Source organism: Eleutherodactylus coqui, chromosome 12 (assembly GCF_035609145.1).
Source record: "Eleutherodactylus coqui strain aEleCoq1 chromosome 12, aEleCoq1.hap1, whole genome shotgun sequence".
In the NCBI taxonomy this organism is placed as follows: domain Eukaryota; kingdom Metazoa; phylum Chordata; class Amphibia; order Anura; family Eleutherodactylidae; genus Eleutherodactylus; species Eleutherodactylus coqui.
Genome location: NC_089848.1, coordinates 3,345,267 through 3,417,355, shown reverse-complemented (window position 1 = coordinate 3,417,355; position 72,089 = coordinate 3,345,267). Strand labels below are relative to the sequence as shown.

The following is a 72,089-nucleotide window of genomic DNA, read 5'->3' as shown; positions in this document are numbered from 1 at the left end:
GTTTTGTCATTTTGCTCCCATTGTTGTTTTTTCTCTTCACAGGCAAAAAAGTCTATTTATTCTCATCTAAGCACACTTGCAGATTTTTCTATTGAGATGTTTGATGTCCTCGATGAGATCAACTATCAGTCTTATAATGATTTTGTTCTGAGAGTGGGTAAGATTATAATAGCAGCCCTTTGTATTTGTTAAACTGTTATACTGGATCTCATATAGTCTGCGTCCAGCTATGTCGCCCGTTTACAGGTCGCCCCAGAGTCGTGGATAGGTGATAAAACTTTGATTCGGGGAGTCTCACTGCCCCCCCCCTCCCCCCCTGCTCACTGGGGTGGGGGTGCTGAATGGAGGGAAGGGGTCATAGTGGTGAGACGCCCCATCAGAGTCATATCACCTATCATTTTGGGACAACACCTTTTATTTGGTTTTGGACTTTTACTTTTAAACTTATTGCAAGTTAGAGCTTGTGTTATAACCCAGAGCTGCATTCACAATTTTGCTGGTTACTATTGGAAACAGTCCGCAAGCTTGTGAAAACTCCTTGGGCAGTTCTAAACTGCAATAATATACATGTTATTTTTTTTCTACAGATACTAATTAGCTGTAATATGGTATTTAACATGTTTGTGCGCACTGTATATGCTTTAGCATTACTGCAGCTAGATGAAAGTAAAACCTGCATGATTAAATCTTAGACTTTATTCACATGGGCAAGTGCGAGTTGCACCCAAGGATCACAGGCACAATACCGCCTGTATGCTGTCCCATCTGCAAGGACAGTGCATATTACATGTCCAATGCTTATCCATGAATACAGATGAGAACTGGACATTGGTCCATGTGAAAACTGTCTTGTGTGCCTTGTCTCATAGGCTATAATGGGTGTATGTCCTATCTGTGAGATACATCGACAGCACACAGACAGAAAATATGCCTGTGTGAATTATCCCATAACCCCCCCAGTAAGTCAGGAGGCGTTCTGTTCATTCTTCAGGAAAAGGACATACCAGTTTTGGACAAGCAGGGCCTGTTCTAATCCAAACAGCTGTGGCTCCAGTTCTATTGATGCTACTGACATCCGTGAAGTCAAAGTTCTTGATTTTAACCTGACATTGAAAGCTTGTCCATTGAATCCATAGGACCAGAGTTACAGGCGTTTGAAGTGAGGTCAGAAATACTGAATTTACGTGTCATTTCAGAGGGGAGGGGGGTGAGCAGGCAGCAGAGAACAGATCTAATAGATCTTGTGTCTGTTTTCCTATCCTAGGGCAGGGTAATGTTAGTGCAAACCAATGTTTGCTATACGATATGCTATTGGGGTCCAAATACAATGTTAGAGGTAGGCTGAGCTCAGAAGAATATCAAAACATCAACTGTTAGCGTGATCAAAGTAATATGTTTATTGATTGACAGACCGCAGCTTTTATAGAAGCACATGATCTAATTACAATAATTCAAATATAGTCTAACTCATTTATTACCATTGGTCAAAGGAACATAAACATGCAAGATAAAGAATTTAACATCTAAACTTGCTGAAGGGAAAGCAGAGCAGATGCAGTAGAATCCGACATGATTGACTTCTCAGAATATAGAGATACTTAATTATAAACGGTAATTGTTTAGAGAGAGACAGGAGAACCGGGCGCAATGACCCGAGACAGTCTATCTAGGGCCTTGGAATGTTCTAATCATCGAGGTCCCGTCTTACTCTTCAATATATTTTAGCAAATCCTGTTAAAGGAAAAGTACAAAATAATTGACATAGAAGATGGCTACTTGCCGACTGCGCATCGGGTAGAACACGGGGTCATATTCATTTCACTAACAGTAACAAGGACTGTTCTTCATGTTAACACTCCTTCCTTATCAGACAGCATATTAGCTCTCTGATTGTCACATTAGCTTCTCTAATCCCTCCTCTATGTTGTTTAATGTGAATTTTGTAAAGGGTTGTTTTCCCATTACACAAAGCTTTAAATATTGAAAAAGAACAAACAAAATAATCTACACGTAATCGGTGTTGCCGCATCCATAACAACCCAAACTGCAGGATTATATTCATCCATCATGATAAATCCCGTAAGAAAAAAACTAAAAGGAAAAATGCCAAAAAAGCCATTTTTGGTTTCTTTCACTTCCCCAAAACGAAAACCAAAAGTAATCAAAAAGTTTTATATAACTCAAAATTGTACCAATAAAAAGCATGTGATCCTCGATAACAAGTCCTCATCCAGCTCCGCCCACAGAAAAAGAACAATGCTTTGGTCTTGGGATGTGGGGACAAAATACTTTTATTAAAAAAAATAGTATTTACATTGTGCTAAAGTAGGCAGGAAAACATAATAAACCCTATAAACTGTAATGAGCTGTAGAATAGTTAATATAATGGTTAGAATGTCGTAAAGATAAACCGTGAAAAACAAGAGTGAAGTTGCTATTTTTCTGTCGTCCCCCAGCAAAAAATAATGTTATTTCATACATTATTTGTACCCGAAATTGGTTGCTATAAAAACTGGAATTTGTCCTGTAAAATACAAGATGCCACCCAGCTGTGGTGACGATAGAGTGGAAAAGGACCTACCGATTCTTAAGGGGAAATTAGTTACGTCACTAAGGAGTAAACACGGACTTAAAGCGACCGAGCTCTGCGCCAAATATGTTTACAGGAGATATAAATAATCGGCAATTAAAAGGTGATCTTTTCAGACAGTTTTTCTAATGTTAATGTAACCGTTAGGTTATTATTACTGGAAATCTAGCAGAAGACACACAAACTCTGAAGTAAACCTGCGACGGCGCTAGAAAGTAGACCAACTATTCTGTAGAGGTTTTCAAACTGACAGCCAAAAGTATTTGCTAAACTTAAACTCCATTAAGCCGACTTCCTTAATGTATTGACTGTTGAGTTTGATTCAAGCTGAATATACAAGATTACATGTAGTGAATGTTCTAACACGGCAGATGAGCGGCCACCATATGTAGTGGAGGACAGAAAGGTATTCCCGATGACTTGTCTATCATATCCGTCTAGATGTCTATGTAGGCGCACTATACTTTATAAGGGGCTGAAAGGCAAACATAAATAGTATAATAGCACACAGTAAGCACAAAGAAATATTTGCTATAGTTCCCTGAAAGCTCTGACAACACAGGCAGTAAGCTCTGACAACACAGGCGGTAAGCTCTGACATCACAGGAACCCTAGAGGTTTTCCAAAATCTTGCAATCAAAGCCTTTGCTTCTACTAGGACATGGAAGTTTATGGTCGTATCCGTATGGGCTAAACATGCAATGTCTACATGCAGCAATGCTAAGGAGCAGCTCCATATTGGAATACTTACGCCTCGTTCAGACGAGCCTTTTTTTGTGCACAAATAGCCGTGCATAAAGATCACATCTATAAGAACCAATGGTTTCCTATTGAAGCGTTCACATGGATGATTTTTAGACGCGCAAAATCCTCGCACCTTCAAAAGATGGGACATGTGTGGCTGCAATGCCGCATCTAAGGTGCGTGCTGCGTGAACAGATGGGACCGGACCTGTCTTTGGTGCGTGTTGCGCAGGCGTTCCCATTGACTCTTATGGGACCTGGATTAACACGCAGCACCACCAGGGATTGTGTGAACAAGCAAATTATACGCAAATGTAGATCACGCCTTTAGCTTCATTCACGCAATTTTTCCACATGTGAGCGACAATCTTTTTGCGCGGCCATTTGTGCACAAAAAAAACTGCTGGTCTGAATGAGGCCCTACAGTAGTTTCAGAAGGAATTTAGCTCGGTTCCAAAAGCAGCGAATACTTGCAGTTAATACCAAAAAATGTGTTTCCAGGTTCCTTTGCCACTAGAGCATCTCCAGCGTTTATCTGACCTTGTGGGATAAATAGCAGAGAGGCGTCTAGGAATGAGATCCCAACGATGGAGAAGCTTACTGGTTAACCCGACAGGAGATGGACATTGGGAAAGCCAGTTTGCTAATGTAAACCTCCAGTCTTCTGTGCCTATAGAGATAGCTGGGGGCCTCTCCCAGAGATCGGGCCAACATGACTATAGAAAGTCTGGAGACGCCTTTGGCAACTTTATTTACATTAGAGAATAATAATTCACTAATTCAACCATAGTTTTGGGAAGAGATCACAAATTAAGGGAGAGTAATAAAATGGCGCATCCTGAGGAATGTATAAAATCTTTGCTAGGAATGTGAAATTTAGCAGAAATGTCATTAAAAGACATTAGGTGATTACCTTCCCACATATCTGAGATTGAAATTACCCTGCAGTGGTCCAGTTACTAATTGGGATATGTGGAAAACTAAAGGGTGTCATCTGTAAGGCCTCGTTCAAACCGGCTACAAACTCCTCACTACAGAACGCATGGATGTGAGGCTCATGGTGGCCAAGGGGATCCTTCACATGAGATGCTCTGGAGCCTGAAGGAACCCCTTGGAAACCATCAGCTTCACATCCATGCGTTTTGTAGCAATGATTTTGTAGCCGGTGTGAAGGAGGCCTAAAGGTGATTTAGGGAATCTGAAGGAGATAAAGATTTGGAAATGATGATGCGTTTCCATGCGGTGATCCCGGCTCTAATAGTAATTAAGGAGATTTAGGTGCAGAAACTCCCGAGTTCTTAGCATAATAAAACATCGGCAGGTAAAGTGTTTAGAAACAATGTTTCCATATTCACCTCAATACTTTGTGACAGTATTGGCTTGGTCAGTTATGGTCTCATAGTGGTGATAAGACACTTGTGGGAAGCCTATTTCACCTTTATGTAGGAGATCACTTACTTCACAGAGGGGATCGAGTCCAAGTTAGTAGTTTGAGGATCGCTTCAGGATGATGGGGATAATATGTAGTTGTTTAATTCATATTAGTACAAATAGAATAGGTATAAGGTAAAATACAGAAAAGTATGTAGAAAAAGAAAACCTCAAGCATAGTATAAGCGAGGATAAGGACTTAGGTCCTCTCACACCGGCTACAAAATCTCGCTAAAAAATTATCGCTAAAAGCGCCTGTATGTGAAGCCCATATGATTCCCAATGGGTTCTTTCAGTCTACAAATTAGGGCGATGAATGTGTAGCCCGTGTGAACGAGGCCTTACTCTTACAGGAAGCTCATTGCCGTTCATATTAGAGCGGGTCGTGTCTTAGTGACGCATCTCGGGGCATTATCTCTTTAAGTACATGTACCACAATTTCAAACTCTCCAGCCTTGTATAACTCTCACTTTGAACCTTGATTTTGACATATTCACTTTATCCTATCTCCATTTGAAATCTTTCATCTCTATTCACAACATTTCTATGTATACATGAATTTCTTGTTGTATCTATGGCTGTTATCTCGACTGTGACCATCTAAGTAACGCTCACCATAGGACGTCACTCGGGGGCGTCCCGCATTGAGAACACTCATAATACTCCTAATGGTCGTTTGGACACACATGAAATACAACGTCGGTTCTGCGTGCTACTTGGCGTCACTCGGATGTGCCAGCACCGAGATACGTCACTAAGATACAAACTGCGCTAATGTGAACGGCGATGAACTTCCTTCAAGAGTAAGTCCTTATCCTCGCTATACTATGCTTGAGAAAGGGGTCTTTTGTACCCCAAAACGCATCGCCAGGCGACTCCCTGATAAATCTCTGTGACTTTTAATGTTATTATTTTTCTTTTTTATTTTATATATATTTTCTGCATTTTACCTTATACCTCCTCCATTTATACTAATGTGAATTAAACAACTGGAAATGATCCCTAGCCTCCCAAGGCGATCCTTAAACTACTGACCCGGACTGCGGGGACCTGGTTGGATCAGAGTCCCCTCTGTGAAGTAAGTTCCATTTTATACATTACATCTTAAAGCAGCATCTCTTCTCTTTGTGATCTCCTACATTCTTTGTGGCCAAGGTCGTATAGACCTGGGTATTTCCGTTGCCGCTCTCCCTGCTATTTGACACCTGGTGGGATCTTATACTCGTGACAACTATTGAAGGCAAACTTGGACCATAGGTGTGGAGACCGGTCATCCGACAGGCCCCACACCAGGTGAGTCCACCTCTATATTGTCTTCATCATATTATTGTTAAGTCCTCAATCGCTCCTTGGAGTGCCGACACTACTACGTATTTCTTTATTCCACCTTAATGGATGGGAAGATATAAAGTATGGGCTGCCACACGGGGGCATTGCCCTTTCCAGACATGTTTGCTAAGAATCTTTGTAGTTTATCTAGGTGAGATGCTAGAACAGGGAGATTCCTAAGCAGGTGAGTATAGAGGATTTATGGAGTTATTAGCATCGTGATGGTTGCTATTATGCCGACCCATTATGCTTCATATTTAGAGAATTGGTTAAATCACGCGCAATACCTTGGGGTAATGGAATATAATTAGCCATAAATAGTGTTTGGATGGGAAGGATAGTTTTATCCGATACCCCGGAAAATGAGAATCTGCTTCTTAAACTGTAAATAACAGTCAGGTATTTATATGATGTCTAGCTTGTAATAAGATGCTGCTAAATGCATTTCATGTTTCCAACACCGCAGAAAATCCAGATTCTGGGTTGGTAAGGGCTATAATTACGTCATCCACAAACAAACAGATTTTGTGTTCTCTTCCTCCTACAGTAATTCCAGATACATCTTTTACGTTCCTCATTCAATCTGCTAAGGGCCCCATAACCAGAGTAAAGATTAAGGGTGATAATGGACATCCTTGCCGAGTGCCATTGAAGATATTAAATGTTTTAGAGGTGTATCCAGAAGTTAATGCAGCCCCAGATGGGAGAGAGAGTAGTGCCATCATTGAGATATATGCTACTGCAGATATCCCCAATTTGAGCAGAATTTCATTTAGGTATCCCAATGGACTTCTCTGCATCGAGATAAAGAAGCTGAAAAGCCGTCCAAGTTTTTTTAATAATGTTAATAATGTTTACAAATCTATGGGTCCCGTCAACCGAGCACCTACCCTCAGCGAAACCTACCTGATCATGATAAACCAGAGTAGGTCAAATATCCACTAACCTAGTTTCTAAAATGTTTGTATATATTTTTAAGTCCGTGTTAATGATATAACACAAACCTCATCAACCAACACAAACATATGTTTGAGTATGCAATAACCCTTTAGTGATGATCAAGGGGTTGGTTTTGGCAGAAAAAGGAGGTAAGCAGCTTTAACAAGTCGATCTCCAATCAATAATACTTTATTACTTCTTCATACAGGACAGTGAAATATAAACTGTAAAAACATTCCAGTAAGCCACCTACGTGAGTCTACTAGGGGGTCCAGTCTAAAGAGGTCGTCTTGTCGCTGGTAGATGCGCTGTCACAATTCGATCAAAATGTATGCCAAGAACCTCAATTACATATATAGTAGCTTTACCAGAAAGGGTTGAAATGATCAAACTAACTTGAAGATGTCACTGCCAGACAAAGTCCTCAACTTTCACACTTGATCGCTGAGCATTTCCAATGTTGCCTTCATTCCATGTAATAGTTTGTTAATATTAAACTCTTTTCAGGTATCAATGTTGGCCCTGTAGTTGCAGGAGTCATCGGTGCCCGGAGGCCGCAATATGATATTTGGGGCAATACAGTAAATGTTGCCAGCAGAATGGACAGCACAGGGGTGCAAGGGAAAATCCAGGTACATCTTATTTGTATTATTTTTTGCTGTTCGTCTTTAGTTGTTTTTATTTTAACTCTAAATATTTTTGTTTATAAATAGAGCCTCGTGGGGTGCAGAGTGTTATGGCAGCAGAAATGCAGTCCTAAGCTCTCGCTCACGACCTGAAGGTTGCAGGTTCAATCCCCGCTTGGTTCAGGTAGCCGGCTCAAGGTAGACTCAGCAGCCTTTCATCCTTCCAAGGTCGTTAAAATGAGCACCTGGCTTGTTGGGGTGTAAAAAATAAATTACCGGAATTTTTTTTATTTAAATAGTTTGCATTATACCTCAAATAAAATGGCAGGTAGTGACAGCAATTCTAGGTACGCTAAATTACAGCCAATATACTTTTGCTCCTAGGTAACTGAAGATGTTCATCGGATTTTGAAGAGATGCAATTATGAATTTGTTTGCCGGGGAAAAGTCAGCGTTAAAGGCAAAGGGGAAATGTTAACTTACTTCCTTGAAGGAAAAGTTGATGGAATAAATGCACAAACTCGATCTTTAAACTTGGAACGGAAAATGTACCCCTACGGTAGAACAAACATTCAGACAAAGCTGGGCACTAGCTGTCCGTCAGTGTCGTCTTCAGCAAGTTTTGCAGTAAGCCCTACACTGGGCACACTTCAAGCTACAACATCTCATGCAAATCAGACTCTACGTTACCTTCCCTCTGTGCCTGCAGTCGAAGAGGCATAAAACAAAGAATACTTGTTTACGCCATCTACAGTGAGCTTAATGCAATTGCCTGTTCTTGTAATAAATAAGGGTTCAAGAGATGTCACAAAACCAAGGATCAATTACCCAACCAAAGAGAACTATGGGAACTGTAAGAATGGGAAAAATCAAGGGCTAAGAATTGTGTTAGGAGTTCAGGGAACAAGGGTCATGCTCCGGTTTCTAATGACGGGTGACTGATTGAATGGGGTATACTAAACCTGATTCAACCAATGATTGCATACTGATAATGAGAAGTGTCTGTATAGATTTCTAAAGCATAAACAAGGGATACATTCATGAAAGGTACTTACTTATTTCCAGGGAGGTGATGGAAAACACTGCAACAATAAAGACTAATGGAAAGGTTTGGTGTTACAGGAGATAACTAACTTCCCTTTATGAATGTACCCCCAGTGTGTTCAGGCACCAACACCTTTGTAGGTTCATTTCATGATAATTCCGTAGGACTTCCACCTTTAAGTCATTGACGGTGCTAATAATTGAAGGTTAAATCACTTCTAATGTTTAACCCTGACTGGATACTTTTGCACGCGGTTTGTCTAGGTGCGGACTAATTACTTTACCTTCCCATGCTTTTGCACGTAGCTCTTATCTTTGCATGAAACTTTGATAAATACACAGCAGAAAAATGAGGAAAACTATGATTTGGACTCAGGGTTAGATGGAGACAGTGGAATAGCAATGTTAGAATTCAGACTTGTGTGATACATTCTAAGCACTGATCGAGTCCCGGCATCACACAACTCTGAGAATGTTCTAACACTCCACCGGTAATGTGGGACGTTAGACGTGAAGACCACTTGTATCACTACAGACTGTAGGTGATGCCAGAGGGATCCGTCCTCCATACATCCTAGAAGTGTTTGCCACTTACTGGAAGCTTGGCTGCTAGTTACATTACAGTAATTGGATGTTGTAAATAATAGTTCTAAATGGATCGCATCCAGCTTTGTTTTATACATTTCTCGACCTGTTGCCTACACACAGCCATTTATCTTGAGAATGTTTGGTTGCTATTCGTTAAACTAATGGACAAATTACACATAACAATAAGCAATTACCAAATTAGCAATATCAACACAATCCCTAATACGTTTGTCTTGCTGCATTATAGCAGGTTGGGCAATCTCTTCTCCAATACAGTCATGTGATTCCTCTTTAACCCTTTACATTCACACACTCAAGTTGTGCTCAAATACTAATCCCTCACCTACGATAACCGCCTTTTGCGCCATTCACTTAGCAAGTTCTGCAGTCTTAAATATCGCTGTTTAGTTTGTGTTTTAGGGTCTGTCGGCCCATTATTAACTATGGAGGTTATTCTAAAGTGTTGCTTCTCTGCATAAGGCCAGTTTACGCCAAGTGCACTGTAACATGTCTGTAATACGGACGTATCACAGTTGACGATACAACCGTATGCCATCGGTATTTCTGCGGTTTGGGATCTGTATTCACCTGCATATTTGCTGTCATTGTTTTTATTTTGTAATGAGCAAAAAATAGAAAATACCACCAATATGGAGGCAAAAACGGACATTAATAGCTCATGCTAAATACGCACGGTGCTGTATACGGCCGGTGAATACATACAGAGATTTACATTAGGTCCGTATTATAGTCCACAAAACACGGAATACATAGAGTTAAAATATGCTTGTTTGAAAGCGGCCTAAAGCAAATTGTTAAAGAGGGGAAGGGAAGACTACAGAAAAGCCCCGGCCATGCTAGTGGAGTCAGAGAAGAAGATGTTGTCCTAGGGTTAATGACCACACTCGGTAAAAAGAATACTTGGTTTCAGGCATTCTTTGCCAAGTCCTCGTGTTTCCTCCTACTACCTCCTGATGCCTGAGAACCCTCCTATTACAATACAGAATACTGTAGGGAGGAGCTCAGTATCTGTCAAGCAGACCCCAGTCTCATCCATGTATTGACTACTGCTTCTTGGTCCGCTTAGTGCTGTATCCGCCCTTGAAAACAAGATTTGTTCTTATTTCACTTTCATTGAGCAAAATTTAACCCTAACAATTAACCCCTAAGAGTCACATTCATATTGAAGAAACACTCCCAAAAATCTATTTTTTACTGTAGATTATGTCTAAATTTGGCGCAGAACTCCGTTCCCTTAAGAGGATTTCTACAACTAATTTTAGCCTTAAGTGCCAGTAAATCATTTGTCCTTCTGTGTTCCAGCAGTCATAACTAGTTGATTTTGTCGTCACTGTAGCTGTATTTGTGGGACGGGGCAAGTTCCAGTTTTTATAGGAACCAGTTTCAAGTCCATGTAATGTCTGGTTTTACTTTTTTTTTTTTGCTGTGGGGAATGGAAAAAAGTAACTTCCCCATTGGTTTTTGTGAGTTGTTTTCATCGCATTCACCATGTGGTTCTAATGTTATGTGAACTCCGTTCTACAGGTCATTACGATTACAACAGCAAATATAGTGAGGTTTCATTACATTTTCCTACTTGTCACCATACTTGAAGCCCAGAGGAGTCTTATTTCTGCACTGTCAGGGCTGCATGAGGGCTTGTTTTTTGCGTGATGACTTCTAGTTTTCATTTAGGACATTTTAATTACTTTTTATTCCTGTTTTGGGGAAGTGAGATGAACAGGTATTTAGACATTTTCTTTACTGGCTGGATAAATAATGGAATATTTCGTAGTGCGGGTAGTTATGAACGTGGAGATACCAATTATGTGTTCATTTTTTGTTAGTTTTATTTTTTTCAATATTTAAAGGATTGTTTAAAGGGAAAAATTTGTTTACATTTTTTTTCTGCACAAACCGTTTACATGCTTGAATATAAGGGAACAATTTGTACTTCTTTTCTCATCCTCTCCTTATTTGGGCTTCAAAATACCGATGCAGAATAGTGACCCGATCTGCAACGGATCAGTAATGTCGAAGTATACCCTTTCACCATGACTTCCATTATATATTTTCTCTATCGTTCTTTTGAGCACTTTTTGCAGTACTACAGCGACAAATTGCAGTATATTGTTGGAATGCTTCATGACTCATTTAGTGTATTTTTATGGATTTAATTGCCGCATTAAATCTGTATTTGGAACTAAGATGAAACTTCCCCCTTCATTTCTTTCCGTTCCTGGCCTGGCTTCCCCTATTTATTGCAGTTCCTTCTTATTGTTCAACAACTCAGAGTTCTAGTTTTCTGAAGGTGCGGTCAGTAGAGATGAGCGAACGTACTCGGTAAGGCTGATTTCGCAATCGAGCACCGCGATTTTCGAGTACTTCACTACTCGGGTGAAAAGTACTCTGGGGCGCTGTGGGGGCGGGGTGTGGCGTGGTGGAGCGGGGGGGTAGCAGCGCGGAACAGGTGGGAGCCCTCTCTCTCTCCCTCTCCCCCCCACTCACCCACAGTGCCCCCGAGTACTTTTCACCCGAGTAGTGAAGTACTCGAAAATCGCGGGGCTCGATTGCGAAATCGGCCTTACCGACTACGTTCGCTCATCTCTAGCGGTCAGCATTAGATTCCTGCTACTTTCATAGTGTTATTATACAATCTCAAGCTTCCTTCCATCTGCTCATTTCTATTGTCTGAGCAGTTTATTTTCCCAATGAAATTTTTGAAGTCAGCCGGTCGTGTTGAATATGGACTATTTGTAGGCAGAGTGTTCTAGAGCAGAAGGCACAGGGGACATTGATCTATACCTCTGTTAGAAAAGATATGCAAGTAGAACTCGTACTTTGTGCTTCAGAACTCGAAATCCTAGATAAGTAGGGATGAAATCAGTAAAGTTATTCAGTGCAGAGCATGCACATCCCAACTCAGACTGCTTTTGAGAAATTTTCTGTAAAAGTTCTTTTTGAAATAAGTATTCTTATAGTTCATGTACTGAATAATTTTAGTTTTATTGTTAACACAATATATGTGAAAATCTTGCCTCAGAATTCATGGTAGATGGCGGCTGATGAAATATCACTTCGGGCCGGGGGTTGGGATGTGCCGGCCTTGCACTGAGCCCTTCAGTTTTTTTCCCTAAAAATCATACCTTAATCTGCAGATTGGGCAAAATATGTGACATGAGAAGTTACCTTTACCAGCTTCTGGTTTGGTTCTTAACATAGGTTCCTCAAGAAAAAAAAACATAACGTTCAGTTTTTTTTCTTATTTTCTGCAAATATTTCTCAAACAGAAAGAACACTTACACGGAGCGGCATCGCTCAATCCCACGGCATACTGGTAAATGTACAAGGTTGGCGAATCGTGATTTATGAAATCCTGTTCACACAATGCAGTTGTATGGTATACTGCAAAAAGGCACTCCTGAAAACCATGGTTACATGTTACATTTGACAGAGAAAAGTCCTCCTATTTCCATTTCCTAGAACAAGTTATTTAAAAAGTAAAACTGCCCCTATGTGGTCTAATAAGCCTGTTTACTGCTTACAACAAAGCATTATAGAAGTGATCAGTAGATGGGATGGAGATGTCTCCCAGTGGGAATGAAAAAGTGAGAGCGTATATAAAAGTGTTTTTAAAAAGGGTGTTAATAAACATATCTGGTATGACTGCAGCCGGAACAACCCATATAATCCACACTGTGTAAAAATCATAAAACTAGGGCAGGATTTCTTGATTTTCCATACTCCTCCAAAAAAATAATAGATTGATCATCAATTTATATATACCTCAAAATAGTTCTATTGAAAATCATGATTGGTCCCTGAAGGACACATATCGCTACATTGGTAGGAAAATAAAGGTATGGCCATTATTGGGCAAAAGTAAATAAAACACTTTAAAAAATCTGTACACATTTGATATTGTTATAATCCTACCGACCTATAGCATAACATGTAACATATAGTGGTATTTATGATGCACTGTGAATGGTAGACATATAAAACATCAAAAAAACGAGGTCAAAATTGCTGTTTTCTCTGCAAGCCCCCCTGAAAAAAAAAAGTTACAGTAACTACCATTTAAATTCTTTTTCTGTGAATCATTAGTACAAGCATTGATGAGAAACTTGGTAATATAATTCATTACAAAAAAAAGTCCCTTTTTCTACGTATCCAACTCCTCTCCTTCTACCTGTTTCCTGCACTAATTACTTACTCTCAGTTCTCAAAGAGGCACAGGCACACAGAGGTACTGCAGGTTCAAGTGTTTTACTATCTCATCTTGGTGATGGATTCACAGCAACACTGCTCGTTACTGCTGTATAATGTCCTCTATGCTGCTGCTTCTGTGTATGATAGAGAATCAGGATCTCCTCTTTTCTCTCTATGGGAGACATTATAGCAGCTAGGCTCCACCTACTCTTGAGCTGAATTCAGGGACAACTGACAATTAGCGATGGACGCCGCAGAGGTGGCAATGTGCAGGAAAATGCAGGATATGAGTTCTATACTAATCAGGAATATTATTATTGCTATCTGTCATGAACACAAATAGCAGCTTATTCTGAAACGTCACCAGAATGTCTATTATTCATCAGTGAGTTAAATATACTCCAAAATGTTGCCATTGAAAAATACAATTCAAGCCGTTAAAACAAGCCCTCAAACAACTACATCTAAGGAGAAATAACAAAAATGGTCTCTCTTAATGCAGTGACACAAAAAACTTAGTGTGGTCCTAAGCAGCAAACAGGCTTGGTCTCTTAGGGGCTCCTCCCAAATGTTTGTGTACCCTGCTAGTCAAGGGAAATGTTTGCTTTTACAGTTTACATTTATATACATTTCAGCAGTTCTTCACCCTGATTATGTTATGGTTTCTTAGTAACATTCTGCTATTTATAGTTTTAGTGAGGTGTGAAAAGACATTCTGACAAACCGAAACCTGTGCAAAGTAAAACTGTACCCATTGTAAAATGCCACAGTAGCACTTAAACCCCAGATTCCTTCCTGTGTGTGTCCAAATCCATGAACTAATAGAACAGATATTGTCCCTTATTAATAGCCGGGATCATCATAAACACAAAGACATAACCCTATACAACATCATCCGTGCTGCTGAGTCTGCATTCTTCAAGCTTTAAGTGATACTGTGTGTGGGCAACAGGCAACGAGTTAATGCGGAAGTCACTGTAAAGCTCACAACTGCTTATTGTACAATTTTCTATACAGAATGTTGGGAGCTCATACAAAAGTTCAAGCTACAACAGAAAAGCACAGATAAAAAACCAAACCTGATTTTGTATTTCTGCAGCCTGCGAGGAGCTCCGTGCGCTCAGCAATAAATGGGCAAATCTTTTGTAAATAGTATTTAAAGCTCTCAGCTTCCTGTCATCCATGTAAGATTGGGCTTCCAAGGAGCTTGAAGAGTAAAATATCCTTTTATAATAATCATTTCCTATAATGGCACTACAGAAGATTTGGGGTATCGTAAAGCGCTGTACTAGAGGAGAGCACTTTATAGTCTGACAATCATACATTGTACCTTCTAGATAAAGATACTAAGTAAATGGCACTATTATGCAAGTTCTGTCTTTGAACCGGTTTATGCCTCCATTGAGACGATGTCCAAAATGTTCGTACAAATTACCAGTCAATAGAAATAAGTTATTTTTTTAATTGAAACTCACATTTTACAAGACTTGGGCAAACTAGATGTTTTCCTATTTCTCTTTTACTCTTTTGCAGATGGTTTTATCCCTTAAAATGTGAGTTAACAATGAAGAATTGAACTAAAGCGTGTTTACATCCGGTATTCATCTGTAATTACTGTTTTTCCATATATTTACACATTTTCATTACAATTACACAGTATTTCTCACAGCTTGTATTAAAGGGTTATCCCAAATAAGACTTTTGTGACCTAGCAGTGGGAGACGTGTCATGGATGGAGGTCCATCCACTGGTTGTGGCCATTAATGTAGACTAGATGGTCACATGACGGGTCATGTTCTAAATCATTGGATAGAAGTTATTGGAAATCTGCAATTGCTGTATGCTGAGGATTCACACATAGATGAAATCACCAATTATTGCAAAGAAAGAAGTATAAGAAAGGCTTTGGGTGAAGCTTTGTCTCCATCATGATAGTGTTGCACATCAAGGTAGGTTGACTTTATGTATAGTCTTAGCTGACTCTCGTGCTCACAGAAAGATTTTGGAGTAGTTCTGCACCAAACCTAGAGTGCAGGTACTAGCGGGGTACACAGATGCATGTAGCTAGGGCTACGTCACCTAGGACACTAGACCTCCAAGTAAAAACATAAATGTACTGGAAGTAACATACAAATGGATAAAAATGCATCTTTTTAATTGTGTTCAGTATATCCCCCTTTATGTAAAACTACAGGTACCAAACATCACAAAGAAATGTACAACTGAATTGTGGTTTGTCAGAAAATCTTTCTAGAGAGCCTGTCACCTCTCTCCAGTGTCACAGAGTTGTGGTTCTGTTAGTGGGGGCGCAGGGAGACGGGTTATGGGTTTTTTTTTATACTCCCCTGCACCCCGATCCACCACGAAATCGCAAGTTGGCAAGTGCGATATTGGGCTGTAAAACACTCATGTGAACTTAGCCTTTGGGTGCTTTCACATTTGGCGCACACTCCTAATGCAGCCTGGTATGTCATTTATTAAGCCGGTGGCCTCTACAAATCACGAGTTCTGTTTTTTTTTTTCATCCATTCCTTATTTTAGCTTCAAAACCGCATCCAATCGGTGGCACATGTGGAAGCTCCGTCAGATGTACATGCTGTAAGTTGTAAATGGGATAGAGATCTACTACTATTCTTAGAAAGATTCTCTGCGCTCGTCTTCCAGTTTAACCAATGCTAAGAGTTTTTGTGCAGAAGAGATTTTCAAAGATCCAAATGCTTTTTTTTCTTTTTTATACTTCATTTCTCGATTTTATGAAGTTCTAAAGATTTATTGTGTTTACAAGCAATATCAATAAGGAATGCCTCCCTAGCACAACTAAGTATGACAACAGAAGAAGTTTCAATTAGGAGGAAGAGCAATATTATCCATTTCTTTGTTCCTAAAACTCAGATGTGTTCATGAATCCTCCGTTCCCTCCAGGGATTTCAGCAGGACTGCGGACCACGTAGAAAGCGATCTGCTTTTCCTATGCTGGTCTTTAATATACTCAATAAAAGAGCAGTTGAATAATATATCCCACTGCCCCACTATTCTTTCTGGAGAGTCACGCCTATCCACCAGTCATTTCCCTCTATAGCTTTCCACACAACTGCCGTGTCCACCATTGGTGGCTCTCCTGGTTGGCAAGATCTCCACAGCTCATTCATGTTTTACAGCAGCTCTTTGGTCTCCAGACATCATCTGGGACCTCTAATACCGTGGGGTTTGCTTCACCTCTCTCCTTTCCTACACAGAAATTTGGGTCTTTTTTGTCTGCAGATATTATATATGGAAGTTATACTATATCGAAGAGCAGTACAATGAAAGACTAGTTTCATTGAAACGTACATTTTGCTATGTATCGGATGCTAGAGGAGTGACATCTAGTTAGTACAAGCCTCAGCCATGGTGGTTTGAGTTTGTGAGAAAGTAAAGATTAAAGTGGTTGTTGACGTTATTGATTCTTATGTAGAGAGGCTGTTCCTGTGCAGAAACACTACAGAAGCTGATGCTGCCTCTCCCGGCCCCCTGCTCTGTCCCTCCGCTGCTCCGGGGCCCCTCTGACATAATGTTTACAGGCTGCAGCAGCCACTGACAGAGCTCACGGCTCCATAATATTGTATTATATATAGTATATCTGTTTATTGATAGAACATTGCCAATACATTTAAGTTATTGTATTCAGATTGTCTTTTGTCATGCCCGGGGTATTATGCAGCCTGTTGCAAGGGATCCACACGAGTACTGTTTTAGCCCATCACAGTCAATGGGATGAGTTTAATAATGCATGTTCCTGATTATATAGTTCATGTGCGCACTTGTTTTTTATCTGTATTTCTGAGACATTACAAGCACAGCCAAAAAAAAAAATCCCTTAAATACGGATGAAAAACGGACAACTCAACGCAATACGGAACAAAAATAAATACAATAAGGAAATCAAAATGGTACAAATAGTTTAAAACAGTCCATTGTTTATCCATAATTGATACGCATGTGTGAATGAGCCCTTAATTGGGGTTTTTTTAGGTTGCAAATTGAACTACATAAAACAGCCATTTTGAAAACGTCTGTAATCTAGATGACCTACTGATGCAATGCAGATCCCCCACAGATACATCCGTGTTTTGAACACTAGACGTAGACTTTAATGGGTTTTATCATCCACAAATCAGATGAAAATAGTGTTCGTATATCTTATAGCCCCATAGCTTATTACTAGCTGCATATTCAGACAGAAAAAAGCTAATTGAACACTAATGAACAATCTGCTGATGTGCAAGCATCCGAATACAGCAGTAAGAGACTGAAGCGAGCAGTGAGTACTTCCAAACGTCCCTGCTGCTTCTCGGTGTGCATAAAGGTGGAGGTAATAAGTGCTGCATGCTAGGGTATTCGGCTTGTGAATCCCATAAAGAGTCTTTAAGGGGGTTTTACCAGAATTAACTCTTATCTATCTATAGGTGATAAAAGTCTGATTGTTGGGGGTCTCACTCATGAGACCCCCACCAATTTCAAGAATGATGGATCCATGTATGCCTCTTCTTGTCACTGCAAGGATGCTTTCCCCACCACCAGATTGAATGGTGTGATGGCAGCATGTGCGCAGATGCAGCTCCATTCATATCAATGGGGTTGATGGGAATACTTGAGCACTTGTTATTGGCTGTTTACAGCAATCCAATTGAAAATGAATGGAGTGGTGCCACACATGCACAGCTATCGCTTCATTCAATCACTTCCTCAGTGCATGGGGGTACAGTAAGCCTGCAGTGAGCACGGGGGGACACAGGACCCCTGTTCTTGGGATCGTGGGGGTCTCAGTGGTGAGACTGCCATCGAACAGACTTTTATAATATAACCTATGGATAGGTGATAAAGTTAATTCTGTAAACCTTTAACTGTGTGATTATCTTGCAGTTAGGTCGGCATTTGTATGCAGGGAGGATATTGAGAGTTGGACAGTCAAGCCATGTCACCCATCATCTCAATTTGAATTTGTAGCTTTTTTTCTAAATAACCTCTTTATGAGAAAATCATTGAACATTAGAATCACTTGTGTTTACTTTTGACATTAGTGATAATTTGATCCAGTGGTCTCCTCTTGTTTGACACCGTGTGCGTATAGCGCCCCAATCTATAAAACGTAGCATTACCTGCATTTGGGGCAAATTAACACAACTGTTTTTGAAGTATGTTGGTAAAATAATAAAACGGCCCTTTTTGAACCTGGACAAGTGGTGTTAATGTAGACCGGTATGTAAAGGGAGGGGGGAATTCATGTTACCCTCCTTATATCTAGAAACTTGGCCGGTAATGCCAATAAAAACTCCCGGCTTATTGGAGGACACCCTATTCTATTAGTGGTCACACACACAGCACTCCCAGAGTGAAGAATCCCATTCTGATTCTCCTTTCTTATCAGCATTTGTTCTTACGTGTTTTGCACTTCTCCCTCAGGGGTCTCTTGCATGCAAGATGTCATGCAATAAGCAATTGTTCCAGTTCTTAGTGGCGTCAGTCTTGCCCGATCTCCTTACCTCTGGATCTCATTAGATCTCATTACCAGTCATGCAGGAGCTACAACTTGCAAGCATCATGAAATGAACATGCATCTTTCCTTTGAAAAACATAGCACTGAAGAAAAGAGTTTGTCATATATTTATATTAGAGACTTCTAACGTAACTCCTGGTTTGCTGAAATCTGAGAGCGGTTTACAGAATCCTGTAATATTGTGCGTTTACACGTGTTAACTCATTAAGGTGTCTTCGAGCTGCAATAAATCATCCGCATTTCATGACCACAAATCCATCATTACTGATGACAGAATTCCATTGGGATTGTGCACTGTCATTTCTGTGTCTATGTCCCTAATCCGTTGTTTGCAATGTCACCATCATCATCATCATTTTACATAAAACCTGAACATCTGTACATAGAATACATGTTGCAGGTGATATTCCGACAGAATTACTGTGTAGGTTTAGCCAACTATTGCAACGATTGTCAATGTATTTTGTTACAAAGCACAATGTTTGATACAGATTTGCACAGTCACCTATAATAAAAGTGTTACATGTGGACAAATATATTTGCAAAAATAACTATTTTCTAATAAGGTTTAAGCGCATGCTGTTAATGCAATAGAATTGTGAATATATATTTTCTCTTTGGCATATTAGCATTACCATTCATTTAATTCCGTCTCATCTCAGTAATTAGCAAATGCATTGAAGAAGAATCTGTACTGCTTATATACACTGCAATCTCTTGGCACTACCGCATGATGCATGGACCAAGTCATTGTTCCTACAAACACTTCTGCAGCGCTGACTGCCGATACTCAATAGAAATAAATGTTAAGATGTTTTAAAGTTTAAACACTGTACATTAAAGCAATGCACAAGGGTCATGGGGTTAATACTCTATATACATAGGCTGCATTATCTAAAGCTCATCTGCTAATATCCACCTGTCTCATTGGAGCTGCTTTCCATTCGCCGTCTCCCATTAGGATTTCATATTATTTTGTTAATTCTATTTAATTTATAAAAATGTAATGAATCATAATAAATTGATTGCCTTATTTATTTTCAATTTTGTACATTGTTAATTAAATTGGCCTTTGAGATATAAATCATTTAAAAAGTAAAATGGAGATTTTTGTACAAACTCTTTTGTTTAGCTTTGCCTGCGGCATGTGAACCTGTGCAGCTAACGGGGACTTTTCTTACAAAAAGTATTTGACTCTATTACAAGTTTTCTATGTGCATGAATATAAGATCTAGCAAACCTTGTGTTTCACTTCTGCTTTCCATACTGTAGGTATTCTGCATGCCACTCCTGCCTGCTGTCCCGTCTGCTGTCACTTTATAAACTTCTATTTGCAGATACACTTTTACATTTCTATGAATTGCATGTACTTGAAGCAAAAACATCCATGTGAACTTTAATGATGGGAACTCCACTGCCTCCCAGTGTTGCTAGCATGTTACTATACTATGTTCTATAATATTTTGTTTACCAATAGTAATTTCTTATCAAGAGCAATAATTTGTGACACAGACATGAGTGGAATTAGTATCATTGTAGAATCGTTAGAATATTGTTAAAACCTCATTTTGCTACTTGTAGGACATCCATCGGTAAAACTAAGCTTGTTTCTTTATTTCATTTGTATTTCAACATTTTATTTATGTCAATCAACAATGCACAGCAAAAAATGTTTCACTTAATTATTTATTGATGACTATTTTTAAATCCATCACATTGTTACTGCAGTAGGTGCTGGAATCCAGTTTGGGTGCCTAATGCGATATTCGGGTGTATTATGAATTGGAGTTTTAATTGTTTTAATTTGCTTGTGAAAAATAAACTTGAGTTAAATCTATGAACAGAAAGTACTTATTTTCCAGCAGAGTTCATCTTCATTATCTTTCTTATGTATTGACTCCTCAGTGTATAACACCATAAAGCTGTAGATAATAATCCACTAGAGCTCTAGATTCTATGGAACAATAGTTGATGAGTGAAGATGGGAAAATCAGTATCTCAGTCTTGAAATTTAGCTAAGGAATAACCCAGCATAAAAATGTAGCAAATATATGCTCCCAATGAATTAGTCCAGCAAATATGTACAGTATATTCACTTTCTTCCTGTTGCTTAGGATGGCTTCACACGAGCGTGTGCGTACATAGGTGCGCACCTCTGTACGCGCAAAAACACGTGTGTGTGTGTGAAGGTCCGTGCCTTCTCTTCAATGGAGCCGCGGCTGCTGACGGCAGCTCCATTGAAGGCAATGGTCTGCTGGCATCCTTTAATTGTTTTTCAGGGAAGGGCTTTAAATATAAACTCTTCCCTGAAAATCATCCCTTTTTAGTGTTAAAAAAAAAAATATATATATATATATATATCAGCACAGCAACCCCTTGAAAAACATACAGCCTCCTGAGGACATGGTTGTGAAAGACGAGTGAGACTGCAGGGCATTGAACTTTTCCATGAACTTTTCTCTCACTCGCCGTGGGCCTCTCCTTAATCCCAAACGACACGAGGACATCTCGTGGCAATAATTGAGTTGCCACTCCACAAGATCGTCAAAGGAGATGCGGCAGACATAGCCCTGACGAGAATTCCCCTTTTTTCTTCCTTCTCTTTCTTATTCCACAAAATTAACCTCCCCCCCCCCCCCCCTAGCATTCCAACTCCCTATAGGGTCTACTTTGACCTTCTATATCACTAACATTCAGTCCTATAAACTACCCCATTCCAGAGCTGATGTGGCTTCACTTCTGGAAACCTTCCCGAAAACATGAGACGTTTGTTGGGTACTGCCACTAAGGCAGCCACACTCATAGCTCCCAGAACTAATTTTGTCAGTTGACCGCTACCTGCTTACCCTTACTTCTTCCTTCTCTCCTCCTCCCCCCAACCTCCTCTCCCATGGGGTGGAGGCCCTGAGACAGTCTTCTTTTTTCATATTCCCCACCCCCGCCCATGGACCTAAAAATAATTTCTCATAACGTACAGGGATTTAATTCCCCGAAGAAACGTTCAAAGGCATTCCGATACTACAAGAGCAGACTTGCTGATATAGTATGCTTGCAAGAAACCCATTTCTCCTCCAATTCGACACCACGTTACCTCTCTTCCCAATACCCTACATTGTATTCAGTAAATGCGCCAACCAAAACCAAGGGAGTAATCATCTGCTTCAGTAAGTCTGTCCCTTTCACACTTACCTCCACTATTGCGGACCCTAAGGGTCACTATTTATTACTAACGGGTTCCATTCAAGACGTCCCAGTAACTATTGTTTCCTACTACGCCCCAAACTCAAGGCAAATTCATTTTTACATGAAACTTTTTGAACTAGTCGAGACTAACAAAATAGGCACCGTAATTCTTTGCGGAGATTCAAACTGCATTCTTGACCCGAGTCTGGATAGGACTTCTACCACTCTCCCAACCCACTCTCCATCGCCCCAACATTCAATTTCACACAACTTTAAATCCCTTCTCCAACAATACCACTTAGTGGATATATGGCGGGAAATAAACCCAACCACTAAAGATTACACTCACTTTTCAGCTACACACTCTCTATATAGGAGAATAGATCATATTCTAGTTCCTGATACTTTCGTACCCCAAATACCGCAATCTAAAATCCTGTCAGCCCCATGGTCTGACCATAGCCCGCTGTCCATCACCTGCAATTCCTTGATGTCTAAACCTACAAGCACATCTTGGATTCTTAACGACTCACTTATATCGATTCCTGAAGTAGTATCCCTATTAACGCCACAATTGGAAGAATACTTTCGACTAAATCGCCCGTCTGCCTCCTCCCCCATTTCTCTCTGGGAGGCACACAAAGTAGTAATACGAGGTCATCTGATACAAATAGCTGCCCGTCGTAAACGAGAACGCTTGTCACAACAACTGAAATTAGAGCAACAGGTCTCCCAATTTGAAGTGGTAGCTAAGAAACACCCAACTAAAAATAACCTTCAAACATTATCCCGCGCTAAGACCGAACTCGATCTTAGTCTTACTGACTCCATAGAAAGAAGGCTGCTTTGGTTCCGCCAATGATACTATGTATTCAATAATAAACCCTCCACACCCTTAGCATGTAGACTTCCTTCGCACCCCAACGCAGGTTCTTTTTACAAATTATGTACAAACCGAAATAGAATTACAGCCAACCCACTCACAATTCCTGAAGTTTCTAGTTAAATTGTATTCCCAACAATGTGCCCTCCCGAGAGATTAAATCACCTCTTACCTTCAAGAAATATCTCTACCCAGACTCAAAAAAACACTTCTCGATAATCTGGCATCCGAAATTACCCAAGAAGAGGTGACAAATGCCATTAAAACACTAAAGACTAATAAACGACCTGGCCCAGATGGCTTTTCGGCCCCTTATTACAAGAAAGTTTTTTTCAATTCTGTGCTCCCACCTAGCAGACTACTTCAATACAATGAGAGAAGGTAATCATGTTGACCAGACGGCCCTTTTGGCCTCGATATCCATGATACCCAAACCGGATAGAGACCCATTAGATAAACAAAACTACTGCCACATCTTCTTAATAAATGTAGATGTAAAGCTCCTTACCAAAATCCTTGCGGCGTGTCTAAATATGGCTCTTCCCTCGCTAATTGGTGGGGATCAAGTGGGATTTGTCCCAGACCGTCAGGCCCCAGATAGTATCCGAAGAGTAACCCACCTCACTCATCTCTGCAGAGTCAGAGGTATCCCAGCTATGCTTTTATCCCTTGACATACATAAAGCGTTTGACACCCTGGGCTGGGAGTACGTATTCTTGGTCCTTGACCGATGGGGGTTCCCTGGTGAGTTCCTTTCATGGATTCGGATATTATACACCCACCCCAGAGCTTTTGTACGTTATCGAGGCTTCTGCTCCGATACATTTTCGATCTGTCGGGGGACTCGTCAGGGATGCCCACTATCCCCATTACTTTTTATTTTGGCCATGGAACCTCTGGCCATCAAAATCTGCAATAATCCTGATATAAAGGGGATTGAAATCGCATCAGTCCACCACAAACTCCCAATGTTTGCAGATGATCTGCTCATGATTATATCTCCCCCCCCCCCCCCCATACCTCCATACCCAACCTAATGGTGGAGCTATCCAGATTCGGGTCAATCTCTGGCTTAACTATTAACCAAACAAAATCTAAAGCATTTAATCTCACGTTACCATCTGATGTAGTGGATTCACTTCGGGGGAACTTTCCCTTCCAATGGATGACGGGCTCTTTGGGCTATCTGGGCATCCAATTAACTAACTCCTATACATCTTTGTATGGTCAGAACTACATCCCTCTCCTTCGCAAGACAAGGGTACTCCTGGAAAGCTGGAGCCGCTATCATATTTCCTGGATAGGGAGAGTCAATGCTTTAAAGATGTCATTTCTCCCTAAACTACTACATTATTTTAGAGCACTCCTGATCTGGGTACCCAGATATCTACTGAAGACTTCAACAGATGTCCCTCCGATTTTGTATGGAATGGATCAACCCCAAGAATTTTGCGATCCACTTTCTATAGACACAGACGAGGGGGAGGTCTGGGGGTTCCTGACTATTCAAAATATTACCAGGCTTCCCAGGTGGCTCAATTAGCTTCCTTACACTCCTCCTTTAACACCCCTCTTTGGGTGTCCTTGGAAGCACCTGAAATACACCCCCTTACGACAGACTCCATTTTATGGATCCCACCCAAACATAGGCCCCCAATCAGCAATCCCATTATCAACCACTCCCTCCATTTCTGGGACTCTATGAAGTACTCAGGGAAACTGCTATCTCCCCATTTACCTCTTACACCACTTTTTCGTAACCCTATGTTTCTGCCAGGAATGGAATCACCCCAGTCTTTTGTGAACTGGACAAAATCAGGCCTCGTTAAACTATATCATTTACTTTCAATAGATGGACCCATTTCTTTTCCTGCCCTACGGGAAAGATTTAACTTACCACCCTCAGAAATTTTTCGATACCTCCAGCTAAAACATTTTACGTCCTCCCTCCTTAAGAACACAAGCTCTCCATTGACCCTAACTCCATTCGAGAGACATTGTTACAAAAACCCGCATGCAAGAGGCCTTATTTCGCAGATTTACTCAGATTTAGTGCATTCCTCCTTTTGCACACAGTTACCATACGTAGTCCGCTGGGAAAGAGGCTCTGGATCTGAGTCTACTCCCTAATATATTCAGTTACTGGCCATAACATCCGTAAAGACCCTTGGGAAGCACTTTTAAATAAACGTTTAAGTAATATTCCCCCTGACTCTAGCAAGATAATCTCCTTTTTTTTTCCTGGCCACAAAGCAAGTAATTGCCCATTCGTGGCGCAAAGCTTCTCTGGACTTTACAGAAGTCAAGAGCAGGTTGGACTGGTATCTAATAAACGAAAAATTGACCTCCATTCTTGCTGATAAGCATGAGAAATTCTTAAAAATATGGTCCCCATGGCTAGATTACTCCTGTCCCTCGCAAAATAATAGATTTCTAACCTCCCTGTAAAAAGTAGTGAATAGAAACAATAAATGCCTACCCTATTATAATTCTATAAACCAAGGCTGTCTCCGGCAGCGTCCACCCCATGGGAAACTCTCCACCTGTCTCAGAACCCCCCCACCCCTCACCTATCCTTCCTAATTCCTTCATTTTTCCCCTCTAAAACCAAGTTAGGCCCTGGCCAGGCCGTCTATACTCTGTTCCTTTTATTCAACAGTCCAGTTCCAAGATTGGGCCGGGATACAACAAAAGAGGACTACTTTAAAAGTTTCTAGATATGCATCATCTCCCCCCAATCCATATCTTAGCAAATTGCGCTTGTTATATATTAATGTGACTGTAACGCTTTTCAGTTATATGTTCATTACACTGCTGTAAATTTTTGAAAACTTCAAATAAAACCACAGTATTAAAAAAAAAATATATATATATATTTACTTACCTGTCCACCGCTGCTGTGTCCCCCCGCGGGGATGAAGAACACATCCGCCACATGCGGCAGATGTTTTCTTCATCCCCACGGGGAATAAAGTATTCCTTGCTGAACCTGTCACAGATGCGACAGATGCATCAAAGGAGTTCTTCATCCCCACGGGGAATAAAGAATTCACTAGCGCGGCTGTCAAAGATGGCAGCTGTGCTAGAGAATCCAGCTGCCGACACCCCTTAATAGTTTTTCAGGGAAGGGCTTTAAATATAAGCCGTTCCCTGAAAAACAAGCCAAACTAGTGTAATAAAAGAACATACTCACCTTTCTTCAGCTGCTGGGGCTCAGCCGCATCCTGTCTCCACCTACTGAAAGAGCCGCTTCTGATTGACTGAGGCACTCAGCCAATCACAGGCCGCTGTCACTGAATGAATGACAGGCGGGAGCTGCCTGTGATTGGCTGAGCGCCTCAGCCAATCAAAAGCAGCTCTTTCAGCAGGCGGGGATTTTAATTTCCCACCTGCTGAAAGAACTTCAGTGCAGAGTCGGGGACAGTGCAGACAGGACGCAGCTGAGCTCCGGCAGCTGAAGAAAAGTGTGTGGTTTTTTTTTTAATTATTTTTACACCAGTTTGGCTTGTTTTCAGAGAAGGACCTATATTTAAAGCCCTTCCCTGAAAAACTATTAAGGGGTACTGGCAGCTGGATCCTCTACCGCAGCTGTCATCTGTGACAGCTGCGCTAGGGAATTCTTTATTCCCTGCAGGGATGAAGAACTCCTATGCTGCATCTGTCACATCTGTGACAGGTGCAGCAGGGAATTCTTCATTCCCCGCAGGGATAAAGAAAACATCTGCCGCATGTGGCATATGTGTTCTTCATCCCTGCGGGGGTCACGGCAGCGGCGAACAGGTGTGTGTGTGTGTGTATGTATATATATATATATATATATATATAATTTACTTATTTTTTTTAAACTAAAAGGGATGATTTTCAGGGAAGAACTTATACTTAAAGCTCTTCCCTGAAAAATCACTTCAGGTGTGTCGGCAGACCATTGCCTTCAATGGAGCCGCTGGCAGCAGCCACGGCTCCATTAAAGGCAATGCGTGCATTCCTTATGGTGCATGCATGTCCTATTTTTTACAGGTGTACGCCTGTAAAACACGGACATGTGAACACACCATAGGGAATGCAGTAGTTGTAATAGACGCGTGTTTTTGTGCACGCATATAAACACGCTCGTGTGAAACCACCCTTATGTAACACATATTCTGCAGTGCTTTCGGAGATTGTCATCAACCACATGAGCCCATGTGGCCTATGAGACAATTTAATTTTCTGAATTATAATTATATCAAGACAAGGGACAACTTCATAGGAAAGTATAAGAAATCAAATTACCCAGAGGAAACCCACGCAAACATGAGTGTAGAGACTCTATGCCTTTAGCTACATTCCAACTCAATACCCCAGTGCTGCTATTCCAATGATCTGCCCATATACAATATAAACAGAAGTACAGTACTAGGAATAAAGATGTATTAAATAATGCCTAGGCTTACTTCATATTAAATATATCTAGATTTTTTTGAAGAAATGAATAATGCTTGTAAAGTGCAGGAAAGTCACCCAACAGGACTTGCCTGAAGCAGCTATATTCATGTGCTTGTAGTATTGACTTCAAGAATGAAGGATTAAAATGTATTCGATGATTCAAGAACAGGGCACCTAATAAACAGCCTTTTCATCTTTAATTGTCTTGAAACATAAAAATAGCTTCATAAAGTTATTGAAATAATTCAGACTGTGGATAATTCATAGAAGAAAGAAAACCACTATTTTCAAAACACTTTGGAGGTTGTTTGGCTACTGCTGGCACCCGTACGTCTAAGTGACTTTACTGTCTGGGCTCTAAGACTGGCGGAAGTGAGAGTTGTAGATGTTTCAGGCCAGAGCATCTCCACATCATCTATTCACGGGCCTCTTTCTCCAAGAGGATCTGGTCCTTTACTGCTTTCAGTTGCATTACTTGGGACATTATACACTGGACATGGGAAGCATATGACCGTCCAAACAAAACTGATTATGATGGTGCATCTGCTTTTCAGGTCTGTGCTTGTCCTCCTTGTGGCTTAATGTTTGCAAGCTAACGGTTTCCAATCCAATATATTATTGTGGCAGTGTTTAATTTTTATTAAGGTTGGTTCATGTATCAGCATGTTAGCTTCTCCCCTTTATTTCTTGCATTAGGTAATGTGTTATATACAGCAGTTGCATGCTGTTGCCCTCATTTCTACTTCCTTGTATGTATTGGGGTGAAGGTATCCATTTACTAAATAGTAGACTGTCCAAATAATATCAAAACAGACCAATATGTTTAGCAATAAAAGGTACAAGATTATGATTAGATATTTCTTTAACGACCACACATCAGGTATGCCAGAGTATTGTAATTAAAATGTTACTTTGACAGTAGAGCAAAGTAAAATGAAGAAAGCGAACATGAAATACAAGGGGAGGGCTGGCTAAATGGGATCAAGAAAAAATTAGATAAAAGATTTAAAATTCAAGATCTCATTTAAACCATTCGGATGTACAAACCCTTGTGAAAGATGTATTTAGCCTCCTTTAGGAGGATGATGCAGTCCTGATTACTAATCCGAGGGGGGTGTTTGCACTAACTCAATCCCACAAAACCAAAACGGCTACAGTTTGTCTCAGTGCATTTCCCTGATATATCTACACCAAGGAGTGTCCTCTTCTCAGGTGGTGTCCCCATTGAGGTCCCTTAGCCCATGTCATCATTCCCTGTGTGTCTTACTAATATGATGCTTCAGGCAGAGGCCATGATGGTTATTGCCTATTTATGGGATGCTAACTAGAGATGAGCGAACGTACTCGGTAAGGGCGATTTCGCAATCGAGCACCGCGATTTTCGAGTACTTCACTACTCGGGTGAAAAGTACTCGGGTGCGCTGTGGGGCGGGGGGTAGCAGCGGGGAACAGGGGGGAGCCCTCTCTCTCTCCCTCTCCCCCTCACTCCCCGCTGCAACCCCCCGCTCACCCACAGCACACCCGAGTACTTTTCACCCGAGTAGTGAAGTACTCGAAAATCGCGGTGCTTGATTGCGAAATCGCCCTTACCGAGTACGTTCGCTCATCTCTAATGCTAACATTTCATAAGTTGTAATAGGAATTTTCTTCAGTGATATCTGGTTTCATGAATGTCCTACTCCATGTAAGATCTTTGTATCTGGTTAATATCTTATTTGTTGGATTTTTTAATTCATTTTTTTCCCAAAAATATTAATACATTGTCAATAGGAAAAAAAGAGTTCACAAAATGAAAAACGCTCTAAAGTGTTACGTCCATGCAGCGCAGTAAAGCACCATGCCTCAATGCGGACCCAAGATGGTGTTCTATTTAAAGTTGCAAACACCTCTCATAGTGTTGCAAGGACCAAGTGCGCCTCTGCAGGCTAAGATGAAAAGACTCCTGTCCCTTACTAATCAGGGAAAGTGGGGAACCCCTGCCTAAAAGCGGGGTGATTGTCCCGACAAGGACAGCCCCACTGTCTTCATCTGGGAGCTGGCTATTCCTGATTAGGAACCTAGAGAGATACAGCGGACATGACACTGTTCACACACAGAACACAGCAGTTCACACCTCATGTCTGGCCACCTGCACAGACATACAGAACACGTCGCTGCTCACACAAACACACAAGGTTATGCAAATCACACAGAACAGGACTGCACATACACCACATGTCTGGCCACTTGCACAGACATACGGACACAAGTCACTGTTCACACCAACACACAAGGTTTTGCATTCCACATAGAACAGAAACCGCACCCAGAACTCACATGCATCCAGATAGCAAACCATAGCTAGTCCAAGTATCCTCAATCTAAGGGGAAAGAGTCAGTCACCATGCTGAGATACAGGGAACAGTGTCAGGTATTACCCACCTGACACACACACCAGACATCAGACATCTGGAGGCCACACCTGCCCAGGAATAATGAGAAACTTGCGGGTGCATGCCCCTGCACGGTCGCCGTACCACACTACTCAATGCACGCACTCCAGAATGCAGGGAGGGGAGGGACAGCAGGTGTCCAGACCGTCCTCGGGGAAAGAGCGAGAGACACTTCAGTTAAGCATGCATAACACCAGCTCTGGGTGGGTTTACAACAGAGTAAAGCACTAAAGTGACCAGCATCTACTACCAAGAGATGCTGGTATTTATCTGCAGCAAACAAAAGGGAATTCACTGGTGGAGAATACCAAACCCAGCCAGCTCAATTAACCCTCACCTGTGAAGTTGTGTTCATGGAAACCTATAGAACCACAGATCCCAGAAGCACAACCTAACAAAAAGTATTTAAGCCTGCATTGTATGCAGAAATGAAAAGGGAGAAGAATGAAAGAATGGAAAAGAAAGACAAAGTTAGGGAAGGAATTACTTAACCCTTCCAGACCACATAATGTAAATGGTGATGATGGGCTAGTATTGCAGCCCAGAGCCTATTGAAGGCTCCTAGTGCTCTCAGGCATAGATGCCTATTAAACATAGGCAGCATTAAAAAAGGTATATGGTACCAGCAATCAGATGATCACAAGCTCAAGTCCCCTGTCAGGACCAAATAAAAGTGTAAATAAATACTAAAAGTTCCAAAAGCCTTTCCTTTTTTATAAAGAACTAAACCAAAGTCATACATATTTGGTATTTTAGTATGTAAAAGTCTGAACTATTAAAATATCACCATCTTTATTCCCCACAGTAAATGGCATAAAAAACGGAATGCCAGAATTACAGGGATTTTTTGTTATCTCGGCTCGCAAACATTTTTAATAAGTGATCAAAAAAGTGTGTGGTTCCCAAAATGGTAGTAATAAAAAATGCTGGTTAATGCCACGAAAAACAAGCCCCCACAGTCCAATCAGCAAAAAATAAAAACGTTACAGTTCTCTGAATATGGTGACAGAAAGCAATTTGTGTCCTTAGAGGATTTTATTTACTTTTTAAAAATAGAAAAACTATTTAATGTGGTATCCCCGCAATCATGCTGACCCACAGAACAAAGTCCATATGTCATTTTTACTGCACTGTGAACGCCGTAAAACTAAACCTCCCAAAATATGCACAATTGTATTTTTTAGTACCTCATCAGGTTTTTCCACAAAACACTAAGCTAGCACATTGGTGGCCCCTCACTGTCCTGGAAGCGGGCAGCGGTTGATGTCCTGCCCTAGATTGCTGTTTGCCATTTGTTGTCACAAGCCCCTTGCAAATCACATGGTAAGATGGGGCCACCAATGCAGCTGGACACTGGGGGACAGTGTTTTTATCTTCAGGGCAGACACACTTCTGGATGTGTAACTGGGGAGCAGATTTTACTGTTTGTACAGATTTCAGTTTTAAAAAAATCAGCAGAATACCAGTTACATCAATACTTTGCAACTTGGGCGGTCTGCCCCCAAACGTTGGGGAGGGGTCAGGAGTAATCACTGCCTGAGAAATTGATCACTTTCCAGCAGTAAGCAAGCGAAATGTGTTTTTTAGCTCGAGCCCAGAGAACGCAGTCTGATTTTTTAATTTGACCCTTGTCAGCATTTTGCGCTCCCCCATATAGTGTTTTACATGTTACTGGGATCTGGTGTCTTTGCCTGCCCTTGTACCTCTGTGTTAGTAATATGGCCTTTTTGTGTTACTCTAGGGCCATATATGAGATGTCTTTGCAAACTTTAGCTGTGCGCAATGTTATTTTTAGAAGGAAGAGGCTTTCTCCTGGCAACCCTTCCAAGCAAACCATACGGGTTCAGTCTTTATTCTAATTGTGTTGTCATGAACATTCAACATCTAACTTGCTAACTGAGGCCTTTAGAATCTGAGATGTAGCTCTCGCATGTTTTGCAATTTCTCCCAGCATTACATGGTCTTGCCTTGGGGTGAATTTGCTGGACTGTTCACTACTGGGAAGATTGTCAACTATTTTATATTTTCCACTTGTGAATAATCTTTCTCATTGTAGAATGACGGACTCAAAATTGCTTGGAAATGGCTTTCATCCCTTTCCCGATGGTTAGGCAGCAACAGTTGCTTCTCTAAGAATCATTGCTGAGGTCTTTCCTTTTTGGCATTGTATTAAAACACACCTGAATGCTCCAGACCAGCAAATTGCCCAAACTTCTGCGATTAAGAGATGCTCACACTTGCTTATACTCAATCTATCTTAGAGAATTTGATTAGCAGCACCTATCTGCTCCTTACCCTCTTCATTCATATGTTGTAAACTGCTACTGTATTCTGGCCTATATTTGTTAAATAATGACTCCGTGTAATTTGTCATGTGTTGGTGTTCATCTGAGGTTGTATTAACCGAGAACTTTCCAAAAAACTTTCCAAAGACCAGATGCTTCCTTTTTTGATGTCCTGATACGTAAAACCAATGTGAGTGAATATAGTTTATTCTCATGATTGTACGGGATTCATAACCCCCTTTCATGTATTTTGGAATCCTTACGTAGAGGGGTGCAGATTTAAGATGGAGTGATTATAGATGTTTGTAATATATGGCCCTCGAGGCCAATGCTGAACTGAATTGGTGGCTACAAATATTTTAGAGATCATCTTGAATTAACAACTGCTGTTAAATTTATAAACTTTCAGAGATTCTAAAAAATAAACAGAAGGTAAAAATGATCCTAATAGAAAGTAGACATCTAGTAAATGTTAAAGGGAAGCTGTCACTAGTACCTTCACACAGTGAGACAATACCAGCGCTGCAGTAATGCACTTGTACATTCCCGATACTTTCAGGATTGCTGTAAGTTTCAGATTTATGTAAATAAACACAAGATGTTTTGTCCAAGTTTTACCCCTAAAATAAAGCACAACGTGTCACCATAAAGCAGTCGCGGAATCACTTGGAGAAGGTAAAGCATTAAAAAATGATTCACACATAATGCGACACATGCTAGATTAGAAAAATGTTTCTGTGTTTTGAAGGCCAGTAGGCCCGGGCCTGAGGCGGTTAAAGACACCCTAGCTAGTTGTTCGTTGAAGGGAAAGTCTTGAAGGAAATAAAAAACACTGATAGAAGCATTCAGTCGCTATCCAAATGACAGGATAACCAGTTGAGGTAGGCCACTGTGTGACAGTTCACAGATATGTCAGCAGGAGGCACGGATGGGGGTTCTTCATCTCTGCCATCATTAATGGGATAGCAGTTGTGGTATACATTTAACCCCTAGTTGGCCTGACAACTGTGAAGCTTGGACCCAGCAACACCTTGCATTAGTTTTTCAGTTCCATAAAAGACCTGCCAGAAGGAGAATCTGACATTTAAGGATGAGTTCCTGCTAAGATGCCCTGCATACGAAAAACAAATGTCTTGCCCACCCAAGAGATAAGTTAAAATCTATGGTAGGAGCTGGCAGCAGGAGCAGACATGGGGATAGAGAGCCCTCTAAACTACGCACACAATCTAATTGTATCCTGGATCCTCCTTCCCCCAAAAAACAGCTTCAACGTCACGCCTCAACTAAGGGGGTAAAGAGAGGGGCTTTACAGCTCACCTGGCCATTCTGGTGGATTGCAGCCTAGCACAACCCAGGAAGCCGGCACACAAATGGCAGGAAAGCCAGCAGGAGCGCGTTGAGAGGAGGAGCAGAGAGGGAGACCATCTATCCATCCATCCTGCACGGCCGGCTATGAGAAAGTCTGCAGCCGAGGAAGAAGGGCTCCTGGCAGCAAGTGAGACCATCTGCAGCAAAGGGGGCATTTGGAGGGGAAGCCTCTACCAGCTGCTGAGCATTTACTCTCAGCAGAGAGAAGAAGAAAGGCCATCCATTAGCATTACTGAGCCTGGCTTAGGAGAAACAGCTCCTGCTCTGCATTATGATCCCCCTTACCCTCCATCTTCATCACAATATAATTATAGTGGAAACCGTTCGTTCCCCCCTCCATGCCAAAAAGCAGCTGCAATAAGTGAAGCCAGAAGCCACATACCTTACTATTGTAATAAGACAGAGCTCTGCTCTAATTTTTTCAGCCCCTTTCATTAACTGCTACAAGCTATTCTAAGGGGGTCAGAAATGCTCTTTTCTCCTTAGGGAGAGCAACTATATACTATAAACTAAGTGAGGAGACTCAAATGGCCACACACGCTCCTCTGGGTAATATGCAAATAAGGGAGATGGAATAAATCCTCCACAGTGCCACCTATTGAAAGGCAGCATTCCTTCAAGTCAAACCTTTTACACAAGCCTTGTTACAATGGCTGGGAATTAAAAGCAAAGCCAGACCCCATGTACATACAGCTGTTTCCGGGTTATTGCCCTTCATCAGTGTACAGTAGGAGTCTGGCTTTTGCTAGTGAGAGGCCTGGGACAGGGGTCAGAAATGCTCTTTTCTCCTTAGGGAGAGCAACTATATACTACAAACTAAGTGAGGAGACTCAAATGGCCACGCACGCTCCTCTGGGTAATATGCAAATAAGGGAGATGGAATAAATCCTCCACAGTGCCACCTATTGAAAGGCAGCAATCCTTCAAGTCAAAGTCAGACCCAGGCCTCTCACTAGCAAAAGCCAGACTCCTACTGTACACTGATGAGGGGCAAACGCCCTGAAACAGCTGTATGTACATGGAGTCTGGCTTTGCTTTTAATTCCCAGTCATTGTAACAAGGCTTGTATAAAAGGTCTGACTTTGACTTGAAGGAATGCTGGCTTTCAATAGGTGGCACTGTATAGGTTTTATTCCATCTCCCTTATTTGCATATTACCCAGAGGAGCGTGCGTGGCCATTTGAGTCTCCTCACTTAGTTTATAGTATATAGTTGCTCTCCCTAAGGAGAAAAGAGCATTTCTGACCCCCGTCCCTGGCCTCTCACTAGCAAAAGCCAGACTCCTACTGTACACTGATGAAGGGCAATAACCTGGAAACAGCTGTATGTACATGGGGTCTGGCTTTGCTTTTAATTCCCAGTCATTGTAACAAGGCTTGTATAAAAGGTCTGACTTTGACTTGAAGGAATGCTGCCTTTCAATAGGTGGCGCTGTGGAGGATTTATTCCATCTCCCTTATAAGCTATTCTAAATCTCACATCAGCCAGCTATTCCATTTCAGAGCTCTGCTGCCACCTAGTGGAGGAATATAAGAGCACACACATTTCAACTATTCACTGAACAGATTAAATAGCAGGATTCAAAAACTTTCTTTTTAATCTGAAATTTAATCTTGAGAATGGCACAACTCAGAATAATGGAAGATGTATGGCTGGAGAACGCTGCGCTTTAGGCCTAGGCCAAGTGTACTCTGAGGTCTTGCTACTGGGGCGCAATCCTTTCTAGCCAAACTGAGGTAACAACCCACCCTTACCCTGTTATGACTTAACCTTTAACTCAGGAAAAACATGTATGGGGCTGATATGCCACCGCATTGACCCTTGACTAATTGGTGATCGGTAGACACCAATTGGTGATATCTATGAAAGAAATTTCCAAGGTGCAAAGTGCCTAAATATGCCAAAATACCGAAAACAACACAAGAACTCCTCACCACAGAGTTCTGCACTCAATATCCCAGAAATTATGTGTTCTCAAATACCAGTAACTATGACAGATCAGGAACAAGATCCTCCCTCTCCCCCACCAGACCATGACGAGACACCAACGACCTCACTGTCCAATGCAGTCTGTACCCAAAGCTTTCACATAAAAGCTTTATATGAGAATGTCAGTCAGCGGTTCAAAAAAGAACCCCATCTATCAGTCTCCGAATTCTCAAAACAATTACAAGATCTATCCCAACAGGTCGATGAGGTCGAGACGAAGACAGATGAGGTTATTGCTACTATAGACACAAATCAAGTCCATAGAGATGAAAACCAATCCAAATAAAGCTGCTAGAACTAAAACTGAAAGACTTAGAGAACCGTTCCAGAAGAGCCAACTTGAAAATCAGAGGCCTTGTTGTTCTCCTTACAAGTGCTTACCAGTCAACTTCGCACCCTACATACCTATTGGTTTTCTATTCCCACTTCCCTTAGTTAGATAGAATCACACAAAATGTCGGTGTTTGATTCACCCAGAAAAAAACATTTTTTCTGGGTGAGTCTTGTCACCTCTCCATGCAGCATAGACAGTGCCCTTAACCCACATGGTTTAAAATATACATTGGCTCACATACATATTTCCCATGTTCAGAATCATAAGTCACAATGTAAGGAAATTTAACTTAAAGCATCCTAGAATGTTAGCGTTGGAAGGGACCTCCGGGGTCATCGGGTCCAACCCCCTGCTCAGTGCAGGATCACTAAATCAGCCTAGACAGATATTTGTCCAGCCTTTGTTTGAAATACATCCCAGAATTGTGTTTGCTTTTTTGGCTGCTGCATCACATTGTCGACTCATGTTCAGTCTATGATCTATTAGTATACCCAAGTCTTTTTCACATGTGCTGCTGCTTGGCCCAATTCCTCTCAATCTGTATGTGCTTATTTTATTTTTCTTGCCTAGATGTAGGACTTTGCATTTCTCCTTGTTAAATACCATTCTGTTAGTCGCTGCCCACTGTGCAAGCTTTTCTAGAATTTTTTGAATACTCTCTCTCTTCCCTAGTGTTAGCTATCCCTCCTAGCTTTGTGTCATCAGCAAATTTGATCAGTTTCCCATTGATTCCCTCCACCAGATCATTTATAAAAATGTTGACCAACACTGGGCCTAGGACAGATCCTTGTGGTCCCCACTTAAAACATTCTTCCACTTGAATGTCCAGCCATTTATGACCATTCCTGGAGTACGATCACTCAGCCAGTTGTGAATCCACCTAACGGTTGCCTTGTCAATCCCAGATTTGGTCATTTTTTCAATAAGTATGGTATGAGATACTTTGTCAAATGCTTTACTAAAGTCAAGATATACTATATCCACCGCATTTCCCTGATCAGCCCAGTCGGTGATTCTGTCATAGAAGGAAATTAGATTAGCCTGGCATGACTTGTTTGTCACACACCCATGCTGGCTCTGCTTAATTACTCCATTTTCATACAAGTACTTGTATACATCTTGTTTAATAATTTGTTCAAAGATCTTTCCCGGTATAGAAGTCAGGCTCACAGGCCTGTAGTTTCCTGGATCCACCTTCTTGCCTTTTTTGAAGATAGGGACAACAATCTTTTGGGACTTTTCCTGTTCTCCAAGAATTTTTTAAAGTTTATGGCGAGTGGTTCAGCAATTACCTCTGCTGCTTCCTTTAGTATCCTAGGATGTAATTCATCTGGACCTTGAGACTTGGGTTCATGTAAGTTAGCTAAGTGTTCCCTCACAATCTCTCTGCTTACAGATATGTGAGGGTATATATATATATTGCCATATGTTCTTTATACTTTTATACCTATATGCAAGTTTTATTCAATTCCAAATGAGAAAAAACTTAAACGTCGCCTTACATCAGATATGCCAAGGCTTTGCAAGAGATGTCCTAGAAATTCAGAGAAAACCACTGAACCAGACGCAAGGACGCATGTACTTGGCTGTTTTCCCAGAAGCCCATATCAAGATGTTCAAATGTACATGACTGTTATATGATTTTCACTGTCTCAGTCCGCAAATCCGGACTGCCCATATATGGTTATGAGCCCATCACCCCCTAGTGGTGAGAGGGCAGAGGGTATAAGATCTCATGTAATCTGTAATAAAGTGCGCAGTTTTTTCTCCCGTGTGAGGAGCTAGACCAGACTCCTGTGTGTGGTGTCTCTTCTTACGGCCGGCAACGGGGCAAGTGGGGTGGGCCGGATTGGTGTTGCACTTAGAATTTTTAACCCTCATAAATGGCGCAACCAACTGGGGCGGTAAAATCGGAGCTTACAGCGCAATTCACCCGGATCCACGCTACTGAGAAACCGTCCTACTGCAAACCGAGCCTGATCAACTCACTTAGAACTCCAGGTAAGACAAACATATATTTATGTTGTGTTTTACACTGAGAGTCTTGCAGCAGGACTGACTATCTGTGGTTTGTGACCGGACGGGTTGGGTTAAGAGTTCTACACGGTAACTCGTGTGGGTTTCGGGTTTGCCGTCATGGACCACTGACCGTGATATGCGCACCAATGGCTCACCCAGAAATTAGTCTGTAGTTTATTTGTACTTTGAAGTCCGTAGCGTTTTAGCGATAGTGGAGATTGTTAGATTGTTTGTTGTATCTGCAGAGTTTTTTTTTCTCTTACTTTTTATTTTGTCTCATAGAAGAAGGAACCCTCGGGTTTAGTTTAGTTAGTTAATGGTTTAGCTGAGGAGGAGACGCACTCTATGAGAAGTCTCATAGAAATAGGGACTCTCGGTCGGTTTGCCTTATATATGGGGCTAACGATTTGATTTCAGAGAGATGCATTTTTATGGGACTGGTTCCATGGAAGAAGATGTCCTCGGTTGTTTTGCCGGTATATAAGGGGCTGACAATTTGGAATTAAGAGGGATGCACTCTATGGAGCGTGTTATTATTATTATTGTTGATGTTCTAATATGCGTAAGATCTTATTAAAGAAGATAGAGCCCTTCAAGGGCTGCCGCCGTGTGGATGAATCTGTAGAATGTAAGAAAACTTGTATGAAAATGTGTCAGACCGACCCGCACGGCAGATTACAAAATGGTGTCTGGGAGGAGGTCTTTAGGACCTAGAGGTGCCTTGGAAGATCAAGGTTTGCTAGAAGCAGAGAGAGAGACAGTCAGAGTAAGTTACGTATGTACACATTATTTGTTTAAGAAAGTATCCGTAAGTGAAATGTTGAAAAGTACAGTAAGTGATCAAGAGGGCGTCAGGAGAGTGTCTATTGAAGGTTATATTGGCAGTTAGGTAGGGGAGAAAAGTGATGAGTAACAAGCAAGTCGATGAGTAAGTTACAATGCATGTGATTTGTTGGCAAAAAGAGAGATGGAAATGTGTATAATACAAGATAGATAATAGATAATATGTATAATCCATACTAGGTGGATATATGTGTATATACTGTATGTGCAAATAGTTAACAGCTTGCTCTTAGGGGAGAAGAGGTTTGTTGACATATAGCTGCGAGTCTCTGTGTAGCCTTCCAAGGTCAGGAAGATAACAGCGAGAGAGAAAATGTAATAACATCCTTGGTTAATATCTTTGCTTGCTTGCAATGAATTGAAATGAATTTAATTAGTTATACTGTCTTAGTAGGCAGGGAAATATAGTAATTTCTAATGTATATTCTTACTTATACAGGGGTTGAAAATGAATGTTGCAAGGTCCCAGCATATGTGTTAATTATGATTTCAAAATGTTTTTTCAATAGTTTAAGCTAAAACTGTGTTTCATATTCGCGGAGAGATAACAGTCAGGGTCACAAGGGGGGTTGAAAAATACCCAGAGAAACTAAAACATTTTAGCGTTTAATACAGCATATAATAGCTTCAGTAGATAAGAAATATAGAATATTTCAGTCACTCAGCAAACTTTTTCACATAATTTGTCATAAATAGCGTTCATTCACAATCGCATCTCAATAGAATAATGTAATTTATAAAATGATAGCACTCACCTCGGTGTTTTTCAGCTGATGTATGTATGTTTGTCAAACTTTTTTTGTCCGTGCATCTGTGTGTACTAGTACACCTCCAGAGGGGATGACGGAGCAGACTTGGGAGCATGGATGGATGAGAGTTAGTGACCCGTGTTCGGGCTGTGGTGGAATGTGTGATGCAGATAATTGACTGGGGATAAAAGTCCCCTCCCCATGCATGGGATTTTGCTTGGTTGAGATGTGGACGTGTGGACGGTTAAGCTAAAATGGAGCTGAGAAGACGGACGCAGTGTGCCAATATCGAAGGGGTGGAGCTAGATGATGTAATAGTACGTAATGTTTCATGCTTCTTCCACAAGGGAGGGGTGAGAATCTTGAGCAGCTAGTTTTTTTGTTTTGTTTTTTTTTCTCCTGTCTGAAATTTGATAAAGATATTGCAGGCAGGAACAGACTAATAATGAATTCACTTAAAGGGATCTCACATTTCAAATATTAATAGATGTTTTGTAGGTTATTCTTCCCTGGTGTAACTCATGTTTCTGTTATAGGTGCTAACATCTTACAGGCCTTATCTGCTTCCATCAAATCTTTTTACAATGTTATAATAACTTAAACCCGGCTACTATTGTTCCAATTGCGTACCCTGGTTTAAAGGGGGGGAGGAGAAGGCATAGGTGATCTAGGTATTGCAAGTCAGCCATTTTAGGTATTGCAAATCAGCCATTTTTAAATTTTTTGCAAGTCATTTTTTAATTTTTTAATTTTTTGCAACAAGATTCTGATCTTTTTGAAATAGAATATCAGCCTGATTGTCTAGCAGTGATGCAACAAGAAAATTTAAGTTTAAAAAGTTACTCCTGGGTTCTCTACAGCTGCTGCATCATTTGTCCCATTTTGCATGATCTTTGCCGTAAAGCAACAGGGCAGAAGTAAAATTTGCCACATAACACTTGCCGGGACCACTCTACCCATTTCAGGGATTGCAAATTGGCTACACTCAGCTCCTACTTGTTGGGAAGCATGAATATGTGCTTGTTGTTGATTTCTTTTCAGGTTGGAGACCTACCCTGTTACCAAAGTAAATAAGCAGGTAATCGCACAGAAGCTCATGAATGAGATCATCTGCAGATATGGGGTACCAGAAGTGATTGAGTCAAACAAAGGTACACACTTCACAGGTGAAATAATGCAACACATTATGTCTGTTTTGGGTATATTCCAGGCTTTTCACACACCCTACAATCCACGGAGTAGGGGGAAAGTAGATACAAAAGGCAATGGAGGAAAATGGGTAAATTTTGAATTGAGTGTCTTTCTATTAGTTTTTCTTTTTTCCAGGAGGATACATGCCACAGTAGCGGAGTTTGGGGAATGATTTTCTTGTTAATTTTGTCATGGGTCTCCCCAAGGAATTGTCAATAATGTATTCTGTAGTCTCTGCTTTCCTCCCAGGTCCTACAGATGAGTGTCACAATCTAAAACCAGGTGACAGGGTCTATGTGAAAAAGTTTGAGAGAGAAACCCTGTTTGAATGTCCTTACCAGATGTTGTTCACCACCCCAACTGCAGTCAAGCTCGAAGGAAAGCCCACTTGGATCCACACTTCGCACTGAAAAAACTAATGATCCTGCATATCCTTTACATGCTATAATGTGGTACAATTCCTCTAACACACACCTTTGACTACTGTACACTAGCCCCCTGTTTCAGAACAAATTAATACAATCAAATGTGCAATATGAAGAGTACACTGAGGATGAGAATCCAACACCGCATCGTGCTAAGAGAGACATTGACGCTCCAGGTGGTAACTTTGATCCACATGTACACATAGATACAATAGGAGTGCCAAGGGGGGTGCCAGATGAATTTAATTCTAGAGATCAGGTTAAAGCAGGTTTTTGAGTCCTTATTTGCTATTGTCACTGTTAATAATAATGTAGATTAGATGAATTATATCTATTACAATCAGCAGAGGTTTGTAAACTACACCAGGGATGCTTTTACAAGGGTTAGCTGACCAGTTAGGGCCTACTGCATCCATGGCGTTCCAAAATAGAGTAGCCCTGGATATGATTTTCGCAGAAAGAGGTGGGGTATGTAATTTTCTGTATGTGTATTATCCCTTTGATCAAAGAGTATGAGTAAGGGACTGCATAATGTGACCAAAATTTCCCTTGTTTGAAAAAAGATGAAGAGCCAGTTCCGATAATGGCAACCACGTATGTTACCAGAAGAATGGAGAGATGGACTAGTACTGTGTCTGCCTCAGTCTCATAAGATGGACTGTCAGTGGACTTCCCATTTGCCTAGGGAAAGTGCAGAAGACCTTAGGTTCCGGCGAGGGCACACCCTGTGGGGTGTTAACTTGTACAGATAGAGGGTATGGAGGGCCGGAAATAAGCCCAGGGAATCCATGGCCTCCTTCTGAGGTGAGGTAGGGATCCCTTCCCTTTTAGGAGTAGGGACTTACGGGCAGTGGAGAAACCCTGACGCAAGGGAGAGACGACCGAGGAAGAGTGCAAGGTCTGATGCTTGATCTCCATATTAAGTTTTTTAGGGGGGTTTGTGAGGGTATATATATATATTGCCATATGTTCTTTATACTTTTATACCTATATGCAAGTTTTATTCAATTCCAAATGAGAAAAAACTTAAACGTCGCCTTACATCAGATATGCCAAGGCTTTGCAAGAGATGTCCTAGAAATTCAGAGAAAACCACCGAACCAGACGCAAGGACGCATGTACTTGGCTGTTTTCCCAGAAGCCCATATCAAGATGTTCAAATGTACATGACTGTTATATGATTTTCACTGTCTCAGTCCGCAAATCCGGACTGCCCATATATGGTTATGAGCCCATCACCCCCTAGTGGTGAGAGGGCAGAGGGTATAAGATCTCATGTAATCTGTAATAAAGTGCGCAGTTTTTTCTCCCGTGTGAGGAGCTAGACCAGACTCCTGTGTGTGGTGTCTCTTCTTACGGCCGGCAACGGGGCAAGTGCCGTGGGCCGGATTGGTGTTGCACTTAGAATTTTTAACCCTCATAGATAGCCTGCATTCTTTTATTTCCCCAATAGCACAGGGAAAATCAGTTGATGTTCCATCTACTTTCTGAGAGAAAACAGATACAAAATAGGAATTTAAAAGTTCAGCCTTCTCAACATCATTCTTAACCAATTCACCATTTTCATCTTGTAAGCATCCTATAGCATCTTTGACTTTTCTTTTGCTTTTGACCTCCAAAATGCTTTTTTATTGCTTTTGGCCTCTGTTGCAATTCCTTATCAGCTTTAGCTTTTCTGACACTTGCCCTACTGTTTCTGCAGACCACATTATATTCTTCTTTAGATATTTCCCCCTCTTTCCATTTGATAAACATTAGAGATGAGCGAGTATACTCGGTAAAGGCAATTGCTCGAGCGAGCATTGCCTTTAGCGAGTACCCGCCCGCTTGAGACGAAAGGTTTGGGTGCCGGCGGCGGGCAGGGAGCTGCGGGGGAGAGCGGAACGGAGGGGAGGTCTCTCTCTCCCTTTCTTCCCCCCGCACCCTCCTGCTGACAGCCGCCTCTCACCGCTCCCCTGCGCCGGCACCCGAACTTTTCATCTCGAGCGGGGGAGATACTCGCTAAAGGCAATGCTCGCTCGAGCAATTGCCTTTACCAAGTATAATCGCTCATCTCTAATGAACATATTTTTCTTTGTTTTTAACATGTTTGCAAGTTCTGTGTTCATCCATCCTTGTCTCTTTAAATGCTTCCCATTCTCCCTTCTTTTAGGGATTGTTAACGATTGTGCTTTGAAAATCTCATTTCACAATATTTCCCAATCTTCTTGGACATTTCTGTCCTTATGAACATCCCACCATTGGATTCTTCCTATCCTCTTTCTGAGTTCACTAAAATCTGCCTTTCTGAAATCCAACCTTGAGGTCTGAGTCTTCTCAGGTCTTCCTCCCCTTGTTATCCAACATCCAAGGATATCATGATCACTGCCTCCTAAGGTCCCAGCCACCCTTACTTACTCAACCATTCCTTCCTGTTGATAAAAATTAGGTCCAAGATAGCAGATCTCCTTGTTTTCCCTTCCACCTTCTGGAAGATAAAGTTGTCAGCAAGAGCGGATAAGAATCTGTAGGATCCATTACTTTTACCTGAGAGATTCCCAACAAATGTCTGGATGGGTAAAATCTCCCATGATCACTATGTTGGGCTTCTTTGAGAGCTTGGCCATCTGATGTAGAAAGAGTTCCTCCATATCTTCTGCTTGTCCAGGGGGCCTATAGTAAATGCCTACAACGGTGTCCTTTTTGTTGTTCTCTCCTTGTATTCTTACCCAAACAGTTTCTACAGAACTCCCAGCTCTGAAGCTTGAATCTCTGTGGAGATGAATGCTTTCCTAACATACAACACAACCTCTCCCCCCTTTTATTTGGTCTGTTTCTTATAAATACATTGTATCCTTCAAGCTCTGTATCCAATCATGTCTATCATCCCACCAAGTTTCCGTGATGCCTATGACATCATATTTCTCTTTCTGTGTTTGGAGCTCCAAGTCTCCTTGTTTGTTTCCCAGCTCTGGGCATTTGTGTAAACATTTTAGTTTGTGATCGGGGTCTCTTGCTCCTCTACTTTCCATCTGAATTTTTGTCTTTGTTCTTTCTTTCACCTTCTAATAACAAGGTTCACAAATGTATTAATTAGCTGTATATTTTTGCCTTTCACTTCCCCTCCCATATTGTTCTAGTTTAAAGCTCTCCTAATGAGTGAAGCAAGGCGCCCACCAAATATATGCTTACCTGTTTTTGTAAGGTGCAACCTGTCTCTAGCAAGGAGTCCACCATATAGGTAATTCACTCCATGGTCTAGAAATCCAAATCTTTGCTGATGGCACCATTGACGTAGCCAGTTGTTCACCTCTAGAATCCTGTTCCATCTTCTTATTCCATGGCCATCCACTGGTAGGATGGATGAGAAGACCACTTGGGCTCCTAGTTCCTTCACCTTCTTTCCGAGGTCTTCACAGTCTCTGCAGATAGATGCAAGGTCCTTTTTTTCAGTGTCATTTGTCCCTACATGTATCAGTAGGAATGCATAGTGTTCTGTAGGACTGCAGAGTCTTGACAGCCTATCAGACACATCTTTGATTTGTGCACCTGGAAGACAACACACCTCTTGTGAGGGGTCAGGTCTGCAGACTCGTCTATGCTGTGGGTGCACAAAGGCTTTCCCATTGCATTGTTCAGCTATCTGACACATAGAAAGAATAAATCGGGCAGAAATGTGGGCCGAGGCCGAGATCCTTGGCGGGGTGAAACTCTGCCATGTTTGGGCACTGTGATTTCTTTATGTGTAATACCGTCTTTGAGTTTCATGGGCTCGCCTATGCTGTGGGTGCACAAAGACTTCCCATTGCGTTGTTTTACCTGTCTGGCACAAATACACTGACTGACTTGGGTAGGGTGCAGACGGCTTTCCCATTGTGGTGTTTTACCTATCTGGCACAGATACACAGAATGACTAGGCAGAAGTGTGGGCCGAGGTCCTTGGCGGGGTGAAACTCTGCCATCTGTAGGCACTTTATTTCTTCATGTGTAATACTGTCTTAGAGTTTTATGGGCTCGCCTACTCTGTGGTTGCACAAAGATTTCCCATTGCGGTGTTTTACCAATCAGGCACAAATACACTGACTGACTTGGGTAGGGTGCAGACGACTTTCCCATTGCGTTGTTCAGCTATCTGACACCAACACAGAATGAATCGTGTGTGGACACATGGATTTCCCATTGCTATGTAACTCACAGCACCTTGAGTCACACAAGGTGGAGCCTGGGACCGAGCCTGACCCTGGGCCCGCTCCTGTGATTCCCACGCAGAGTATTGCAGGTCCGACCTCGATCATGGTTTCTCGGGCTTATTATGCCACCTCCTCCTCCTGCTTGGGGTCTGGGGATCTGCGTAACCACAGTTATCCGAGATACTGGATTGGAGCGTTCACAGGAAGTGTTAGTGATTTCATGAGACTTTCACAGGGTCACTGTATACCGGTGGTGGTTACTTTTGCGACACCTCCTGCTTCAAACCAATCTTTGGTGTTAGTATGTGCTGCTGCATTGTGGAGATGTGTAGAAGTGCTGGCACCGGAGTGCCCTTTATGCCCACGTTTGCGGCTCCTGACAATTTTGTGACGCAGGTGCCATGGAATTGGAATGATGATCGTACGTCAATTTATTATCAATTCTCATCAGTATTGTGGGCTATCGCCCCCCCCTTTCAAAGAGGGTCGGTGCCTGGCCCTGCCAACCCTCTGCAGTGTGTGTCTCCGGCTCCTCCTCATCACAGACGCACTTATAAATAGACATGAGGGTGGTGTAGCTATCAAGCGAGCATGTGTCATGAGGGCAGCTGAAGGCTGCGCAGGGAAACTTTTGTGTGCACTGTGGACGCAGGGTCGTGCGGGGGAAGGGGGCGGGTTAGCATTGCCAGCATGTAACCCAGGAGAAGAGGCAGCGGTGTCACCCGCAGGCGGTGATTGTCCTTGGTTGTAGCTAGTGTGGTTCTTAGCTAAGTTGTGCCAGCGCGTGTGCCTGGCTAATGAGGCTCTTTCCCAAGTAAATAGTTAGGGGGGTGACCACCAGACTCTTGCCCCCATTGAGGCTTAATAGAGGGACCCGGGAGCCTCAGATGCAGCTACGCATGCTGTCCCTGCTGTTTTCTATCCGTTTCTGTGGTGTTTCCATGACTTTCTGATGTTTTCTGGTGTTTCACAAATCATCCCCTATGCGGCGCATCGGTCCCATACAAAAATGCTCAAGTCGCCCATTGACATCAATGGGGTTCGTTACTCGAAACGAGCTCTCGAACATTACGAAAAGTTTGACTCGAGTACCGAGCACCCGAGCATTTTGGTGCTCGCTCATCTCTAGAAAAAAGGGAAGTATGACACCCTACTGAGAGGAGTAGGTACTGCAGTGGCTGTACTGAACTCCATTGATATGGAGGTAATGAAAAATAAAGTATCTCAGCAGGCTGGTGCAGATGTGGCACAGGCAGTAAATCTAAAGCCCAGTGGTTGTCATCTATATTTTTACCTCAACATTCAGGCTGCATTCACACAGGGCGGATTTGCCGCAGCAGATCCGCCCGCGGCAAAACCGCCCGCGGCCACTAATCTCGGGATTAGCCAGCCATGTGGACGAGGTTTCTCAGAAACCTCGTCCACACGGGACGGCTAATCCGCTGCGGTAAATCCGGTTGAAACCGCGGTTTCAAAAGAAGCAGCATGTCTGTTTACAGACGGTTTTTTGTTTGTTTATGTTACGGCCGCGCTCTCCTCTATGGAGCGCCGGCCGCAACGGAAATGCATGCGGCCGGACCGCTTCAAAGCCGCCGCGGCTTAAACCGCGGCGGTTCTCCCGGCGGAAATCTCACGGTTTTTGCTGCGGCCAAACCGCGAGATTTCCGATGGGAATCCGCCGTGTGTGAACCCAGCCTTAATATTGGATTATGCTAAAGATGTGTTGAAGATATTTAATTTTAGCTTTGCTGCACAATTTAACTTGTTTGGTGCTGTTAGGAAATGTATGAATGCTACAGAATGTAGTCTTTGAGATATATATATACTTCATGATTAGGGATGAGCGAGTATACTTGGCTAAGGCACTACTCGCTCGAGTAATGTGCCTTAGCCGAGTATCTCCCTGCTTGTCCCTAAAGATTCGGGGGCCGGCGCGGGGAGCTGCGGGGGAGAGCGCGGGGGGGGGGGGACAGAGGGGAGATCTCTCTCTCCCTCTCTCCCGCCCGCTCTCCCCTGCTCCTGTCAGCTGCGGCGGCCCCCGAATCTTCAGGGACGAGCAGGGAGATACTCGGCTAAGGCACATTACTCGAGCGAGTAGTGCTTTAGCGAGTATACTCGCTCATCCCTATTCATGATGTAAGTATATGTAAATGGACCATATTGTCACCCACACTTACCATGTTTGTAGAAATCAGTCCACAATATGTGTGCATAGTAAGAAATAACGTAAAGACCACAAATGTACAATTTAGCCCCCCACTTTCCTGGGTGTCCTGAGAATGTACCTATTTTACACTGGTTAGATGAAACCTTTGTGTTCCTACCTGATGCACAGCGAGCGGCTCTGTTCTGGCACCCAGATGTATTGCAACTGTCTCACATCTCATTATCATTAAACAATATTATCAGATTAAGAAAGGATTTAAAACACCTTGAAAAACACCTACAAATGACGCAGCACACATTGAGACTGAGAAACAGACAATCTAGCTTCAAAAGGTCTAATATCTATAGCAACAAAAATACAGACCGATACCGGTCATCATCGGTACGACATTGTTACAGGATGGGCACCCTTGGCAAAGAAAATGCTGGATTGGCTCTTACACCCTGTTACTTGGCCTTCTACTTTGTGTTTTTTTTATATTGGGGAATTGTTTCCTTGCATACAGGATTTGTAAGACCTCCTAAGTAAACTAAAACGCTACATTTTCGTCTGCAAGCAGGAAGTGCCATGATGCATATAATACTCTATGGAGCTGAATAAAGCAAAGCAGCGAGTGATGATCACTTACTAAAGAGTGCATTCCGCATGGATCACTAAAGGACACCTGATCAAAGATCCACTGTGCTTGGAAATGTGTTTTAGAATGTTTTAATATTGCTGCTTAATAGAACTCCCAAAAGGCTTTGCACCTCTATAAGGTATTATGTTCTGTTTCTGCTGGTCCCATAGCGACACTTGTACGCTCCTTTTCCTAACCAGAGATAGTGCAGATGCCATAGGCTCCCGTATGTGAGTATTTTGCAGGGTATGAACATGTATGGGGGGAGGGGTGGGAACTCCTGTAAAGTACCCGGGGAGCATTTACACCCTTCTTCCAGTGTTGGGTAAGGCAACCTGCCCTTGTAAAACAGGGATAGTTTTAGGCTTGCATGGGATAATGAGACAGAGCAGAAGCAGTCACAATGCAGGGGAATGTTAGAGAATATATTTATAGTTGTGTTACAAGGCCGACTCCATCTTTTATCCCTTTATATGATTATATTCCTTGCTGTGATCAACATTGTATGTGTAGCTTTAAGAAAAGAGATTTTAAGTTGTTTTTAGCAAGATATGGGTATAGTCTAGCATAGTTGCTTCAGACATTTTATCTAGATGACACAGCCAGAAGAAACAGCCTAGATAAGAAATAATTGACGGCATAGTGTGCGCTCTTATGTCAAAAGCAAGATGACAAAGCAGAACTAATGTTCTAAAAGCATGCGCACTTGTTTATTGGCTCGGAAGATAGGCGCACCCTGTGATTTACAACTATATAAGTAGCTGTATGATAAAATAAAGCTGAGATCAATCTGATTACACCAAACTGAGTGTGATGTATCATGATTTCCAGAGCAGCTGCTATCCTTTTATAACAAATTTGACAAAAGCCAGGTATATCTGTTTCTCCCCCCCCCCCCCGCTGCCCCCCCCCCGCATTTAATCGGACGAGTAATCAGTTATTCGAGAAGACCGATGCTCGCTCAGCCTTAAACGCGCATGCTCACTCATCTCTAATAAGGGCTCTTTTCCACGAGCACATAGACGCCCATTCAGGCATTTTGAGCGCCTAAATGGGCTTTTTCATGGCCAGCGTTTTCTCGTCCATTCACACGACCGCAAGCATAGTTTTTAGCAAAAAAATATGCTGCATCCTGGAAAACCCTTGCTCTGCCAAAATCCTCAGGATGCCTTTCAGTGCCTATATGGAGGCACCTGTAAGCTTTTTGGAGTGTTGGACGCTGCAAAATTCCTCCCCCTCCCTTCTCTTTCCCTGCTCCCATAGGAGTCTATAGGACCCGCCGGCGTATATTGGCCATAAGATAGTTCCAGAACTGTCTTGGCTTAATATATGCGCTAGCTGTGTATATGCTCTTTTTTTCGCGCTGCCAGAGTATTTACACGCCATATATTCACCCGTGTGAACAGCTGCATTGGAAATCAATGTTTCACATGAGTACCGTATATGCAGCGGGCATGAAACACGCCGTAAATGCGCTCGTGGGAATAAAGGCACAGAGTGTATTTTATGAATGTATTTTTTTAAGATGGGACATTTGTAACACAGGGGATTCTGTTTTATATATTTTGGGATATTGTGGACAGGGCTCTGGGAAGTTTAGGGGGTCTATCGAATCATGTGCCTTGGGTGCTGGAGGGAGTTTGCAAGTCAAGAAAGGGTAATCAGAAACAGGGCTAGAGCAGCATACTGAATCTGCATACTTAGGCCTCATGTCCACGGGCAAAAGAAGAATTAAAATCCGCAGCGGATCCGCACCCCATAGGGATGCATTGACCACCCGCGGGTAGATAAATACCTGCGGATGGTCAATAAAAGTGAATTTTAAAAAAATGGAGCATGTAAAAAAACGTGACATGCTCCATTTTCGTGCGGGTCTCCCGCGGGGACGGCTCCCGCAGACTTCTATTGAAGCCGTCCGGATCCGCGGGAGACCTAAAATAAGAATAACGTACCCCCAGCGGGCCGGGCATGTCTTCTCTTCCTCACGGCAGGATCTTCTTGCTTCGGCACGACGGATGTGCCCGGTGCATGCGCGCGGCACGCTGTCAACGTGCTGCCGGCGTGCCGGGTGCATCGGCCCGCTGCGGGTAAGTTAATTCTTATTAATTGCCATTTTCATCCCTCATGTCCGCGGGGCAGGAGGGACCCTCTGCAGATTCTCCATGGAGAATCCGTAGCGGGCCTGATTTTCCCCGTGGACATGAGGCCTTAGGGTCCGTTTACAGCTGCCGATTTGTCTTTGAGTGAGTCAGTGATGTCAGTTCATTTGGGCAGCCTGTTTATACAGGCAGATATACTGTTGTCTCATTCAAATGAGCAATTTTTCAGTCATTCCCATTCGCTGTGTAACTGAGAGCAGCTGACAGACGGGTATTTGGCCCGAACCGTCAGTGAACGAGCAAACAATGATTTTTATGCCTATATAAAATGAATGAAAAGTGAATGATTTCTAGTTCAATCATTGCTGTGTTTACATTTAGTTATTTTCGTTCATTTTCACTCATTTGCACGTTTTCTTGAACAATAATCGTTCCGTGTAATAGGGCCTTAAGTATGACTATGCCAAAGGACAAACAAAAGGAAGGTTTGGTCCGTGTCGCCAGTAGAGCTAATCTTGTAGATACGATACCTTCTACTGGTTAACAAAAATACATGATGTTAATGAGAGCTTTCCGACCTCACACAGTCTGTTATCAGGGCATTGTGCCTTTATAAAGGACCCTGCGAGATCCACAAGCGCGCATTAACATGCAATTGACGTAATCGACGCGTTTTAGCAGTCTGTGACACACAGACTGCTTCATCAGAATAATGTGAGAATAAGAAAGGGAGCGGCCGTGGTAACTATCGGGATGCTGCCAGCCGATTACCTAGAATAGTGAGCTATTTCCTTTCAGGCAGTCAGATAGTGTTAGCCAGCTGCCCGATATCTGCTGTCGGGCAGCTACACCGATGCCGATCTAGCCAGCTATACATCACGGCGCCCAGTGCTCTGAGAGGCAGCAGGGACCTTTTCATGCAACCAGATTGTTAGATTTTCTATAGAGGAGGGAAACAGTTGGTCATTGACCTCAGGGACAGTTAACAGCAGCGCGGCGCGGTCCTTCTAAGTACACGGGGAACATTAACCCCAGGCGCACTGGTCCCCACAAACTGATTTTGTGCAATTATTATGAGCATGGTCTCTGGCTTCTGAAAACATTAAACATGGAACCTTGATAGGGCCATGTATGTTACTTGCTGCAGAGTCCATTGCTTTATGAATTGACCCCTTCTTTTCATCCTCTGGTCTCTCTATTATCTTGGAGAAAAGATGAGATTTTTGATCAGTTTAGCTAGGATCCCGCGCTCTTTATCAATCGGCCGACCTCCATTATCTAACCTTATGGGGATCATTAACCCTTTGTGTACTGGATCCTGCAAGATATAATTGCACAATTCATATACAGCATTGTGGCGGTGGGAGCAATAATTTCTATACCTTAAAAGTGTTCTTTTCTACACCCACATTAGTGGCGCTGACCTCAATTTAACCTCTTCCTCTCTATTGTGTGTTCCCTAAAGATTGGGGGTTCCCTTTAGTATCTGGTATTAGCCAGGTGTGAGGGTATATGTATATATTGCCATATGTTTTTTATGCTTTTATACCTGTATGCAAGTTCTATTCAATTCTAAAATGAGAAAAACTTAATACGTCGCCTTACATCAGATATTCCAAAGTCCTTGCAAGGCGAAGACAAAATGTATCTTAAACACCGCAAGGAAGAACCAGATATGAAGGTCGTGTGCTTGGCTGTTTTCCCAGAGGCGCCATATCTAGATAACGACTGTTCAACTACGTATATAACTTTCACTGTCTCAGGCGGAAATCCGGGCTTCACATATATGGTTATGCGGTGAATTTGAGCCAATGAGACCATTACCCATTCCTAGTGATGAGACCAAAGGGTATAAGATCCCATGTAATCTGTAATAAAGGGCGCAGTCATGTCCCCGTGTGAGGAACTATACCAGACCTCCGTGTGTGGTGTCTCTTCTTTACCACCGGCAGCGGGGCATTGGGGTGGGCCTGATTGGTGCTGTACGCAGAAATTTCCCTGACACAGGGGTATTCATCCTCCACCCCTGACTGCATGGCTTCCCAGTATGGAATAATAAAGTTTTAAGGACTAACACTGAACACCCGCCTCCCCATACAAAAATCATGAATGGGGATTAATAATTATAATAAAGGGGTGTAACTTTGTGCCAACTAAGCACATGCGGTACACCATTGTGTGACTCCCTGGAAAATTGTATTCATACGGAAGTCCTGAAACAAGAGAGACTTCTTGGGAAATGTAAAAAGCATTGCCTTCCTAATCTATGGCCATGCCTGATTAACGGTTAGAAGTCATCACTCCACTTACTGTATGAACACCCACAGGGTGGTTTGATGCCCAGTTTCCGTTAGATAGCGCGGCCGTTTGTTAACAGGCTTTTCCATTTTTGGAGCTAAGGGATATTCTCATCATACATCATAACTCCCGAGGCTCCTTAGTTTTGTTATATATGTTTTGTTCTGTCCACCCAAGATTTTAATTTTTTCTAATAAAGTTAGTAAGTTTTAATAGATTCTTCTTCGGTGTATAGCATCGTACTTTTAGTCCACTTCTTTGTAACTTACTTAACATTTACTTTACTTTCTCTGCAAAGCCATCCTTTTGTAAATCTTATCTCTAAAGGTACTTTACCAGGAGCAAGAGATCATTCGCCGAGTGAATGACCAATGATGACACAGTGTGGCCGTTCGCTCGGGCCTTCAGTTTAAGCATGCTGTTAAATCATTTTAATTCCTTTGTGTTTTACATGATCGTTTAGTCGTTCGGTTCTCTGTACCAGTGAATGAGAATGACTAATGATTAGTGTTTAAAGTGAATGATTAGCAACCGAGCCATGGATGATATACATGCATGCTTGTATAAAATGAAGAATGAAGGATCAGTGAACAAGTCGCTCAGCATTCAATCGTTGGCTGCGTTTACACAAAATGATTATCGTTAACATTCAAATCATCCAGAAACTTTTTTGAATGAATCGTTTTGCATAAAAGCACCAAAAGGCTACAATCACAGAGGCAAGCATGATGTAGGGCTGAGTCACCCAACGCCGCACTTGTTAATGGCCATTTTTCCCATGGATGTGGGGTGTTTTTCAGGCGAACATGCATGGCATCACTGCTCTGAATTTCCTATCCCCCGATGCTTGTTTCAGGTGTGTCAGAGGATCGGCAAGTGTTTCCCATTCATTTCAACGGTAAACATCACACCGCCCCCTCGCAAGCCGTGGGAGGTGTTTTCCCTCCCTATTGAAAACATTGGGCAATACGTTTTCAGGAATGCAAACAAATAGATCATGCATTGATCTTCTTTACCTAGAGAGAACATCGCTCATGTGTACAACTCCAAAAAATGGAGTTTATATTCGCTTGAGTTTTGTGCATCTTGCAACGCATTGAACTCGCGTAAGACTCACATTCATGTAAATATAGCCTAATGGGCCATTTACACCAATGAATCCAGTGTAAATGCACAAACATTGTTTAGCATCCATTCGCTATTCGTTATCGCTGACTTTTAGTCAACATAAAAACCATCGCTGGATCGCGGGCTCGTCGTTCTGTGTAAATGTTCCCCGCTCTGCACTGAGCGAGAAGCCCGCGATCCAGCGGTGAAGTCTATCAGTGTAAATGATCTACACGAGTGCTAACGACCTTAGCGGTGACATCGTTTACCCAACTGATGGCCCGTGGAAAAGCACCTTAAGTCCTATTGTGGGAGTCTGTACTCTGAGCAGACGTCTATACCCCCTTCCTCTCTAATGCTCTCCGTCTGCTGTCTCTTCCCCAGCTGGCTTGCCCTGTCCCTCTCAGTGTCTCTTTAGCTGTGTTGTCTGTAAATAATTGCAGTAATTACACTACTTTAGGGCTTGTAATAGCAGGCAATTGTAATTAGAGACAATGTCTCTAATATGGAAAGGAATTGAACTACAGTCCTTTACATTGGTAGTTCTGGCGCAGGAAGCCCTGCTAACGTGATAAACCATGGTGCTGGACAAGATAATGAGGAATAACTAATTACAAACTATGGCAGCAGCTTCTGATGAACATTCAAACTCTTTCAGGTACTTTTCTGTATTTTTTATAAACTTAGAAAACTGATTTTATGAATACATTAAAGAAAAGAAGATCGACAAGTTGGACCTCCTTTGAAGAATAAGCAAAACGCTTTCTTTAAAAATGTACATTTATTCAGTTTTAGCAGTTCACATTTTTTGAAAATAAACATTATTAGCATTTACAAAAAAAGAACACAATCATCATTACAGGTAAAAATAATTCATCATTAGAGTAAAATAAAATGATTATTAGCAGCAAAGTGTCAAACAGATCATTATATTAAATATAACACATAACTGAGAAGTATATAAAATAGCAGCAACTTAAATTCCTGACTTAAAGCCAGATAACTAATGAAGAATTAAAGAATCTGGAGAATTACAAGCATGAATATGAACCCCGGGCTTCTGTCCATGGCCAAACAAAATACTTCTAGATAAAGAACCTACATATAGCCGTCCGATGCGAAATATAATGTGTAACAAAACAAGATTATTTCTTAGTGGCCAGCACTCCGGACATGTCGGAGTTAACAAATACTTGTGTTCTCCATGAAATACTGCAGCAGCTTTTCCCATATGTTGTGCAGTTTCTCTGTTATTCCTGCTGACTATTTATTACCTCATTGACAACTGGGTGTTACCGTTCTCCTTGCCCTCATGTTATCAGCACTGATTGGACAGAGTTAAAACACTTCCCAATGTTAATTTCCTCCTAAGAAAGGATAACAGAGGAACGGCACGTCTTCAGCTTGGAGTTATGTGAGAAGATGCTGTAGGATTCTTATTTCATGGGGAATACAAGTATTTACTAAAACAGACAGATCAAAAATAGCAACAGGTCCTCCCTAAACTGAGTGCTATAGGGGGAATCCGCCGGCCTCAGTACCTTGTGTTATTATCTAACATGTGATATTATGGAAGGTGAAACAATAGCGCCAGCCCCTTGTTGGCGGTGTACAGGTCTGTAAACGTCATGTGGTGAAGAGGTATTGTTAAGGATAGATAATAGAAATGGTTTATAAGATCTCTTGCTGGGGCATTAAAGGTCCGTTAATAATAAAACAACCAATGTTGTAGCTCCATGTAACCTCCACCGTGTACAGAGGCATAATGTATGCTACACAAGTCTGAAGAGCTAATGCATACCTGCTTGCTTCTGATCCCACACGGAGGCTTACATAGGCCTTCTACACATGAGAGTCGTGTAATGAAGGCTGTGCGGAGGCACTATAATGTAGAGCTATAGGCTCACTGCGGGAAAAGTATGGAACTATAATACAAAGTTACTCTTCACTAGGAGTAATATGTCTTAAGAAATCAAAAAACAAGACAGGAAAGAAAAACCTCTCAATGCCATAGTATAACATAGTAAGATGGTAACATAGTGTGTTAGGCTGGATGTCCACTAGTTCAGCCTGTATGACATTGGAGGTTTATGTAGTGTCACATGCCACTTTATGGGTGCGCTGTTATTGCCCCTTACAGGGTTGTAAGTTGGCGTTCAGTAACCACTCAAACACAGGTAGAAGATATGTAATGGAAACTCCTAAAAAACGAATCCCGAGAAAGAGCGCTCCATTCGCACACGGGTTATGTATGTATCTATATGTTTCCTAACTTGTTACATAATACAACATGTAAATATGTTTGTATCAGTCTCATCTACAGAATGCTTTGTGACTGGGAGTGTATACATTCAGGTTGGAGAGTAGTGGAGTATTATGTGTATTCGTGATTTTCATCGAACAGTGAAGAGATACATTGTTGCGATGATGTGGGTGTGTTAGTTATTATCGATATCAAGAACATACAGAAATTTGGAGCGGGAGCTGAAGTTTACATACATGTTAGAAATGCTTGTATTAACAGTAAAAGTCCGTCATGTATTTGCCCATACTTCCGATATCATACATAACTACTGAAACCTTCAGTGTATTTAACAGGATTATTATCAAACTCATGAGCTAAATATAAATATCCACGAGGAATGCACATTATAGCAGGTGAATTGGGATGATTAATGCTAGGATATTGAGGTGGACATGGATGGCAGAACGGTTAGGCGAAATCCATCGTTACCAATTTCCCTATTAACAGCTAAATGTCCATGTTATGTCAATGGAGCGTGGAGAATAAGCTGTTACCAGACACTTCTAGCGCCATCCTCCCTCCACAGGGCACAAAGTACTGATTTAACTCATGGATGTCTGACAGCCACTTATCCCCCTTCCCTATTGAAATAAATATGGCCATTTCAAGCCTGCACATTGGCGTTTGAGAATATAGCTGCCAGCTAAACAAGCCACTATTAAATGTGTATGGTCAGCTTTAGATAAATCAATGCTCATGAGCTGATGGGGTAAGACAAGGAAGGACGGATACCAGTCAGGGCTGCAATTAGTTGTTACACGAATGATTGAACTATAGATTGGCAACATATGTCTTTGTATATTTGACATATTGTAACTCTCATGCCCTATGCACATGGCCATACTAGGACCATAATAGGTCATCTACGGACTAGGGCCCTACTGAACCTTTCAATGCCTTCTGTTTTCATACAAATCGAACAGAAAATATAATGCTCCGTTGTACAATATAATGCAGAAGTTCTGCCCTCTAGAAGAAGTATTCCTAGACAAGACTAGCTCCAGACAAATAATGGAAAGCCATATGGTGACACATAGAGTGTAAATCCGTAGTACAGGCTTAGGAGGGCATATCGTCATCCACAATCGGAATGATGCAAAACACTTGTATGATTTGGTTTAAGTTCATTTAAGTTAGTTTAATGTCAATACTGCAGATTTACTAATCCTGTCTAATAGTTAGACCAGACAGTCTTATAATGCACCAGATTTATCCCAGCGGCTCATACTGGATGAGAAATCTGGCATATCTTTAGGCAGTCTAGTCCAACTTCCCACCAACTATTAGTTGCCTCAATCTACACCAGATTTTAGGTGGCACACATTCTTGCACTTTTTATTCTTAAATGCATTGTCCAAGATTTAAAAAAATTGTCTAAGAGTAGAGTATGTGATAAAAGATAACAATTACCTGTTACATCCCCGCTGCCCCAGCTTAATGCCCAACTGGTCACGCGGGCCTCCATTTACTTTGCCGTAGGCCATCAATATCTAAAAGCTGGAAGACCCCTTTAAGATTTGTAGATTTCAGGTGTTTGGGGCATTTTGAAGCAAACTGCATAGTCAGCAGCTGAATATTATACTGAGCTTAAATAGTAATTACATAAAACAGTTACTCTATTAAAACAAATGATAGAAAAACCTCCAAAGGACAAAAATACAAAATGAAGTGTGTGCGTAAGAGGAACATGCTTGCTTAAAATTGTATTTAAGTCATCACCAGCTCTGCTGATCTCATATATACGGCCATATATACATATAATTTAGGAGTTAAATAAGTGTTTTGATTTACAATTCTTCTATAAATGGTGTAAAATATGGAGGAAATATTACTTATAAATAATGGAAAATACGAAATAAGAGAAAAAGGGAAAATGTTACTTAGAATAAATAGTTGTGAAGATGAACAAGCGGTATAGGATGCGCATCCGCCGGCCGCACCTATTCTTGTGCATTCAGGTACTGCTGGCAGTTCAGATCCCCTCTGTTTTCTGGAGAACCTGGAATCTTTTTCCCAGTTAATGGAAAGACGCACCAACATTTTCCTCGTTCTCCATCAAGTGCGGTTTCACACTAAGAAAACAAAAAGTGCCAAATGAATATTCTGAGCATACTTTAACCTTTTCCTGACATTTTCACTCTTTCTATCTTTGTGCAAGTATAATATTAAGCAGCCCCCCACTCCCCAATACGTGGTCGCTGCACGAATGATTGTTCATCAGTATTTGGAATCTTTGCAATGCTCTACATATAGCAATCTGCTGTCTGCTTGCTGTTGGGAAGTGCTGTTTGTACCCGCCTTGTATCTCTATACCGGTAGACCAGTGGGACGATAAATATGGCTACTTGTGGTAATTTTAGGATCTGTTAGTCAGGCTGTCTGACAGAACTCTGAAACCGATGAGACTCAGGGAAGTTGTGTAACCTGCTGTTTGTAGCAGGTAGGAGAGCAGATGTGTGATCCTAGCTACAGCCAGGAAGGTGGGGGGAACACATAATTTATCTAGTTGTGGTTACAAACACTGAAAGCCGTCTCCTTATGGTGCCTAAGAGCAGTTGCCTCTGTTCTGAGAGATAATTCATTTCCTGCCAGTGCTGCCCTATACTGAGACTTCTTCCCTTCTCAGTCTGAATCCATCGGTCAGCAGCAACAAGAGAATAAACAGGACTTCTCAAACACAGTAAGGAGCTGGCATTCAGTTTCCACCCCCACCGCTTGTTGATCCAGAGGAAGGAAAAAAAACCCCAATGAGACAGATGCCAATTTACCTCATTTTGGGGAAAAAAAATCCTTCCCGACTCCATAGTGGCGGTCAGAATAATCCGTGGATCAACGTTTTGATAGTTCCTACCTGACTCCAAAACTCAGATCAACAACTCGCCCATTATCTAATGTCTATATCCTGCATTATCATAGCGCTATAGAAAGACGTCTAGCCCCTCTTAAACTTCTCTATGGATTTTGCCATCACCACGTCCTCAGGCAGAGAGTTCCACAGTCTCACTGCTCTTACAGTAAAGAACCCCTTTCTGTGTTGGTGATGAAACCTGCTTTCTTCTAGACGTAGCGGATGTCCTCTTGTTACGGTCGCAGTCCTGGGTATAAACAGATCATGGGAGAGATCCTTGTATTGTCCCCTCATGTACTTATACATGGTTATTTGGTCGCCCCTTAGCCGTCTTTTTTCCGGGGTGAATAATCCCAGCCTCTCTGGGTATTCCAGTCATCCCATTCTGTTTATTAGATTAGTTGCTCTTCTTTGAACCCCCTCCAGTACTGTAACATCTTTCCCTGAGCACCGGTGACCAGAACTGTACACAGTATTCCATGTGAGGCCTTAGCAGCTTGCACTTTGTAGTTAGCTAGACTAATAGAACTCTGAGTAATTAGTTAATGTGTCCCATCACATTCCCCTGCTGTAACTAGGGTCTCACATATTCTCCCTGGTATAAACTGTATATTACACTTCACTTCCCCTTCTGTCATCAGTTTATTAATTTCATTCTGAAAGCATCTTAGTCCTCCAGCATTCAGTGTACAGGAGTGTAAAGAGGATCAAGGGTTACAAATTTTTAAAACATGTAATTGCAAAAATTATATTTATGTAAATATACATGGATTAAAGAATCATTGAAGATGCCCCTAGCCCAGTGATGGCGATCCTTTTAGAGACCGAGTGCCCAAACTGCAACCCAAAACCCACTTATTTATTGTAAAGTGCCAACATGTCAGGGGGCGGGGCTTATCACCACGTATGATTTTTACCCCCGTCGTTCTTAAAAGGACCAGGCTGTTTCAAAATAGGCAGCATGCAGATTTTGACTTCTTTTGGATGCGGAAATGCTGTGGAATTTGCCACGGAAATTTCCGCTGAGGACATTCTGCAGCATTTCCACCTCGTGTAAACATAATCCAGCAGTAATACTGACCCCCCCAGAGCAGCCCCAGTGCTAATAGTGACCCACCCCAGAGTGGCTTTAGTGGTTATAGTGACCCCACACAGCGGCCCCAGCGGTAAGTGACACCGCACCGTGGCCCCAGTCGTAATAGTGACATCCCACAGTGGCCCCCCAGTAGTAATAGTGACACCACACAGTGGTCTCAGTGGTAATAGTGACATCCCACAGTGGCCCCAGTAGTAATAGTGACATCCCACAGTGGCCCCAGTAGTAATAGTGACATCCCACATCAGCCCAGTAGTAATAGTGACATCCCACAGTGGCCCCAGTAGTAATAGTGACATCCCACATCAGCCCAGTAGTAATAGTGACATGCCACAGTGGCCCCAGTAGTAATAGTGACATCCCACAGTGGCCCCAGTAGTAATAGTGACATCCCACAGTGGCCCCAGTAGTAATAGTGACATCCCACAGTGGCCCCAGTAGTAATAGTGACATCCCACATCAGCCCAGTAGTAATAGTGACATCCCACAGCGTCCACAGTAGTAATAGTGACATCCCACAGTAGCCAGTAGTAATAGTGACATACCACAGTGGCCCCCAGTAGTAATAGTGACATCCCATAGTGGCCCCTGTAGTAATAGCGCCCCCCTCTGAGACCCAATTCCCCCCCCCCCCCACCTCCTCTGCTTGGTGCTGTTGCTGTCACTGATCCCAGGAGCACAATGTGATGTGCTGCCGGACCCCTTCTCCCTCCCCTACTCTTGCGGAACCAAGTAGGAGACGTCAGAGGAGGGAGGAGGAGGATCCCGGCTGCACACTGACATCACAGTGTGCGCTGGGATCAGCGCCTCTAGCAGCGCTGCTGAGTAAATACCAGCAGGGGAGCTGTGGCACCCCTGCCGGTATTTACAAATGTGGTGAGCGGCTGACGGCGGCGAGTGCCAGCTGGGAAGGCTCTGAGTGCCGCCTCTGGAACGCGTGCCATAGGTTTGCCACCACTGCCCTAGCCTATAAAGGACAATGTAGCAACCTCTCTGTTTATGCCCCTTTGATACATTTTGGGGAGTTTACAAGCAGTAAATTGTACCTGTTTACTGTGATAGAAGCCATTTCTGTTACAGTTGGGAATGTGGAATCTATAAAGATCTTCTCCAGTCCTTTGCTGAAATCTTGTCAGTCTGTCCATTGCTTTGTAAAGGTCTTTCTGACATGGTCCCTACAGCACCACATAAAATAGGGATTAGATGGAAATAAGCTATAATGCCATTCGTATTATTGATGAATATCCGTAATAAACCTTTGAGGAATATTATAAGTTACTCTCATAACTGAGTGTATTCTGTAAAACACTGTTCTCAAACCTATGGCTTGCCAGACATAGTGAAACTAAGACTCTCAGCATGTGCCAAATGTTACAGGTTGTGCAAGTATGCTGGGAGTTGTAGTGCCACAATAGCTGAAGAGCCAGCGGTTGGGGAAGCCTGCTGTGCAGCATTATTACTATAACAGACATATCATACAATGTAACATTATTATTTTTCTAGCCATGTATTTCAGTCCATACTAGTGGGCAGGATTAGGATTTACCTGATACTGGTCTTTCAGTTTCTTTCTGTCAATCATCTTTTTAGCCTTCATGCGTTCATAAACGGTGATTGCATTCCAGGCATCAAACTTGTCGAAACCATCAGGAAAAATTCTGAGGAATGGAGGAAGCTGGTCTTGTGGAAGGTCGAAGCTCTCCGGAGCCGTGTTCTCGTGCTCAGAGTAATCCTTCACTTCTACAAAGTAACGAGTTCAGGTGAATTCATTCTGATAGTAAGCAGGCGTTATATAGCGGCATCTACCTCCCAATCTTAGTGCGTGGGGATTTCACTATGACTTCTATTAACAGAGTAATAATTTGGATACTGTAGCAAGGAAAATGTATTCCTCATCTGAGAATGTAACAATCCCCTTAGAATCCTTCCAGCAGTGCATGTGCTATGATTGTAACAACTCACTAATCAAGTCTATAATATATCTATAACAGAAATGTTGTATAATTAGCCCTACAATATTTAAGTAATAAAACTCTAGAAACTAATTACAAACAGAAATTAGAGACTAATTAAACCACAATCTACCATTAAGATGAACTGGAACCACAGACATATTATAAGGCTACATTCATCCATAATGTATAGACAAGCAGGCATGTAAGGGACCTCTAAAGCGGATTTTGTTACATTTTTAACCGCAGAACATTTTGTGGAATATGTTGCAGAATTTCTTGCATTTTTCAATGTAGACTTTATCTGAAGAATTACATCTTCTGTGTGTCAGAAATCCTCAGCAACAGTTCCTCAAGATGTCTTTAATTCCATGTCAGAAAGCTTTTCTGCTGCGGAATTTCATCATACAGTTCTGAAATGAAGACACGCGGATTTTAACAGGTGGGGAATTCAAGCCCCATAGGGGTAACATTGTGGTACGAAATGTCCCCCCAAACCAATTCCGCCCCGTGGGAAAGGCCCCTTAGTTGGGGTTGTCACTTATAATCCCAGGTCTCCTTTCCATTTTTGGTACCATTATTTTTTACTGTGTTTTTAAAAGGACTGGAAACAAATGGAAAGCTTTGTGTTCTCTCAGGTTTACTGAACAGATAGAGCTGCGGACTGAGCTGTTTGTTCAGTGAAAGAGGAATTGGAACCAACAGCCCCAACTGAAGTGTGAGTGCAGCCTTATGATACTTTGATCTTTCACCTTACTGATGCAAGAAAGTAGGACGCAGGTCACAAAAACAAGCATCATCGCTGAGAAATTGATGTACGCAATAATCAGGTGATCGTGGAAATCGTATAGACACCACTGGGGAAGGATTCCAATGTATTCATTCAGACAAGTGATTTTTAGCAGCGTTAAAACATTGCGCCGGAAATAATAGGACATCAGCGACTGAAAACGGCGACCGATTTTATAAGTTCCAGAAAAGATAGGTCTTGCCTTATCTTTTGCAGAGATAAGCTGGAGGCTCCCATAGACGTCTATTGGAGCTGAAAAAAGGGAGGGAGTTTATGTGACGAGTACATGCGGGGACAAGTACATGTGGGGACGAGTACATGTGGGAATGAGTGTCAGCCATCGTTTGCCCAACAGTCGTCCCGTGTAAATGGGGCTTTACACTTTATGATAATGGTGAAACAATTACTTTAGACTTAAAAAGATCCAAGTAATGTGGCTGCTCCCTTGATAACTGAGATTACTAGAAGCTTTCTTATATAGTAAAATGTATTCTTCTAACTAATGAAAGTTTTAAATAAAGCAGTCACTATTCTATGAACTGTTCAGGGGATTCTCTTTGCATCCTGTGAACTTCTATTCTTATTTAACATTACATAGTAACATAGTATGTTAGGCTGAATGAAGAGAACGTCCATCTGGTTCAGCCTGTTGTTTCAACACCCCCACCCTTGTTGGTCCAAAGGAAGGCAAAAAAACCCCAATGAGCCAACTTAGCTCATTTGGAGGAAAAAAATCCTTCCTTACTCCATAATGGCAGCCAGAGTAATCCCTGGATCGACATTTGAGATCAACAACCCCGTTGGTCACCTAATGTCTATATCCTGTAATATTATAGTGCTCTAGAAAGACATCTAGTTCCTCTTCAACTCCTCTATGGATTTTGCCATCACCATGCCCTCAGGCAGAGAGTTCCACAGTCTCACTGCTCTTACAGTAAAGAACCCCCTTTTTTGTTGGTGATGAAACCTGCTTTCCTCTAGACGTAGCGGATGTCCTCTCATTACCGTCGCAGTCCTTGGTATAAACAGATCATGGGAGAGAGATCCTTGTATTGTCCCCTCATGTATTTATACAGAGTTATTTGGTCACCCCTTAGCCGTCTTTTTCCGGGGTGAATAATCCCAGTTTTGGTGCCTCTCTGGGTATTCCAGTCCCGTCATTCCATGTATTAGTTTAGTCGCTCTTCTTTGAACCCCCTCCAGCACTGTAACATCTTTCCTGAGCACCGGTGACCAGAACTGTACGCAGTATTCCATGTGAGGCCTTACAAGTGCCTTATATAGTGGGAGGATAATGTTCTCGTCCCTCGCCCCTATAACTCTTTTACTGCACCCAAGACTCTATTAGCTTTTGCAGCAGCTGACTGGCATTGGTTACTCCAGTTTAATCTACAATCCACTAGTATCCCAGGTCTTTTTCCCTAGCAGTACCCCATTTAGTGTATATTGGTGACACCCATTTCTCCTGCCCATGTGCAGAACCTTACGTTAATCAATATTAACTTCATTTGCCATTTTTCTCCCCAAGCTCCCGGCTTATCTCGGTCCTTTTGTAGCCGTATTATTAACATTGTTAATAATATCTTGATACAGTAAAAGTTTTAGCCCAAAACGTCACAATGTAAAATGTTGCAGAAAGTGGTACAGATTGGGCTTTTCATGGTTCAGCTTACATACTAAATGCTAACTAGAAATCAGATCCCGCCTGTTTCCTTTTCACTTACAGTACACAGTATATATACCTGGCAGCAGACTCACCTGTGGTATCACTAGTTCTCAGCTTGTCCAGGTCCTCTGCATCCATGCAGATTGCTTGTCCTCTTGTTAGTGCATACAGTGGTCTGGGCTCTCCTGGTTTTACATGACAAGTTAGTGCTTTTCCACACCTTGCAGTGTACACCCCGCAGGCTTCTCCCCGCTTCAATGCACAAGTCAAGCAGCACCCGCACCCGGGTTCTCTTGCCAACTCCGGACAGTCAGCAGGGACTTGAGGGCAAAGAGCTAGCTTCTCCTCAGTACATTGGGCACAATGCAGTGGCTCTGTTGTTGCAGCCACTGATGCTAGAAGTAGACCAGCTAATAGCAGCCATGTGCAAGAGCTGATTTCTTTAGCCATTTTGAATACTATTGGCTTAGGCAGTGTGGGTAGTGTGCTGCGTCTATGTGTGATGGCAAGACTATGGCTCTGTGTGTCAGTAAGCTCCTTAATACCTGTGTCAGCTCTACACTACATATATAGGATGCATTATGGGGGCATTAATGTTTTACCTCAGATTAATCATTAGCCCAGAGGAACTGTTTGTAAAACACACTGATAGTTAGTGCCATGTCTTTGCATCGGGTGGTCACCACGCCCCCTCTACCCTTCCCTTTACACTCTGTTGCCTAACACTGACGCCCAACCGCCCGCTTCTGCACACAGCAAGTTCACTTGTCAAAACAAAGACTGAAAAAAATGGAACAAACTTCGTTTGATTTACAATTTCCTGCATAACAAGGAAATGACATTCCATCAACCTTAGAAATGTTACAAAGTCACTTATTCAGGCAGTGAAAGGCCAGATTCGCTTGAGATAAGCAGGGGCGCTGATTTCAAACTATCCCTTCTCTTCAGAGCGGACGTGCTTGAGGTGGCAGGAATAGATCATAAACTTGTGGCGTCCTTATTCTGTACTAACGTGTTTTGGCCAACAGCAGATTCTCTCCTAACCCCCTATGTAACTAAGTGTTAATGTGTAATGGTCACCATCTAGAGGCGCAGGAGCCTCACACCTCACAAGAGGGATAGATGGACTCTGAGGATCCTTCCGAGTTCATTAGCCTCAGTGTGATACTTGTTATAGCAGAGAACATACACTTTATACATCTTCGTTGGAAGAATTCAGTGCAGACATTGTTTCAGAACTTCCAGACGACCCTCTCCAGCGTTCTTAGTGTGATGTGTAAGTTACTGGGCGGAATCCGTGTACTTTAGTATCTTGAATGTTGATACCAAGAGACGTAGAGGGGAAAGATCAAAAGTTGTAATGAGTCATTATTGCGCTCCACTCACCTTTGAGACTCCATTTACCTCCATAGTACATATTATTATTTTCCGGGAATGTTTCCTATTACGTTAATCATTATATAGCTTTAGAATTGTTTTATTATTCACATGAACAATTACAAGTAAGAATTTCGCACACAGACATCCGAAACGGCATTTCTCAGCAATATGTGCAGGTTGTGTATATTCTAATATATACAGTTTATTTAGATTATCAGAGCTATCACCTGTTAGGACAATAATCAGGCAATATACGCTACTGCCATATGTGCTACACAGATAGAATGTGAGGGCTACACATGACAATGTGAATGAAACTCTAGGGAAATATCAACTACATGGATCCCCCAGCAAAATGGCCCAATTTAAACTAGATAGATAAATCTTTTTTTTTTCACTGAAAGAAACCCATAGATTTTTATCCTAAAAATTAACTTTTATTAGAAATATTTAAAATGTGGAACCCACTATTACAAACACAAAAACACAAAAACTAACAGCGTCACGGAAAACCTAAGTGATAAATATGCGTACTTAGGGATCTCACAACAACTCAGACCACGATAGATTTTTTAGGTTATATGTAATCCCAAAAGGGTTTCTGGCAACTGTGTACCTCTAAATGTAATTGATAAGAACTCTGATTGAGGTGAACACTGCCGAATATTCTTGTTACCCTGAGAGAAGAGCGGTAGCTCCACTGTCAAACAGTTAGAACTGTGGAGACTAGTCACACAAAAGTTGGGGTTCAATACTCAAAAATGATGGTCTTGAGAGTAATTACGAAGAAGTATGTAAATCCTATTGCTTCAAAGGACATAACATCATCAGATGAAGAGAGGAATAGTCTGTCTGAGTACAATATTACCGCTCGTTCACGGGCCAGAAATTAATGTGACCGTATGTTTGTCACGAGCTTAAGTATCGGTTCAATTATTCGTAACCGATACCACAAAAAAAAAGTCTCACAATCAGTTCACTGATAAGATGCCGTGTCTTATCCTCAGAAGAGGATAGATGTTTATTCCGTCTGTAGACCAGATATAAATTGGAAACGACAGCTAGAAAAGTACCAAACCAAAGTATAGCTCCCACCATCTAATAAATGCTATTGTGGCAGTTAGTAATGTATATATCGTATTCCTGATACCCGGCTATGATACTCCTGAAATCGACGCGTTTCCTCAACTACTCTCAAGTTGTAGTTGATTCATCAGGATCATGGAGCTGAATTTACGTGTTCCTTAAAGGGTTTGAAACGGAACTTACGCCCCTTACTGTCACATTTGTAATATTATGTTGTTTAATCAGTAAAGGGGTTGTCCCGCGCCGAAACGGGGTTTTTTTTTTTTCAATAGCCCCCCCGTTCGGTGCGAAACAAACCCGATGCAGGGGTTTAAAAAAAAAAAAACGGATAGTACTTACCTGAATCCCTGCGCTCCGGTGACTTCTTACTTACCTTGCGAAGATGGCCGCCGGGATCTTCACCCTCGGTGGACCGCAGGTCTTCTGTGCGGTCCATTGCCGATTCCAGCCTCCTGATTGGGTGGAATCGGCACACGTGACGGGGCGGAGCTACGAGGAGCAGCTCTCCGGCACGAGCGGCCCCATTCAGAAGGGAGAAGACCAGACTGCGCAAGCGCGTCTAATCGGGCGATTAGACGCTGAAAATTAGACGGCACCATGGAGACGGGGACGCTAGCAACGGAGCAGGTAAGTGAATAACTTCTGTATGGCTCATAATTAATGCACAATGTATATTTCAAAGTGCATTAATATGGCCATACAGAAGTGTATACCCCAACTTTGTTTCGCGGGACAACCCCTTTAAGTAGGGGGCGGTTTATTCACGACAGATACTCAAATTATATAGCTAGCGGATGTGGATGTACTTATAATGGTCACTATACACCCCAATTGTTTTTATTGTATAGGTCAGACAAATTCACGATGTTAAGTCAAAGGCATTCACTCTAATGCCAGTTTACATATAGTGTCATGCCCTACTTGTGGCGCGGTCACACGAGCACGTATACGGCGCGTTTTTGCGCCCCATCGTATATACGTGACTATCTGAGGCATTGGTTTCCAATGTATTCATTCACACGGGCGATTTTACGGAGCGTAAAAAAGGCAACCCGCAAAAAACGGAACATACGCGACCGAAATACGTGCCAACGTATTTTCGGTGGCCGAAAAGATCGTTTGAAAAGTAGGAACAAACGATAATATGCTTTCTAGCTCTGGTCATGATCGCCGAAAAACGTTCTTTCCGGCGATTATATGCTGCGGACGTGCGAATGTAAAAACGCTGACGCTCGTGTGACCGCGCCCTAAGAGGTGAATAATGATCATGAAAGCAGCTAGTATTGCTACTGATCCACTGAATATAATGATTCAGCTATAGTAACTCAGTGACTAAAGGCTACAGATGTGATGACTAAAGTAGCACTGCTGCCTCGTTAGTTATATTAAGGACAGCTAGTGCTGCTGCTGGATATACTAATTCAGCTATAGTGACTTAGCAACTAAAGGCTATTGATGTAAGCTTGAAGTATCACTGCTGCCTCATTAGTTATCCTGTTCACTGACTGAATTTGTCAGACCAATGGTGGTGGTTTCGCTACTTAGGGTCATAGGTGTTAAGCCCAAAGTTGCTCTGTGATCACACACACACATGCATACATCCGCCAGGATCAATGTTCCAGTGCAATCTGACTTTTCTATCTATTTGTCTATCTATCTATCTATCTATCTCCTATCTATCTATCTCCTATCTATCTATCTCATATCTATCATCTATCTATCTATCTATCTATCTATCTCCTATCTATCTATCTATCTATCTATCTATCTATCTATCTATCTATCTATCTATCTTCTATCTATCTCCTATCTATCTATCTATCTATCTATCTATCTATCTCCTATCTATCTGTCTTCTATCTATCTATCTATCTATCTATCTCCTATCTATCTGATATCTATCTCCTATCTATCTATCTATCTAACTCATATCTATCTATCTATCTAACTCATATCTATCTGCTATCTATCTATCTATCTAACTTCTATCTATCTGATATCTATCTATCTATCTCCTATCTATCTATCTATCTATCTATCTATCTATCTATCTATCTATCTATCTATCTATCATCTATCTCCTATCTATCTATCTCCTATCTATCTATCTCATATCTATCTATCTATTTATCTATCTAACTCCTATCTATCTGATATCTGTCTATCTATCTCCTATCTATCTATCTATCTATCTATCTATCTATCTATCTATTTATCTATCTAACTCCTATCTATCTGATATCTATCTATCTATCTATCTATCTATCTATCTATCTATCTATCTATCTCCTATCTACCTATCTCCTATCTATCTATATCCTATCTATCTCCTATCTACCTATCTCCTATCTATCTATATCCTATCTATCTCCTATCTACCTATCTCCTATCTATCTATATCCTATCTATCTATCTATCTATCTCCTATCTACCTATCTCCTATCTATCTATATCCTATCTATCTATCTATCTCATATCTATCATCTATCTATCTCCTATCTATCTATCTATCTATCTATCTATCTATCTCCTATCTATCTATATCCTATCTATCTCCTATCTATCTATCTATCTATCTATCTATCTATCTATCTATCTATCTATCTATCTCATATCTATCATCTATCTATCTATCTATCTATCTATCTAACTCCTATCTATCTGATATCTATCTATCTCCTATCTATCTATCTATCTATCTATCTATCTATCTATCTATCTATCTATCTATCTATCTATCATCTATCTCCTATCTATCTATCTCCTATCTATCTATCTCATATCTATCTATCTATTTATCTATCTAACTCCTATCTATCTGATATCTATCTATCTATCTCCTATCTATCTATCTATCTATCTATCTATCTATCTATTTATCTATCTAACTCCTATCTATCTGATATCTATCTATCTATCTATCTATCTATCTATCTATCTATCTATCTATCTATCTATCTATCTCCTATCTACCTATCTCCTATCTATCTATATCCTATCTATCTCCTATCTACCTATCTCCTATCTATCTATATCCTATCTATCTATCTATCTATCTATCTATCTATCTATCTCCTATCTACCTATCTCCTATCTATCTATATCCTATCTATCTATCTCCTATCTATCTATCTATCTATCTCATATCTATCATCTATCTATCTCCTATCTATCTATCTATCTATCTATCTATCTATCTATCTATCTCCTATCTATCTATATCCTATCTATCTCCTATCTATCTATCTCCTATCTATCTATCTATCTATCTATCTATCTATCTATCTCATATCTATCATCTATCTATCTATCTATCTATCTAACTCCTATCTATCTATCTATCTATCTATCTATCTATCTATCTATCTATCTATCTATCTATCTCCTATCTATCTATCTATCTCCTATCTATCTATCTATCTATCTATCTATCTATCTATATCCTATCTATCTCCTATCTATCTATCTATCTATCTATCTATCTATCTATCTATCTATCTATCTATCTATCTATCTCATATCTATCATCTATCTATCTATCTATCTATCTATCTATCTCCTATCTATCTATCTCATATCTATCATCTATCTATCTATCTATCTATCTCCTATCTATCTATCTATCTATCTATCTATCTATCTATCTATCTATCTATCTATCTATCTATCTCCTATCTATCTATCTATCTATCTATCTATCTATCTATCTATCTATCTATCTATCTATCTATCTATCTATCTATCTATCTATCTATCTATCCATGTACATGTAATAATAATAAACATAACCTTTGTATTGATGTCACTTTTGCTGCTTTCACAGTAACAAGTAATAATGAAATAAAGCTGAATATTACAAGACTATTATGTTGTGATCCCATTAAAGTAAGATTTACACCTCATATTCAGAGACCAGTTTGATCAATATTGATGTTGGGGTTAGACGTTTAAGAAGGAAGGAAATGATCACAGACAATATAAAATGAAGTCATTGCTCTTTACATGGCAGATATTCTTCTCAGTCAGCAAAGAATTTAACCCTTTGGGGAGGACCCCAGTCTACACTTACTGCCGGACGATTCCATAAATCCAAAAACACAATCAGTTTCCTCCGATATTTCCCAAACTCCAGTATAATGTTGCATTCATAAAGTCTCAGACTAACGGAACGTGCCGCCTCCTGTGAAGATGGGCGATCGCTGACAACTTATGTGATTGTTAGTGAATTACTACAGTTACTATAAGGCTTTAGTCAGACGGGCGTTTTTTCGCGCGATTTGTGCATCGCATGTCGCATGCGCATGCGCAAATCGCATGACCGGCGGCGAAAAATCGTGGGAAAAATCTGCACCTAGCCGCGTTAATCGTCGCAGCAAAACGCCCGTCTGACCGGAGAAAAATCGCCGTGCGCATCAAAATGCGCATGAAACTTAGACTGACCGGCGAAAAAAATGATTTTGGTGTGCACATAAAACGCAGAACGCAGATAGGCGCGATCTGCGAATCGTCGTGTCCTATAATTTTTCGCATATCCGCATAAAAAGCGGACATGTGACCGATAGCATAGCGAACCATTGGTTCTATATATGCGCAAATCGCATGCGCAAATCGCGCGAAAAAACGCCCGTCTGACTAAGGCCTAAAAGGGATTATTTGAAGCAGCTGCTTATGTGTTCGCAGTTACAGATGCAGCAGAGCTGAACTTCCCAGGGAACCTGATGCACTAAAGTTCTTCTGAGTTCCACAACGTAACCAGTTCAGTGACAACCAAGTTCCAAAGAGCTGAAACCATTAACAACCAATCAGAATACAGGGATAATTTTTTTTTTTTTTGGGGGGGGGATTTTAACAAATCTCATAAACATGGAGCATCAAGCATCTGCAGTACAAATTACCCCGCAGTGCAGATGCTAAATCTGCAGCCTGTCCATTTACATGGCAGACTTTGCCAGCAGATTTCAGCTCTTCAATTGAGGTGGTGAAATCCATGGAGAATCTATAATGGAATCTGCATGTAACATGTGGAGTGGGACACAGATCTGACCCGGATGAGGCTCCATAACAGACAGTTATCTCACTTCTTTGTCATATTATTAATGTCTACTTCTGTCCGCAGCCGCTGCAGAGAATGTCACTACTTGTGAAAGGAGGATGGATCCAACAGTTACCATTCGGCTTATGTGGGATATCTGAATACAAAGTGGTATTTTATTACAGATCCTCAGTGACGTCATAAGGTGAAAATATAAACTGTTATTTTGTATCTTAATTCTTAACCCTTTCAGGACTGTAACTGATTTCATCGAATTTGAAACTGTTACCACTCTGGGACTCACATGTCCC

The 72,089-nt window shown here is 41.6% G+C and overlaps 2 protein-coding genes across 2 annotated transcripts in view; one reads left to right on the top strand and one right to left on the bottom strand.

Moving 5' to 3' along the window:
• ADCY1 (adenylate cyclase 1) overlaps window positions 1-11,547 on the top strand; it is a 281,184-nt gene extending 269,637 nt beyond the window's left edge. Inside the window, exons 18-20 of the mRNA XM_066584896.1 lie at window positions 43-157; window positions 7,540-7,664; window positions 8,043-11,547. Of these exons, the coding sequence (XP_066440993.1) occupies window positions 43-157; window positions 7,540-7,664; window positions 8,043-8,381 (579 nt within the window). The 3' untranslated portion in view covers window positions 8,382-11,547. The remainder of the gene's footprint in view (window positions 1-42; window positions 158-7,539; window positions 7,665-8,042) is intronic.
• A 42,876-nt stretch (window positions 11,548-54,423) lies between these two features.
• On the bottom strand, window positions 54,424-64,934 carry IGFBP1 (insulin like growth factor binding protein 1). Its single transcript, XM_066584914.1, has 4 exons — window positions 64,373-64,934; window positions 61,419-61,612; window positions 60,919-61,047; window positions 54,424-58,000 (listed from the first exon to the last, which is right to left on the bottom strand). Exons 1-4 carry the CDS (start codon window positions 64,728-64,730, stop codon window positions 57,869-57,871), a joined length of 813 nt encoding a protein of 270 aa, XP_066441011.1. The 5' UTR covers window positions 64,731-64,934; the 3' UTR covers window positions 54,424-57,868.
• Between the last annotated feature and the right edge of the window lie 7,155 nt (window positions 64,935-72,089).

What these genes read in the sequence shown, in the direction of transcription:
- IGFBP1 (XM_066584914.1), bottom strand. Translation starts at nt 64,730, where the DNA reads ATGGCTAAAGAAATCAGCTCTTGCACATGGCTGCTATTAGCTGGTCTA. An exon ending in GAGAACTAGTGATACCACAG is followed by an intron (nt 61,613 to 64,372) that starts GTGAGTCTGCTG and finishes GTTACTTTGTAG; the next exon opens with AAGTGAAGGATTACTCTGAG. An exon ending in AACTGAAAGACCAGTATCAG is followed by an intron (nt 61,048 to 61,418) that starts GTAAATCCTAAT and finishes GTGGTGCTGTAG; the next exon opens with GGACCATGTCAGAAAGACCT.